Raw genomic sequence first — 72,089 nt, 5'->3', positions numbered from 1 at the left:
CACTCATGTGAAGGAATATACCAATACTTCCGACACATAGAGAATGAACTCATCATGGAAAATATGCTATTGGCCAAATCACGGAAAGTTCGAGCACCATTGGACATCGTGGGAAACATTGCAAGCAGTCTATTTGGTGTATTAGATTCTCAATATGCACAAGACATGTCGAAAACAACATCGAAGGTCAAGGACAATGAAGATCATCTTTTGGAGTTATTACAAAACCAAACATCCTTAGTTGATTCAACAATAAACGTAGTGAAACGAGATGAAATTGCATACGCAAAACGACTCAACCTAATTGAAAGTCAAATTAATGGAATAATACAAGATAAATATCACTGGTACATCACGCTGACATCACAACTTACGTTGCTCGCTGCTAATTTACAACGAATGCAGAATGAAATCATCAAAGTGTTAACAGACGTGCGCCACAACACTATTAGTCCACTTCTATTATCACCACGACAACTAAAGGAGCAATGTAATCAAATACGGGATCATTTGAAGCCTGATCAAATGCTACCTATTAGCCAAGAAAACATACTCATGGCATACAAACTGATGCAAGCTGAAGGCACCATAGCAGATAATCATGTGATGATTATAAAAATAACAGTACCATTAATATCGGCACAGGTATTGGACATATACAAATTAATACCGATCCCAGCTGCAAATATATATGGATTTCATCTGTTCAAAATTAAAACACCATTCATTGCAATTAACAACTATCGAGATAAGTTTGTTGATATGACGACGGAAGACATAGCAAATTGTCGTCCAAGATCGATAAATGATTTCATTTGTCACAGCAAGCAATCAATGTTCTCTACAGAAATGAGCTGCGAAATGCAACTATTCCATAATAAAACAGACATTTCATCTGGAAATCACAAATAAAACGTTCATTTGGCAAGAAATGCATAAAAAGAATCAATGGATATTTGCTACAAGGACGCCAATAAAACTCTCAGCTGTTTGCACCGATGCAACATCAGATATCTGGTTACGCAACACGGGGCTACTGACAGCAAGGGCAGGATTCACCATACGCAACTCCCTAATAACAGTAATCAGGCAAACTGGTATAGAAACATCTACGTTCACCTCATACGCCCGGTTTGGAGAAATCGATGGTAACAATACAACGATTAAAAGACAAAATATTACCTCCAGGAAAACAAATAAATTTGGTTATACCGAACTACTGGATCTTCAACGGGATCTCGTACCAAACCGAAGACTCAGACTACCACATAGACTTGAGACGATCAAGCATCACCACATCGCAATGTACATCGGCCTAACATTCATCATAATAATATTGACCATGATAAGGTTATCCTACTTTACAACTGTTCAGACTAATAAACTATGAGACAACTATTGATTATCAGGCTACCCATTGTAAGCTATAAACAGATAAGAATTGGACCTAAACAAACATTAGTTCTTAAAATATTGTATATATAAACCCTGCATATTCCACAATAAAATCAGTACTCAACAAAAACTCGTGGTATTCACTTCTCCGAGCTCAATTTGTTTCAAGTACAGATTGCGGCAACGAAATTGTTACTGGTATCAAAAACCGGTGGCAGACAAAAACAAACTTTTCAGCTAACATATTAACACTATTCTCAAACTTTAAATGGGTAAGAACCTTAACTTTCTTGATATGAAGTTTAAGGTTATGATATAATGTGCCCAGTGGGCCACTTTTGGTAAGCAGAACTGGCGCTGTGGGATGAACCAAACGTAATGTTACGGTGCATAAATTAACAACTCATTCAGAAACCATGAAAGGCGTTGGTTGCTTAAAACAGCAGGACGGTGATCATGGAAGTCGAAATCCGCTAAGGAGTGTGTAACAACTCACCTGCCGAAGCAACTAGCCCTTAAAATGGATGGCGCTTAAGTTGTATACCTATACATTACCGCTAAAGTAGATGATTTATATTACTTATAATATAAATTTTGAAACTTTAGTGGGTAGGAAGGTACAATGGTGTGCTTAGAAGTGTTTGGCGTAAGCCTGCATGGAGCAAATCATTGGTACAGATCTTGGTGGTAGTAGCAAATAATCGAATGAGACCTTGGAGGACTGAAGTGGAGAAGGGTTTCGTGTGAACAGTGGTTGATCACGAGTTAGTCGGTCCTAAGTTCAAGGCGAAAGCCGAAAATTTTCAAGTAAAAAAAAGTAACTAAAATTTAAATTTTGTCATAATTAAAAAACTTGAATAATTTTGAACGAAAGGGAATACGGTTCCAATTCCGTAACCTGTTGAGTATCCGTTTGTTATTAAATATGGGCCTCGTGCTCATCCTGGCAACAGGAACGACCATAAAGAAGCCGTCGAGAGATATCGGAAGAGTTTTCTTTTCTGTTTTATAGCCGTACTACCATGGAAGTCTTTCGCAGAGAGATATGGTAGATGGGCTAGAAGAGCATGACATATACTGTTGTGTCGATATTTTGTCCTCGGACCTTGAAAATTTATGGTGGGGACACGCAAACTTCTCAACAGGCCGTACCAATATCCGCAGCTGGTCTCCAAGGTGAAGAGTCTCTAGTCGATAGAATAATGTAGGTAAGGGAAGTCGGCAAATTAGATCCGTAACTTCGGGATAAGGATTGGCTCTGAAGATTGAGATAGTCGGGCTTGATTGGGAAACAATAACATGGTTTATGTGTTCGTTCTGGGTAAATAGAGTTTCTATCATTTATGGTAGTTTCTTGTTCCCCGGATAGTTTAGTTACGTAGCCAATTGTGGAACTTTCTTGCTAAAATTTTTAAGAATACTAGTTGGGCAACCAGTTAGTTCTTTTAAATTATAACGATTATCAATTAACAATCAATTCAAAACTGGCACGGACTTGGGAATCCGACTGTCTAATTAAAACAAAGCATTGTGATGGCCCTAGCGGGTGTTGACACAATGTGATTTCTGCCCAGTGCTCTGAATGTCAAAGTGAAGAAATTCAAGTAAGCGCGGGTCAACGGCGGGAGTAACTATGACTCTCTCTTTGGAGGATCAATGGGTCTGCAGAAGGGGAATAATGGTTCATTTCTCAGCAATGGCAAATGGGCTACCGTCCTTCGTTAGTCAGATCAAGTCGACTCATAGGCAACATGTGCCCCACTAAAATGTGGCCTCCTCGTGGTGTCCTCCGGGTGCTGGACCGATGTAGTTTCGGCAGCAGCGAATATGAGCGGCGAAAGGGGCCATTGGGTTAACACCCCGATGGTCCTGAAAAACTGATGGTGCAAACTCTAATAACATGCCTCGGATAGCTGAAAGTTATTCAGTGAATTCTCCTACGGCATCCGTAGGAGCCCATCAGGGAAGGAACGTAGATGCTAATCCAGTTGTTGGACATCTATGTGTGGAACGCGGCCGATCTTTTGGAACAAAGACCGGTTTAGGCGTCCACATGTCGCGTCAGCACAAAGACAGGCTTGATGAGATTCGTACGCGTGTTGACGTGAAAACCAGGTGGTGTGAGGAAGAATTGGCCATGATGGCGAGGAAGGAACTTGAGCTCATAGCAAATGGCGAGAGGTTTATTAATAAAAGCTGGCGTTGCATTTTCCAGAACGCAGTGTCGATGCTATTAAAAAGTGTCGACAGAGGGATAATTATAAGGCAAAAATCGAGCAGCTAAGAGGGCAAGCGGCTCTTATCCCTGAAATTAATGAACCACAAACCATTACGCGCCGCCCTAGTATAAGTGGGCTTGAGTCTTCTTCTTCAATGTCAGAGTCGGTTCCAATCACACCATCGATACATTCGGACGACGTCCTCATGCGGATACAGCGGGGCTTCGGCCCTGTGGGATGTAATCGATCGTGGAGAGTCGAGGTTCTGCAATCTATCATTGATGGAGCGCAGACTTCGGGCAAAGAAGCAACTCTCCAGTGTTTGTCTAACTATCTCCTGGAAATTTTTCCAAATCGAAACGAAGATCCGGTTTCGGCGAGAGTCTTTCCTGAGCCTCGCAATAGGAGACAAAATAGAAGGCAGCAGTTCGCTAGGGTTCAGCGCAACTGGGACAAACATAAAGGTCGATGCATCGGATCCCTGCTGGCAGGACCCGACGAGTCGGTAATGCCAAACCAAGAGATTATGGAACCATACTGGAGAGAAGTCATGACACAGCAGAGCCTTTCCTCTTGCAATAGCACCGTGCCCCATATGGGACACTTGAGGGGGTATGGTCACCTATTACGTCTAGGGACCTGCAATTGCGTCAAGTGCCATTGAATTCTTCTCCCGGACCGGACGGAATATCTCCAAGAACTGCCAGGAGTATTCCCAGTGGTGTTATGCTTCGCATAATGAACCTTATTCTCTGGTGTGGCATACTACCCACACTCTTCCGAATGGCTCGAACCGTTTTCATCCCGAAGACGGTAAGAGCATCCCGACCAGAAGACTTCCGTCCGATATCGGTGCCTTCTGTCATAGTTAGACAACTCAATGCCATCTTGGCATCTCGATTGGCCTCATCAGTCGATTGGGATCCGCGTCAGCGGGGGTTTCTTCCTACTGACGGTTGCGCCGATAACGCGACAATAGTTGACTTAATCCTGAGGGACCACCATAGACGTCATGCGTCGTGTTATATCGCGACACTTGATGTCAGCAAAGCGTTTGACTCTGTGTCTCACGCAGCGGTAATTGACACCCTATCCGCGTATGGTGCACCAACGGGTTTTGTTGACTACGTACGTAGCTTGTACTTGGGAGGTGGCACTAGTCTCAATGGTAAAGGCTGGAGATCAGAGGAATTCGTCCCTGCTAGAGGTGTGAAGCAGGGTGACCCTTTGTCTCCACATATGTTCAACTTGGTCATCGACCGGTTGCTCAGGTCTCTACCGGACGAGATTGGTGTCAGTGTCGGAAATGCCAAAACAAACGCTGCACCGTTCGCAGACGATCTGGTGTTGTTTGCTTCTACACCGAAGGGCCTTCAGGCATTATTGGATACCACGGTCTCCTTTTTGGCGTCCGTTGGGCTGACCCTAAACGCTAATAAGTGTTTTACTGTTAGTGTCAAGGGGCAACCGAAGCAGAAGTGTACTGTGATCGAATCACGGAGCTTTTGTGTAGGTTCGCGCAAGTGTCCAAGCTTGAAGCGTTCTGAGGAATGGAAGTATCTTGGCATCCAGTACACTGCGGACGGGAGGGCCCGCTACAATCCGACTGAGGACATTGGTCCCAGATTGGATATCATATCGCGGTCCCCCCTGAAGCCACAGCAGAAGTTATTCGCCCTCAGAACTGTCCTCATTCCACAGCTATATCACAAGCTTACCCTTGGTAGTGTGGCAATAGGCGTTTTGAGAAAGTGTGACAGACTGGTACGGTCGGTCGTAAGGAAATGGTTAGATCTTCCTATGGATGTGTCAGTAGCTTTCTTTCATGCCCCCCACACAAGTGGGGGTCGCGGTGTTCACTCAGTTCGAAGGACAGCTCCAATGCTGCGCATACAGAGGTTAACGAACATAAAATGGCCCCACCTCGAGCAATCCGAGACAGCCAGTTCGTTCCTTAGTGCGGAAATTCGGAGGGCCCGAGATAGGTGCAAGGCATCGGGAGATGCGGCTCTGGATACACGCCTTTTGATTGATTCGTACTGGGCGGATAGCTTGCACTCTTCTGTTGATGGTAGCGGTCTCCGTGAAGCAGGGCGTTATGCTCCGCAAAACGGATGGGTTGTCGCACCCACGCGTTTGTTAACTGGAAAAGCTTATTTGAATGGGATCAAACGGCGGATAAATGCCCTACCCACGCGGTCTCGTACCACGAGGGGAAGGCACGAATTGGAGAGGCAGTGTCGTGCAGGATGTGATGCTCCCGAATCACTAAACCACATTCTGCAGAAGTGTCATCGTACGCATGGGAGGCGGGTGGCTAGACACAACAGTGTAGCTAATTATCTCAAGCAGGGACTTGAGACGAGAGGCTACTCTGTCATTGCTGAACCAAGTCTGCAGAGAGAGAACAGGATATATAAGCCGGACCTGGTGGGTTTCCGACCAGATCACACGATAGTGGTCGACGCTCAGGTAGTGACTGACGGACTTGTTCTTGACCAAGCTCATCAGAGTATGGTTGAGATCTACGACAGACAGGACGTACGAACGGCTCTGGTTCGGGATTATCAGGCACATGAGGACATCAAAATCGTTTCTGCTACGCTAAACTGGAGGGGCATCTGGAGCTATCGGTCGGTAAAACGACTGAGAGCACTGGGAGTCCTTAACGCTGGTGATAGCAATATTATCAGTACCAGGGTGGTAGATGGCGGAGTCTGCGGCTTTAAAACGTTCATGTTCCATACTGGATATCGCCAAGGAGTGGGTTAGCACCGAGGTTTACTTTCCTCATTGAAAGTCAACTACACTGGCCAACATCTATTATGTACAAAGTAAAGGGAAAACAGTCATATGACGTGCCATCCATATATGGCATTGTTGTGTGGGCAAATTCATTTCCTACAAAAAAATAGCCAAATGCCTCGTCATCTAATTAGTGACGCGCATGAATGGATTAACGAGATTCCTACTGTCCCTATCTACTCAGTCTGGTTTCAACTGTCGAGCTGAACAGACGTGTTAGCGGGTGCCTGCATTTTGTAGTGTTTTTGCGATAACAGTTATTTGTTATCTCTTAGTTAGCGGTAAAAGTTTCGCGTGTGCTCCTCATTCGCTGTGTGCATGTGAGCAGCGTGGGAAAATCGTCGCGCGTCGTTGAGAGTGTGTGCGTGCGTGTGCTTATTTTAAGCGCTCTTAAAGTAGCTTAGTTTCGAGTGACCTACTTTCTGGTGAGTACAGTTGAGTATTTTTAAGACTTGCAAAAAAGTTTTAGATGCCAGCGTGCAAGCCGGTCGTTGGTGCTGGGGGTTGTGGTGCGTCGACGGACGACCTCCCTTCGGTGGCTGACGGGAAGGTTAAACGGAAGGCGGGTTCGGCATCAGCAAGGAAGCTAAAGAAGGCAGCTTCTTCTGCCAGTGCCAGGGGGTGCTCCGCTGCGTGCACCAGTTGCCAAAGGCGGTTCCAAGTCGGCAGCGCCGTCTACCCCGGAGACGCCGAGACCTAAGCCAGTAGAGACATGGTCCCTCGTGGTCCGCAGCAAGACTGCGAAGACCTCAAAGGAAGTGGTTGATCAGGTGGTGAAGGAGGTAGGTCCAACCCTGGGTGTACGGGTGCACGAGGTTCGTCCTCTTCTGGATGGTGGTGCGATTATTCGCACGCGAAATTTAAAGAGGTGGGGCTGGAAGTGAGTGTTAATGTCAAACTGGGGCCAAAAATTGTGGTGACGGGCGTTCACTCGCAGATTGCTCCTGACAAATTCATGAGTGATCTTTACGAGATGAACCTCAAGGACAGCATGTCTCTTGAGGCCTTCAAGAAAGACGTCCGTATGGTGAGCAAGTCATGGCCTGTGACTGGTGGGTCAGCGTCGGTCAATGTTGTTTTGGAGGGCGATGGCATGGCCATGCAAACTCTGCTCGATGTTGGCCGCTGCTACATCAAGTGGTTTTCATTCCGCTTGAGGAACTTTGACCCGGTTCTGAGCTGCTTCCGTTGCCTGGGCTTCGACCACAAGGTAGCGGACTGCAGGGCCAAGCACGATGTTTGTCGGCGCTGTGGTCAAGTGAGCCATCGGGTAGCTAAGTGTACCAATGCACTTAGTTTCCGGAATTGTGCTTTTAAAGGGCAGCCTTCGGAGCATCTTATTATCTCTCTGGCTTGCCCGATATATAGTGCGATTGTCGCGAGGGCCAACGCTAGACATTAATATGGCTAGCAAAGTCCTTCTGTTGAACTGCCAGCGGTCATATGCAGTTATGGGCGATGTGGGCGAAATGATGTGTGAGAGAGGCAGTGTAGTGGCCCTGCTGCAGGAGCCGTATGCAACCGATGGTTGCGTACGTGGCTTACCCGCGCGCATGCGCGTGTTCACTGACAGCAGGGCCAAGGCTGCGGTGGTGGTGAATGATGTTGGTATTGAATGCACTCTGATGTGTTCTACCGACTGGGGGGTGTGTGTGTGCCTTAATGGCAATTTTGGCAGGGTGTTAGTTGTGAGTGTGTATTGCGCGTTCGGGGAACCCCTCGAGCCGTATATAGCGTACATGGATGAGGTGCTACTACTGGCGAGTAGCGATCCGATCATCCTTGGTATTGATGCGAATGCGTCGTCCCCCGTGTGGTTCAGTAAGATGCTCAGACACTCGTCTGGGCCGTGTCCCAAGATGTTCGGGTCGTTAATCTACCCAGCGTGTGGTATACCTTTGATGGTCCGAACGGGAAAAGTGACATTGACGTCACCCTTGTGAATGAAGCAGCAATGCGTGTGTTTCATTTTGAGTGGAGTGTTTTAGGTGGGGAAGGTATAAGTGATCACAATCCAATTGAGATTGTGTTCGCATATACTCCCACAACGAATGAAAGTGTTGGGGGTAATTCGTGGAGCACTTGTGGTGTAAATTGGGCCCAATATGGGCTGTTCATATGTGAGGCGGCAACGCAAGTTCCGCTTAGCACCTTCAGTGCAATGAGTGTTGACGAGCAGGTCATGTGTGTGAATAGGTGGATGACGAGTGTGAATGATAGCATGCTTCGGAGACACCGCAAGGTGAATCTTAAGCCCGTTAAGTGGTGGACGAGTGAGTTGAGTGCTAAGCGTAGGATACTTCGAACTCTGCGGAAACGTTTCCAAAGAGCGAGAATATCCAATGCCGATAGCGCTGCTCAGCTAAGGCGAGAGTATAGTAGGTGTATGAATGAGTACAAAGAAATGCTTGTACGTGTGAAAGAAGCGGAATGGCGTGATTTTGTAGATCGCAATAAGCATGATCCCTGGGGTCGTGCTTATCAAATAGCGGAGGGAAAGGCAGGGAGCTTAGTTTAGGCAACTTACATGTCGGAGGCCTCCAGCTAACGGCATGGAAGGATTGTATGAATGCTTTGCTGAATGTGTTCTTCCCGCGAGAGGAGAGACAGGCGGCTCCACTACATGTGGAGCAACCTGTTGAACCGCTCCGAGAAGCTGAATTGGGGGCGGCTTTTAAGAGGTTAAAGTCGAGAAAGTCGCCCGGCATGGATGGTTTCACTGGGGAAATGTGTAAATGTGTTTGGAATTCGATTCCAGAGTATATGTATGCATTGTATGAAAGGTGTGTGAATGAGGGATACTTTCCCAGTGAATGGAAATGTGCAAAGATGGTAGTGCTCTTGAAGTCGCCCGATAAGATCAGGAGTAATCCTCGATCTTATCGGGGCATCAGTCTCCTTCCTGTGCTTGGAAAAGTGCTAGAAAGAGTCATGATAGAAAGGCTGCTTGAGTTAGTTGAAGACCAGATGTCTGATAGACAATATGGCTTCACTAGAGGTAGATGTACGGAGGATGCATAGCATTATGTCAAGCACTCAGTGGGGTCCAGCAACTCCAGGTACGTCTTAGGCATTTTTGTAGATTTTAGGGGTGCGTTTGACCACCTTAGCTGGGCAAGTGTGTTAAGAAAATTGAGCGACTGTGGCTGCCGAGAGATGGCTCTATGGTAGAGCTACTTTTCTGGCAGGCGTGCGACGGCAATAGGAAAATGTGAGAGTGTCACTGTGGATGTGGTTCGTGGTTGTCCGCAAGGATCCATCTGTGGTCCATTTATATGGAACCTAATGATGGACTCCCTATTGAAGCAACTCGAATTGCGCTGCAAGTGTTGTGCGTATGCGGATGATCTGCTCATTTTGATTGAGGGGCAATCGCGCTCCGAGATTGAGGCAGGTGCTAGGAAGTGCTTGCGCATTGTTTGCGATTGGGGCGACAGTGTCGGCGTCGGTTTGGCAGCGGATAAGACGGTGGCAATGTTACTCAAGGGTAAATTGTCTACCAGTCGGCCTCCAGTTGTCAGACTAAACGACGTTAGCTTAAAGTATGTGACTGAGGTTCGGTACCTTGGCATTACTTTCGGTGAGGGGATGTGCTTTATGCCGCATCTCACCGGTCTCAGGGCGCGGTTGTTTAGTGTGGTTGGATAGGTGCGTCGCATTTTGCGGAGTGATTGGGGCCTTAGCAGACGAACTGTGCGTACAATATACGGCGGCCTATTTGTTGCAGCATATGGGTCGTCTGTGTGGTATGAGGCAGCAAAGACTGTGGTGGGCAGAAAGAAAGTGCTGGCTTGCCAGCGTGTGATTCTTTTAGGTTGTCTGCCTGTGTGCCGCACTGTTTCTACGGAAGCTTTGCAGGTATTGCTTGGTGCAGCCCCTCTTGACTTGGAAGTCAGGCGTAGAGCCTTGATGTTCAAGATTAAGAGGCGGCTGCCATTGCTGCGGGATGAGTGGTTATTTGATAGGGACGTAAATAGCTTAGCAGTGGATAGCTGTAAGAAGTTATTGAAAGAGTGTGTTCTGTCTGACTGGCAGGTCAGATGGGATGCAAGTGTGAATGGGCGGGTGACTCGCGAATTTATTCGTGATGTCAAGTTCACTGCAGACCGTCCAGACTTCAGATTTAATCTGAGTCTCGGATTCTTGTTGACTGGCCATGGTTCTCTCAATGCATTCTTGCATCCGAGAAAACTGTGCGATAGTCCGGAATGCCGCTGCGGTTTGGCAGCGGAGACTGCCATGCATGTGTTGTGTGGATGCCCACTGTATAGCGATATACGTGTGATGGATGAGCTAGGGATTAGGCAGACTGGTGGTGGGTTTGACGTAAGTCAATCACTCTCCACTAGTACTTGTGTAGGTAATTTGAATATGTTTGCCCGCATTGTATTTGCGAGACGGCGGATGAGCGTTCCTGGAGGCAGGAATGAATGATTGTGTGAATAATGTATGCATGAGGGGAATGGAAATGCTAGGTAGACAGGCGTGAATCGGGATGTATGAATGTGGGGTTGCAATGAATCGGAGCGTATGTATGTTGTATGTTTGATGTTTCCACCTGGGCCACCAACCCGTAACTGTTTGGAGTTAAAATTGGTAGTACCTTTGTAGTACGAAACCTGACCGGAGGTTTTTCTGGTACCACGGGAACCAGGTGCCCGCGGACATATGTCCGTCCTGGTATTTGGTTGCGGCCCTTTCGGGAGTATCGTGGTGGCTGTGGTTTACCATCCAAATGCGGATAGAGTGGAGTGCTCGACGTGGAGTAGCGTAATACAACCGGTTGCCGTGATACCATAGATCGGAAGAGGTTTTAGATGGGCCTCGCTCCTCACACAAGAGGTTGAGCCAACCCAACAGTTGGCTCTTCAATGTGTACCCGTGAATTGCTCCATGGGGGCGCTGATTCGACGCTTAAATTGAATAGGATGTGCTGCGCACCGTGAGATAGAGCCAACATGGCAGGTGCTCACGTTAATCTACCAAATTCCATGTCCCTATCTACTATCTAGCGAAACCACAGTCAAGGGAACGGGCTTGGAATAATTAGCGGGGAAAGAAGACCCTTTTGAGCTTGACTCTAATCTGACAGTGTAAGGAGACATAAGAGGTGTAGAATAAGTGGGAGATATTAAATTTCGGTTTAGTATCGACAATGAAATACCACTACTCTTATTGTTTCCTTACTTACTTAATTAAATGGAACGTGTATCATTTCCTAGCCATTATACGGATATATTTATTATATCTTATGGTATTGGGTTTTGATGCAAGCTTCTTGATCAAAGTATCACGAGTTTGTTATATAATCGCAAACAAATTCATTAATGTGCATTTATGTATTCTTAAATTAAAAATTTGGTATAACTCCAATTACTCAGGTATGATCCAATTCAAGGACATTGCCAGGTAGGGAGTTTGACTGGGGCGGTACATCTCTCAAATAATAACGGAGGTGTCCCAAGGCCAGCTCAGTGCGGACAGAAACCACACATAGAGCAAAAGGGCAAATGCTGACTTGATCTCGGTGTTCAGTACACACAGGGACAGCAAAAGCTCGGCCTATCGATCCTTTTGGTTTAAAGAGTTTTTAACAAGAGGTGTCAGAAAAGTTACCATAGGGATAACTGGCTTGTGGTGGCCAAGCGTTCATAGCGACGTCGCTTTTTGATCCATCGATGTCGGCTCTTCTTATCATTGTGAAGCAAAATTCACCAAGCGTTGGATTGTTCACCCATGCAAGGGAACGTGAGCTGGGTTTAGACCGTCGTGAGACAGGTTAGTTTTACCCTACTAATGATAAAACATTGTTGCGACAGCATTCCTGCGTAGTACGAGAGGAACCGCAGGTACGGACCAATGGCACAATACTTGTTCGAGCGAACAGTGGTATGACACTACGTCCGTTGGATTATGCCTGAACGCCTCTAAGGTCGTATCCGTGCTGGACTGCAATGATAAATAAGGGGCAATTTGCATTGTATGGCTTCTAAACCATTAACAGTTTATTATTCATTTAATAGACGACGATGGATGTGATGCCAATGTTACATATAACATAGTAAATTGGGAGGATCTTCGATCACCTGGGGCCGCGCTAGTTATATATTAAAACATTATTTAATACAATGACAAAGCCTTGAATCAATTGTAAACGACTTTTATAACAGGCAAGGTGTTGTAAGTGGTAGAGCAGCTGCCATACTGCGATCCACTGAAGCTTATCCTTTGCTTGACGATTCGATAAAATATATATGTTTAAGGCATATATAAAAAAATATTATAAGTATGATGTATATATGGAAACGTATATATGTTTATATATATAAATATGCGAAATTGTATGCATAATTATGTTACATATATATGAATATATTATATATATAAATAAGTAATATATCAATGTGTACAAAATATACTTGTATATTTTAAATATGCATTTATTTAGTATGCGTTAATTATATATATTTATTTGGTAGCCAAAAGGACGCCATCATATTAGTGGCGAAAATTAAAAATATGCATATTATATCTATGTGTACAAAATACTTGCATATTTTAAATATGCATTTATTTATTATGCGTTGGTAATATATATTTATTTGGTAGCCAAAAGGACGCCATCATATTAGTGGCGAAAATTTGTTTACAAAATACTTGCGTATTTTAAATATGCATTTATTTATTATGCGTTGGTAATATATATTTATTTGGTAGCAAAAGGACGCCATCATATTAGTGGCGAAAATTAAAAATATGCATAGTATATCTATGTTTACAAAATACTTGCGTATTTTAAATATGCATTTATTAATTATGCGTTGGTAATATATATTTATTTGGTAGCAAAAGGACGCCATCATATTAGTGGCGAAAATTAAGAATATGCATAGTATATCTATGTGTACAAAATACTTGCATATTTTAAATATGCATTTATTTAGTATGCGTTAGTTATACATATTTATTTGGTAGCAAAAGGACGCCATCATATTAGTGGCGAAAATTAAAAATATGCATGGTGTATCTATGTGTTTAAATTACTTGCGTATTTTAAATATTCATTTATTTATTATGCGTTAGTTATATATATTTATTTGGTAGCAAAAGGAACGCCATTATATTAGTGGCGAAAATTAAAAATATGCATGGTATATCTATGTGTATAGAATGCTTGCGTATTTTAAATATGCATTTATTTGGTACGCAATTACTTGAATTTGGTAGCAGAAGGACGGCATCATATTAGTGGCGAAAATTAAAAATATACATGATATAAAAATATATATATACATATATGTATGTATCTATGTGTACAGAATACTTGCGACTTTTAAGTATGCGTTTAATATGTTTGGTAGCAAAAGAACGCCATCATATTAGTGGCGCAAATTAAGACATGAAAAACTTATAAGTTCAATTTTGACCAAAAATTTCAACATATGAAAATTGAATGAAAAACTTTTTAAATAGCATTTTATACTGTTTATTAATATAAAGAGATAAGATTTTGTATTTAACTTGAGAACAATTTTTTTTTGGACTTGGTGAATTTTTTATTGAACTGCAGCCATATGATATGAGGTTCTACCGAGATATGAGTTCAACATTGACAATAAATTTCAACATGTGAAAATCGAATGAAAAACTTTTTAAATAGCATGTTATACAGTTTATTAATATAATGAGATACGATTTTCAATTTAACTTGAAAAAACATTTTTTTGGACTTGGTGAATTTTTTATTGAACTGACATATGATTTCAACTTTGACAAAAATTTTAAACAATGTTAAACAATTTACGATTGTACTTGTATTTAATACAAATTATTGATGATAAAATAATGAAGTTTTGCTGTTGTATTATTAAATTAGTGCCACATTAAGATACATTAGGTGGTGGACCTTAGTAAAATGAGCTGGTTGTAGAAAACGTGTCACAAAACTTATATAGGGGTTGTGATGTCGAGCAGGCATGTCATATGAGAAAAATTTCACAAGTGAAATATATATGACTATGTATATGGAGTGAGTCTTGCCGGCATGTCATATATAAATAATATATGAAAATAATCATATAGAAGGCAATATGATTAAAAAAGTTAAAAATAATGAAGTTTTACTGTTGTATTATTAAATTAGTGCAACAAAAAGTTAAGTTAGATGGTAATACTAAATAAAATAAAAGCATTGTAGAAAACGTGTCACAAAACCTTTATAGGGGTGGTGAGGTCGGGCAGGCATGTCATATGAGAAAAATTTTACAAGTGAAATATATATGACTATGTATATGGAGTGAGTCTTGCCGGCATGTCATATATAAATAATATATGAAAATAATCATATAGAAGGCAATATGATTAAAAAAGTTAAAAATAATGAAGTTTTACTGTTGTATTATTAAATTAGTGCAACAAAAAGTTAAGTTAGATGGTAATACTAAATAAAATAAAAGCATTGCAGAAAACGTGTCACAAAACCTCTATAGGGGTGGTGAGGTCGGGCAGGCATGTCATATGAGAAAAATTTCACAAGTGAAATATATATGACTATGTATATGGAGTGAGTCTTGCCGGCATAAGTCATATATAAATAATATATGAAAATAATCATATAGATGGCAATATGATTAAAAAAGTTAAAAATAATGAAGTTTTACTGTTGTATTATTAAATTAGTGCAACAAAAAGATACGTTGGATGATAATACTAAATAAAATAAAAGCATTGTAGAAAACGTGTCACAAAACCTATACATTTTTTTTTTTTTCGTCAATAATTATTTATTTAAAATCTGTCTGTACGGACAATAATTAAATTTTTTGAGGCAGCCTTGTCGATTAAATTCTCACAAGAGATGGTTGGTAGGGTTCTGGAGGGCTGATCATCATCCTCCATGGGCAGGTCGAGGGGGTGTTTTCTTTTAAGTCTTCTGACGGTTTGGCTGTTGTCCAAGATGTTGATGGCCAATGTGTTTGGGTGGTTATGTAGCCTGTTGATGTAATTTGTGCTCACTTTTCGAATTTCGTCTTTTACCCAGGGAACCCTGAGTACCTCGTGGATGGTGCTGTTGTCATGGTAAGGATGAGCGTTCGAGACCATTCTCAGAGCCTTGTTCTGCAGCCTTTGGATGTTCCTGCAGTTTGATTTGCAGGCAGTGCCCCACAGCTGGATGCCATAAGTCCAGATTGGCTTAATGATGGTTTTGTAGACGAGCAGTTTAAGTTTGCTTTTAAGCTTCGAGCGTCTTCCAATGAGCCATTGGAATTGCTTCAGCCTCTCTTCAGCCTGCTTTCTCTTCCTTAGGATGTGTGTGCGCCATGTTAACCGCCTGTCGAGCGTCATGCCCAGGTATTTGGGCGTGGGATTTTCTGGAATATTATCCCCATTAAGACTGACAGGCGGGCAATTGCCGTTCGTGTCATCGGCGTATGTGGCAACCAATGGGTTCTCGTTGAAAAATGTAGGCATGTCCGCTGTGTACAACGTGTACAATAGAGGGCCTAGGACGCTGCCTTGTGGTACACCGGCTTCGATACCTTTTGTGGTAGATCGCGCATCTCCGCATCTGACATAAAAGCTTCTGTTGTCGAGGTAAGATTGCAGAAATGCGTAATGGGGTTGAGGCAGGTTTCTCTTAAGCTTAAGCAGTAGCCCTGGGTGCCAGACTCTGTCGAAAGCTTGCTTCACGTCAAGCATTACGGCGCAGCAGTAGTTCTTCTCCTCGAATGCGTCCAGTATCACTCTGACTGAACGGTGGCATTGTTCCGGGGTGGAGTGAGAACGCCTGAAGCCAAACTGGTGATCCGGAATCAACCCAGCTTCTTCCAGCACTGGCAATACTCTGCGCAAAAATACTCTTTCGAGTATTTTGGAGTATCGACAGCAAACTTATCGGACGATAAGAGCCAAGATTGGCTTCAGGTTTGCCAGGTTTAGGTATAAGAATTACCTCTGCTCGTTTCCAGATGGTTGGAAAATGTCCTAGCTGAAAGCACCTGTATATGTTGGCGAGGAGTTGTAGGCAGGAAGGGGGGCGAAGCTTAACAGCCAGTGCTTCAATGCCATCAGCGCCCGGCGATTTATTCGTCTTGAGTCCCTCGATCTCAAGTTTGACCTCATCCACCGAGACCATAGCTAGCTCTTCTTGGTAATTGTTGGTGTTTTCATCTAATAGTTGTAGGGCACGTTGCGTAGCTGAGATATCCAGGTCGGTGCATCTCATTATCGGCTTGAAGGCTTCGCTGAGGTGCTCCACAAAAGCTTCAGCTCTTTCTTGCTCTGTGCGGCACCAGGTGCCACTAGCACGCTGGACTGGAGCAACTCTCTTAGTAGGTCGTTTTATATGACGAGTGACCTGCCAAAGGTTGTGCTGTGGGTCTCCAGGCTCAACATTGGCCAGGAACTCCTCAAACGAGCTCTGCCTGAGCTTTAGGAGCTTATCCTTAAGCTGCTTTGCGGCTCTGTTAAATACCCTTTTATCTCTAGGATTTCTGGATAGGAACCATACTCGTCGCAACCGTCTCTTCTCAGCTACCAGCGAGGCGATCTCTGAAGACTAAAGGTGTAGGACCCTCGTTGGTAGTCTGGGAGAGATTGGAGTTCTGGGGGAAGCATGTGCTGCGGCGTTGTGCATGTGTTGCGTGAGCTCGTTGATGGCGTTGTCCACTTGCTCGGTGGAGGTAAGATCTTGCACTGGGTTGACATTTTCCGTTAGCCAGGCTTTGTAGGATTGCAGTCTCGTGCTCCTCTTGATCATCCTGGGATGTGCAGCTTTTCTCAGTGCAGGGAGGTTCAGCCGCAGTTCCACTGCGCTGTGGTCGGAGAAAAGGTCCGCGTTAGAAGAGCACGAGACTTTGGCACTATCAAATCCTTTGGAGAGGGCCATGTCCAGGGTGTCGGGAATTTTGGTCGGATCTGTTGGCCAGTAGGTGGGCTCTCCTGTGGTGGGGCATACGATGCTCCTGCGCTGGATGCACCTAAGTAGTGCGCTTCCTTTAGGGTTGCTGACTCGGCATCCCCACCATCGGTGCTTTGCGTTGAAATCGCCCCCAATTAGAAATCTGTTACCCAGACTGCTCAGCAGCAGATCAAAATGCCTTTCTGATACTCTGTGTCTGGGGGGGAGGTAGACCGCGGCGACTGTAAGGTCGCCTAGTGGGCTGGGCAGATTGACTTTGGCACATTGTACCCAGTCTTCCTCTAAGGTACACAGCTCGTTGTACTTTATGCCCGCTTTAAAATTAAATTGCCGCTCCGCCATGAGCTCTGCCGCTGGGGTGGTCAGCGTGGATGATGTCAAACCCGTGAAGTCGGATGTATGATCTATTGGAGAAGTGAGTTTCGGAGATGAGGAGTATGTCTGTGTTGTGTGTGTGGATAAAGTGTTCCACCTCTGGCCGGCTTTTAATCAGGCCGTTAGCAAAACCTATACATGGTGAGCAGTGTGTGCTCATCACGTATATATATATGTATTGGATGCATATATTTCAGTTTGCATAATAGGTAATAATTATGTTATTACAAAAAGTCTCATCCGACGTTTATATGTTTATATAATAACTAATATTATATACTTACGTAGATTCGAATAAATGACTGGGCAAAATAGCCTAAGGTCAACGCCGTATAACAAAGATTTTAAATAAACACACGAGAGTGAATTGCAATATACGTGTTCTTTATTGGAATATCAGCTTAAGACTAATTTACATTGTTGGACTGACTTATACATTCTCGAACCGACTTGGGCCCTGCTACACAAGTGCATGTCAGCATTTTTCAGTTATGCGCATGTTATTGCAACACGATCAAGCGGTCGCTTATGTCTTGCTTGTTTTCTTAGAAATTTGAGTTGGAGTTGACAAAGTAGCGATGCATAGCATGTGCTTATGTCACTTCCCTCTCCTTAAAATTGAAGCCTATGCTTCGGTGGAGGTGGATGGGTATAATCTAGCCAACGCGATAGGATTTATTTCTTGTTCTCTTGTTTTTCTCTTTCTTAGTTCTAAACAAGTGTATACGGCCAGAGGTGTAAGACTCATTACTGCGAGAATTACATAGATCAAAATATTGTTTTTTGTTATTAGTTTAATGATGTCCCTATGTTCTATTGGCTTTATTTTTATTATTTCTAGGGGTGTATACAATGGTGTTAGGTTTATTTCGGGACTTAATTCATTTTCGTTTAAAATCGTGTTACCTATTTTTATTCTACATTGTTTTATTGTTATGATTTTATTGCCTTTAATTGTAATATTTAAGTTTGGTTCTTGACAATTTTGATTTATTTTTGTTTCCTTTAGATTCCATGTTAGGATTACATTTGGTTCGACATATTTTATTAATTGGTTTGTTATTGTAGGTACAAAATTACATATTGGTTTTTTCCTTTGAATAATATTTTTTATACATTCGTCATTTACTTCTTCTAACTCTTGGTTGTAAACTTTATCTTTTTCTTCAAAGTAATAATTTTTTCCTACATGTTCAAGTTGAAAGCCATTCATATCGGGATAGGGTATGATATTAATAGTAGGGATGGTTTTTAGAATGATGGGGATGTGCGAAACTAATAAGATTTGTTTGTTATTAATCCAAGTTGATGTTTTTATTATAAGGATGCTTTTGCTGTCCACGTTTTCTAGTTTGTCATAGTTAAGTAGTTTTGGATTGAACAGTCCTAGTCTGGAAAGTTGCATTCCCATGGCGACGTCTTCTATGTACTCGGTAAACTGAATAAGTTCGTATATGAGGTTTTCGGGGCGGCTATGTTGGTCCTCGGTTTCTTTGATTTTTTGCATGTTGTTGTTAATTAATTGTATAACGTCATCTATTTCGTGTAAACTAGCTGAGTCTGTAGTGATGGATTCTAGTTTTTCTTGTATTTGTATTCTGTCGTCGTTGTCTAACGTTCCGAATAAGTATTTGAAAGCGGATCCTACTATATTTATTAGTCCTCGTTTTTGTCTGTTAGTATGGTGTATGGTTAGGCTATTTAGTTCCCTTAACATTTTATTATGTAGTACTTTAATTTGCGGAACATTCGTATAATTGCTAATTTTATTATTAAAATGGTTTGTTAGTTGTAAATTTAATACGAAGACAATGGTGTTCGTATTCGGATGGGAAAATTATCGGTTTGTAGGAGAAAATGAGGTATCCGTGGTCGGAGTCAATATTGTTAATCTGGATTTGTTGGGATTGGCATGCGTTGATATAGGTAAAGAGGAGTATTAAGATGAATAGTCGGGAACCTGTGGGATGGAAACTTCATTAGTTCTCTTTTTCTTTTTAAACTGAGTTTTGTAGTAGTGTGTTTCTCTATTCCTATTGGTGATTTTGTAGTGATCGGCGTCCGTTTGTTCAACGTTCTTTGTCGATTTAAATGGGTTCTCAAGCTTACCCTTTTGTAATGGTCCTTTTCTGTATCGCGTGTCTATCTCGTATTCTTGTCTATCTTGGTTTAATTTGTTAATTCTCTCCTCTTTTAGCTTTTGGGTGTTAAAGGATGGTGTTCCAGCATAGATGAATATGTGAGCGGGTGTCTGTCCTGTAGAGTCGTGTGTTGTTTTGTGGTTGTATATGTAAAGGATGTTTTCTATTTTGCTTAGGTTAAGTTCACTATCATTCGAGGTTTTTATGATTCTGATTGTTTCGTTAACAGTTTTATGCAACCTTTCTATATATGCTATCCCGGTTTTAGCGGTATTCAATTGAAACTCCACACCTCCGCTATCTAACCATCTTTTGAGTGCCAAGCTCGAGAATGCACCATCTCTATCGGCCTTAAGTAACCTAGGTTTACCTAGGTGGTTAAAAATTCTCATTAATGCATTTTTGCATTCTAGCCAATCTTTAGTGGCTATTCGCTCTAGTGTGGCGAATTTTGAGTAAACATCCATACAACTTAGATAATGTTGACCCTCGGAAGAATAGATGTCTATTAAGAACTTATCACGACAGTGTTCTGTTTCTGGGGTGATTTTAAGGGGCATATCGGTTTTTCGATGCTCTGACTTCGCTAGGTTACATATGTGGAATTCGTTTATAATGTTTTGTATAAGTAACTGGCTATTTGTTTTCTGAATACTGGGGTGCAGAAGTTTTTCGTGCGTTGTTAGAACTAATTCCTTGAATTGGACGTATGTTGGTATGTTTTTGAGAAGGATGAGGCTACGGGAAATTTTTGTGTATTTGGGATTGATTATTTCGCGGTATGCGCTTTGGATAATTTCAAAATCTGCATCGCTGCCTATGTAAATACAGTTGGTTTTTGAACAAAAATGGTCCAGTAAGTAAGTTTTTGCTGCCTCCAGTGTCATTTCTATGTATTTGATATGGGTGATTTGTTTTTTGAAATAGGTCTCGTGTTGGATGTTATCTTGACCTTTAGTAAATATGACCTGTCTTGGGTGATAGTTTATAGGTTTTTCGGATAGACTTATTAAATCACTACTGTCTTCTTCGGCGCTATGCTGTGTAGCCTGGCTAAAGAAAGCTTCTTCTATTGATATTCTGGAGAGGGCATCAGCCACATAGTTCTCCTTTCCTTTGATATACTTGATATCGAAATCGTATTCAGAGAGCCTAATTTTCCATCTTAAAAGTTTTGAATTTGGTTCTTTTAGTTTATGTAACCAACATAATGGTTGGTGATCGGAAGCTATCTCGAAATGTCTTCCCAGTAAATAATGTCGGTAGGTTTTTGTAACCCAGACAATTGCCAATAATTCCTTTTCCATAGCACTATAATTTACTTCGTGTTCATTGAGTGTCCTACTAATATAGCTAGCCGGGTGTCCTTAGTGTGAGAAAACAGCTCCTAGAGCTACATTGCTGGCGTCTGTAGTTAGTATGAATTTTCTATCGAAATCGGGTATTTTTAGGACTGGATCTTCTGAGATTAGGAATTTAAGTTTTTGGAACGCTTCTACATAATTTTTTTCTTTTGTGTCAATTTTTGACCCTTTTTTAAGACATCTTGTCAGGGGTTTTGCTATATCAGCGAAGTTAGGTATAAAATTTCTATAATAGCCTGTCAGGCCCAAGAAAGCTTTGATTTCTTTTGGTTTGTTGGCAAAGGGTATTTTACTATAGCTTTGATTTTATCGGGATTAGGTTTTATTCCGTCTTTAGTGATAATGTGCCCGAGGAAGGTAGTTTCTTTTCGTAAGAATTCACACTTGTCTAACTGTAGTTTGAGGTTTGCTTGAGATAGTTTTTCAAAGACTGCCTTTAATGACTGTAAATGTTCTTCGAGAAAAGTGGAAAATATTATTATATCGTCTAGGTAAACGAGGCAATATTTGTTTAGAAGTGGACGAAGGAGATTGTTCATACATCGTTGGAATGTGGCTGGGGCGTTTTTTAGCCCGAATGGCATACGAGTATATTCGTAATGTCCATGCTTAGTGGAAAATGCAGTTTTCGGAATTGATTCTGCCTCCATTTCTATATGGTGGAATCCCTTAGCAAGATCTATGGTAGTAAAGTAGTTACATTTGCCTAGTTTTCCTAATATTTCATCCATATTTGGTATCGGATATCTATCATTGACTGTTACTTCATTGAGTTTTCTGTAATCGATTACGATTCTGAACTTCTTTTTTCCAGACGCATCTAACTTCTTAGGGACTACCCATATGGGGCTACAATAAGGGGAATTGCTTTCGCGTATTATTCCTTGATTGAGCATTTCTGAAATCTGAGCTTCTACTTTCTTTTCGTAAGCTTGTGGGTAACTATAAACTTTGGTGTAGATCGGAGAGTTGTGTGTGGTTTTTATTGAATGCTTTTCTTGGTTTGTAAAACTAAGCATGTCGCCCTCGTGATACTGGATTTCTTCGAATGCTTTTAGTAAATTTGCAAATTTTTATTTTTCTTCCTTGTTTAGGTGGTCTAGACGGAATGAATTCTCTTGAAGTGAGGAATTTACCAAAGAGATTGAGTCCTCTTTGAATATAGGAGTGTCTTGAAAATGGCACTGTTTGGGAGGGTGGTTGTATTGATCAATCTATAGGTTTTTCCAAAAAGGTTAGCTGTTTTGTCTTTATAATTTATGACGGCTTCGGCATTAGACAGCAGTTTGCGTCCAATGAGCATATCATATTGGTCTGAAAATTTGTGTATTAAGAATTCTTGTTCAATTGGGAAATAGTTGTTAGGTGGTATGTTAATAGTCTCGTTTATTATCAAGGAGCCATTGCTTGTATGGATTAGGTGATTAGATGATTGGATAGGGTAATCAAATATATTCCGGGTTATCATGTTAATAGTGGAGCCAGTGTCGATAAGACATTTCAAGCCCTGGTTATTATGTTTAATTATTATGTATTGATTTGATTCGTGGCTTGTAACTGAAAATTTTCGGCTTGTTCTAGTTCGCATGTTTCTTCAATTTGACTCTCAGTATTTTTATAGGTGGGATTTTCAACGGGTGATTCTATTATTGGGTAGCTAGTACTCGGTATCTTGATATTGATAAGAATATGGGTCATATGGTGGATATTCTGGGTAATATTGATTATAGGGATAAGTTGGTTGGTAGGGATTATAAGATAATTCTTCTTGAGTTTGTGATTCTTCTTGGTAACGGGTTTCATCTATTACCATTTTTGACTGTCCGCTCTCTGCTGGTCCTTGTCTTTTAGCAGGATGGCAGGATGTGGTCGGGTAGTTGGATCCGAATCTGTTTTGATCGAAAATGTTCTGTCTACCAAATGATACATGTTGTCTTAGAGGTGGTCGTGGTGTGTAATAGTTTGGTTGTGGATAACTAAAGTTAGGAAAGGTGTGGTAGGTTTGGCTTGATCATTATTGTTCTGAGACTTAGGCAATGGTTTTGTATTATCTTTGAAAAAGGTTGGTGCTTCGTAGAGACCTTTCTCTTGTAGTATATTGATAAGTGATCTTAAATTGGGAATATTATGGTTGATTATTCTTAGATAAATGTTTGTGGGTAATTTTTGAATTAAATTTTCAATACTAGATTGTATTAATCTCTGATAAAGGGCAGTTTCAACGGCATCATTTTCCAATTCTAACTTACTGCTTAATATTTGTCGTTTATTCTCTGCTTCCTCCAGAAATTGTTTGATATTCCCTCGGTATTGGGTGTTGCGAACTCCTCCAGTAATTGATGGTTGGGCGTTTGAGGCTTGTAGTTTAATATGAGCTGATTTCGAAGCTCGGCCCAGCTTGTGAGGTTCGTCATTCCTAGTGTACGGATCACTTCTCCGCTGATGTTCCTTTCGATATGCCCAAAGATGATCAATTTCTGCCGTTCATCAGTAGTTTGGTATAATGTTAATATAAAATCAATGCGGCTTATGAAAGTGTAAAGCGCATTCGGATCACCATTGTAGGCCTCGACGGCATGTATTTGTCGTTCTACTAGGTTCATATTAGCATCCGATAGTACTATTATTGGTGTTGGTGCTTGTATCAGGTTCGGTTGAGCAGCTTGCACTTGTGCCATGTTGTATTCTTTTCGATGTTTAGTAGTTGTATCAGATTGGTTGAAGTGTCGGCTTGGTTGAAGTATCGGATTGGTTGAAGTCTTTGATAATTTTAGTTTCGTTGGTTATAGTTTTAATTGATATTTTATTTATTTTTATTTTTCTTTTTTTTTAACGGATTCACTTAGGTCTACTTGGTTTTCCACGTATGTTCTTATTTTTTTTTTATTTATTTTTTTTTTTATCTTATCGTTTAATTAAATTATTCTATATGATGTTTCTTCAAAAACTTCTAGAACTTTCGTTTTTATAGGAGAACCTTTTGGATTTATATCTCCAATGAATTCTAGAGAGGTTTTATTTTTGCCACTTGGGTATATTCGCGCCACTGTTTTTTTTTTGTGGAGTAACTTGGCGGATTATATTAGAGTTCGCGCGAGTTGTTGGTTTCGCGATTCTTTAGCGGATAACAGAAGTTGCGGGAATTGAATAGTCTAGCTATCACATCGAGATTTCTGCTATCCTACCGGCTGCGCCACTTACGTAGAGTCGAATAAATGACCGGGAAAAATAGCCTAAGGTCAACGCCGAATATAACAAAGTTTTTTAATAAACACACGAGAGTGAATTGCAATATACGTGTTCTTTATTGGAATATCAGCTTAAGACTAATTTACATTGTTGGACTGACTTATACATTCTCGAACCGACTTGGGCCCTGCTACACAAGTGCATGTCAGCATTTTTCAGTTATGCGCATGCTATTGCAACACGATCAAGCGGTCGCTTATGTCCTGCTTGTTTTCTTAGAAATTTGAGTTGGAGTTGACAAAGTACCGATGCATAGCATGTGCTTGTGTCACTATATAAGCATATGACGAATTAAATGTCTTCTTCCAAAGGTGTTTTCGTAGCTAAAGAATTAATATTTTGTGAATAATTGAAAATCCTCAAAGACACTATAAAAATTATTTATTGTGGACGGAGGTTTTTACTAATATAATATTGTCTACACGTAAATGCAAAATTAGATAAAATTATCAATTTGTCATCAAAATTAAATAATTTTTTATTCAATTAAATGAATTTAAATTATAAATATGCATGTGTGATATAATATATTTAGTAAGTTGAAATAAAATGATATTTTTGAACTATTATATGCATATATATTTTATATATAAGTATATATATTTATATTTATAATTCACAATTATAACTAGCGAACGTGAGGAAGCATCTGTGCCGGTAACCAGAGGTTGCCCACAGGGTTCCATCAGTGGTCCATTCATTTGGAACCTCATGATGGATGTGCTTCTTCGGCGCTTGGAGCCTTTGTGCAAACTGAGCGCGTATGCAGACGACTTGCTGCTTCTCGTTGAGGGAAACTCCCGAAACGATTTGGAGTCGAAAGGAGCGGAGTACATGTCCATCGTAGGAGCTTGGGGAACAGAGGTAGGCGTGTCCGTCTCCACCAGTAAGACGGCTGTCATGTTGCTGAAAGGCCAATTATCGGCTAATAGGCGACCTGGGGTACGGTTTGCTGGAGCAAACTTGCCCTACGTTGACAAATACCGGTATCTGGGCATCACGGTCGGCGAGCGGTTGAATTTCAACCCGCATATCGCGTCTTTACGTGATCGGCTGAGCGGAGTCGTTGGTGTTTTGGCACGCGTACTACGGGTCCACTGGGGGATCAGTCCCCGTGCCAAGCGGACCATTTACACTGGACTAATGGTGCCTTGTGCGCTTTTTGGTGCCTCAGTGTGGTATGCCACGGCGATGAGACTAGTAGGGGCCAGGAGGCACCTATTGTCCTGCCAAAGGCGCATCCTTCTTGGATTCCTACCGGTGTGCCGTACAGTGTCCACTGTGGCACTGCAAGTTCTTGCTGGTGTTCCCCCGTTTGATCTGGCTGCCAAGAAATTGACAATCAGTTTCAAACTCAAGCGCGATCACCCGCTGGAGGAGAGCGACTGGCTGTTTGGTCAAGATCTGTCGGGTCTTGATCACAAGCAGAAGATGGCGATGCTGGACGACCGTATGCTGCAGGAGTGGCAAAGCAGATGGGATAATGGTGATGAACCCGGCCGGGTGACTCATCTTTTTATCCCGGATGCTGGGTTCGTCTTCAGCCGGCGAGTCTTCGGTTTCAGCCTACGTGCTGGATTCCTGCTGACAGGCCATGGATCGCTGAATGCATTTCTGCATGAGAGACGTCTAAGCGGTACGCCTGCATGTCTATGCGGTGCGGATAGCGAAGATGCGCTGCACGTTCTGTGTGTATGCCCCATATATGCAGATTTGCGTCACCTCGATGGACTTGGGATCGAATACCTGCATGGCGTCTGGAGGGTTTCTGGAGCGGTGGCGACACAGGAGAGGATGCAGCTATTGCAAACATTTGCCGATGCCGTGTTCGCAAGGCGTCGGCAATTGTTGTACCAGGAGGCGACGAATGGGCCGGCAGTCCCGAGCTGAATGGCTAAAACTGTCTCACCCGTGTGGTTGGCGGGTCTTAGAATTCCTCCACAGCTTATCCCTGCTTGTCGTATGAGGTGACTAAACGGATAATTTTTCCTTTTGGGCTGTCAGTCCCGAGCTGAAAAGCTAAAACTGGCCTCACCTGTGTGGTTGGCGGGTCTTAGAATTCCACCACAGTGCACCTCTGCTTGTCGTACGAGACGACTAAACGGGGTAGCTGGGCCATCAGTCCCGAGCTTATAGCTAAAACTGACTCACCCGTGTGGATGACGGGTCTTAGAATTTCACCACAGTGGACCTCCACTTATCGTACGAAGCGATTCTTGAGGTGCGTCACCAACGTTAACTGTTTGGAGTTAAATTGGTAGTACCCTTGTGGTACGAAACCTGACCGGAGGTCTTCTGGTACCACGGGAGCCAGGTGCCCGCGGACTCTTGTCCGTTCTGGCACGGGTTGAGGCCCTTCGGGAGCATCGTGGTGGCTGTGGTTTACATCCAAATGCGGAGAGAGCGGAGTGCTCGACGTGGAGTTGCGTAATACAACCGGTTGCCGATAATGGAAAAGAACAATATCTATTAAAATTTCCAACTTGTCCAAAATTTAAAAAATAATGAATAAATGTATCAAAAAATTCTTTCCAGCATTGGGAGGTGATAAAACAAAAATAGTATTTTTTTAGGTATTAATTTGTCAATTACTTTATATAGTGTTGATAAGAATTCGGTAATCTTTTCGTGATCGTTATAAAATTGATAGTTAAGCAAATCTTCCAATATTTATACAGACTCGTTAATAGAATAGTAGTATTTATGAATGTTACCTTCTGGAGCATTAAAAATTAAATTTTGCGGTTCAATAGTTTTTAAATATAAATAAACATCTTTAAAAGACAAATTATTTATATAACTATTCATAATTCGAATACAATTTTTAATTAATATTGAATTAGTATCAAACAAGTAAGAAAGTTACAGTCGAGTGTGCTCGACTGTGAGATACCCGCTACCCATTTTTAATAAAGGCAAAATATTGCGGTATCATTTTCAAATAATACCGAAAATACTAAAAAAAAATATACTAAAAATATACTAAATGGTATGTTTGGTATATCGATATAGTACACCATTCAAAATATACCATAGGCGGCATAATATACCAGATTGTCAGCCAAAGCAACTAAGAGCCCTAGTAAGTAGGCGTTTTTGCCCATACAAAAGTATTTCTTTAATAACTTACACAATTTTTATCTTATCGCAACTAAATTTTCAGGAATCATAACTACTATAGTAATTATTGTATATACCAAAATTCGCAACTCTAGCTTGAAATTTACGCTTGTTATTCGATTTTTTTTGATTGACGAGGGCGGTAGTGGGCGTGGCAAAAATTTGAAACAAACTTGATCTGCGTGCAAACATAACAAATGCTGTCGAAAAAAAATTATAGCTCTATCTCTTATAGTCTCTGAGATCTAGGTGTTCATACGGACAGACGGACAGACGGACAGACACACAGACGGACATGGCTATATCGTCTCGGCTGTTGACGCTGATCAAGAATATATATACTTTATAGGGTCGGAGATGCCTCGTTCTACCTGTTACATACATTTCCTGCCGGCACAGGAACCCTATGGGTAGCGGGTATAAAAATTTGAAGTCAGAAGAAAGCCAAATTGAAGTATTTAAAATGTGTCCTACAGGAGAAGTTGGATGTTCTTTTAAAAAATCGATTATTTTGTCTCCCTTTCCTCTTTTTTCACTCCCGGTAACTTGTTGATCATTTTTGTTGCAGAGACTAGTAAATTCATTACTTGCATATGAATAGGATCCACTGGAGATTGTGTCATGAATGTTGAGCGATAAGTTGCTTCCTTCCACCATTCCTGCTTCGGCTTCTTGCAAATCTTCGAAAAATCGTATATGTCGAGCTTCACTACTTGGAAACCACGTTCTCCCGGCGAAGTTATAGTACACATATTGCCTAACTGCCTTTTGCAAATAGATTGACAAATTAATCCAGTGCTGGATCGTGAATTTCCAATTTGGAACAACTCTTCTAGCGAATCTTCTACCGAGATATTGTTCAATGACGGGGTTGAAGGCACATCGACACGAATTATTGGAGTAGTTGCAGTCGTGGATAACATGGATGTGTGACCCGTGGTAAGACATGATGAAGATGGCTCCGGTAAATTTTCTACATATTTGTTCGTAATCCAAGTTGAAACTTCCAAACTCGTACTTGGCTCCAAAAACGTCGTGCACCACTCGCTGTTTGAGAGTATGGTTACTAAATTCTTTAAGGAACACTTGCTTAATTCTTTCTTTTGCGCTATTATTTGTTTCCGAGCAAATTGTAGAAACTCCATCAATGTGTGTAGAATACGTTTCGCTTCGTACTGCTTCTCCTTCAAGGAGAGAGATATCAAAATCTCTATAATCGAATGTGTATGAATTAGAAAATCCTTGTTCCACAACATTTGTAAAATTTGTAAAATTGATAGATGAGTTTGATTCTCCTCCAAACAATTCGCCGATTTCATTATTGCCTCCACATCCACCTTTTTCTTCTTCATTTGCAATAACTTCTCCTCTGCCTTGCGCTTCTTCTTCTCCTTCATCACCACATCCACGACAGCTTGAGTGTTCGGAATCTGATCCTCTGAATCGTTTAAAATATCCTCCTGCTGATTCTCTAAACAATCTCCTTCGTTTTCTGACAACGCAATTATTTCCTCCGCTGGCTCTCGGATCGCTACTTTCTTCACTGGAGCCATTTTCTTCAGGAGAATAATTATACGAACAGATGCTACTTGTATCAGAGTCACTTGACGAATACATTTACTTAGCTCAAGTTTCTCGCGTTTTTATACCTTTCACCCGGAAAAGCAATTACACAATTTTATACGACGACGACGACGCGGTCGGCAGCGCAGTCGACGCAAGCAGAATTTTTCCATGGTGTTGATCATGGCCTTCGGCCGATCCACCGGAAAATTCTGCATTTGACATACTAGGATATGTAACACCTACAACACTTTCAAATCCATACTTTAGTCCTAGTCCCAATTACACCAACTAAGCCACCAATTTCACCGTGTTGTTTAAAATCATTTATAAAAGCTGATATTGCTTCACGATCAGCAGCACGAATATTTTCAGGTGTAGTCGATAGTTCATATTCCAGATCATGAATAAGTGCATCAAAATCCACATCATTCACTGGTTCGTCATCTTTATAAATAGTATTGCCAGGCCCCAAGCAGTTATAACCCGGAAGTGTATACCCGTCACGTTTATTTCTATTCACCATACTGATTACCTTTGACAACACCAGTTATTTATATACCAGTTTACGTATACCAGTTTTATTGCGACTTACTTCACAACAACGTATAATCCGGTTTTATTGCGTCTTAGCAACAATGTTGCAACCGGTTGAAAAATTTAGTTTTTCACCCGGTAAAGCAATAACACAATTTTATACGACGACGACGACGACGACGCGGTCGGCAGCGCAGTCGACGCAAGCAGAATTTTTCCATGGTGTTGATCATGGCCTTCGGCCGATATGGCTGCAGTTCAATAAAAAATTCACCAAGTTCAAAAAAATTTTTTCTCAAGTTTAACTCGAATTCCTATCTTAGTATATTAATAAACTGTATTAAATGCTATTTAAAAAGTTTTTCATTCAATTTTCACATGTTGAAATTTTTTGTCAATGTTGAACTCATATCTCGGTAGAACCTCATATCATTTGGCTGCAGTTCAATAAAAAATTCACCAAGTCCAAAAAAATTTTTCTCAAGTTAAATTCAAAATCTTATCTCATTATATTAATAAACTGTATAACATGCTATTTAAAAGGTTTTTTATTCAATTTTCACATGTTGAAATTTGTTGTCAATGTTGAACTCATATCTCGGTAGAACCTCATATCATATGGCTGCAGTTCAATAAAAAATTCACCAAGTCCAAAAAAAAATTGTTCTCAAGTTAAATACAAAATCTTATCTCATTATATTAATAAACAGTATAAAATGCTATTTAAAAAGTTTTTCATTCAATTTTCATATGTTGAAATTTTTTGTCAAAATTGAACTTATAAGTTTTTCATGTCTTAATTTGCGCCACCAATATGATGGCGTTCTTTTGCTACCAAACATATTAAATGCATACTTAAAATACGCAAGTATTTTGTAAATAAATTTTCGCCACTAATATGATGGCGTCCTTTTGGCTACCAAATAAATATATACTACCAACGCATAATAAATAAATGCATATTTAAAATATTTGCAAGTATTTTGTACACATAGATATACTATGCATATTTTTAATTTTCGCCACTAATATGATGGCGTCCTTTTGGCTACCAAATAAATATATATAATTAACGCATACTAAATAAATGCATATTTAAAATATACAAGTATATTTTGTACACATTGATATATTATTTATTTATATATATAATATATTCATATATTATATAAATATTCTTCTTATATGCGTAATTGTATAACATAATTATGCATACAATTTTGCATATTTATATATATAAACATATATACGTTTCCATATATACATCATACATATAATATTTTTTTATATATGCCTTAAACATATATATTTTATCGAATCGTCAAGCAAAGGATCGCAGTATGGCAGCTGCTCAACCACTTACAACACCTTGCCTGTTATAAAAGTCGTTTACAATTGATTCGAGGCTTTGTCATTGTATTAAATAATGTTTTAATATATAACTAGCGCGGCACCAGGTGATCGAAGATCCTCCCAATTTACTATGTTATATGTAACATTGGCATCACATCCATCGTCGTCTATTAAATGAATAATAAACTTTTAATGGTTTAGTAGCCATACAATGCAAATTACCCCTTATTTATGATTGCAGTCCAGCACGGATACGACCTTAGAGGCGTTCAGGCATAATCCAACGGACGTAGCGTCATACCACTGTTCGCTCGAACAAGTATTGTGCCATTGGTCCGTACCTGCGGTTCCTCTCGTACTACGCAGGAATGCTGTCGCAACAACGTTTTGTCATTAGTAGGGTAAAACTAACCTGTCTCACGACGGTCTAAACCCAGCTCACGTTCCCTTGCATGGGTGAACAATCCAACGCTTGGTGAATTTTGCTTCACAATGATAGGAAGAGCCGACATCGAAGGATCAAAAGCGACGTCGCTATGAACGCTTGGCCGCCACAAGCCAGTTATCCCTATGGTAACTTTTCTGACACCTCTTGTTAAAACTCTTTAAACCAAAAGGATCGATAGGCCGAGCTTTTGCTGTCCCTGTGTGTACTGAACACCGAGATCAAGTCAGCATTTGCCCTTTTGCTCTATGTGTGATTTCTGTCCGCACTGAGCTGGCCTTGGGACACCTCCGTTATTATTTGAGAGATGTACCGCCCCAGTCAAACTCCCTACCTGGCAATGTCCTTGAATTGGATCATACCTGAGTAATTGGAGTTATACCAAATTTTTAATTTAAGAATACATAAATGCACATTAATGAATTTGTTTGCGATTATATAACAAACTCGTGATACTTTGATCAAGAAGCTTGCATCAAAACCCAATACCATAAGATATAATAAATATATCCGTATAATGGCTAGGAAATGATACACGTTCCATTTAATCAAGTAAGTAAGGAAACAATAAGAGTAGTGGTATTTCATTGTCGATACTAAACCGAAATTTAATATCTCCCACTTATTTTACACCTCTTATGTCTCCTTACACTGCCAGATTAGAGTCAAGCTCAAAAGGGTCTTCTTTCCCCGCTAATTATTCCAAGCCCGTTCCTTGGCTGTGGTTTCGCTAGATAGTAGATAGGGACATATGAATACCAGAGTTTTACGTGTGCACCTGTCACAAGTGACTTAATCACACGGCGCCCGAGCACATGGGATCCAATTTATTATTATTTATAGTAGATAGGGACATGGAATTTGGTAGATTAACGTGAGCACCAGCCATGGAGTTGCTGGACCCCACTGAGTCCTTGACATAATGCCATGCATCCTCCGTACATCTATCTTTAGTGAAGCCATATTGTCTATCAGACATCTGGTCTTCAACTAACTCAAGCAGCCTTTCTATCATGACTCTTTCTAGCACTTTTCCAAGCACAGGAAGGAGACTGATGCCCCGATAAGATCGAGGATTACTCCTGATCTTATCGGGCGACTTCAAACACTACCATCTTTGCACATTTCCATTCACTGGGAAAGTATCCCTCATTCACACACCTTTCATACAATGCATACATATACTCTGGAATCGAATTCCAAACACATTTACACATTTCCCCAGTGAAACCATCCATGCCGGGCGACTTTCTCGACTTTAACCTCTTAAAACCGCCCCAATTCAGCTTCTCGGAGCGGTTCAACAGGTTGCTCCACATGTAGTGCAGCCTCCTGTCTCTCCTCTCGCGGGAAGAACACATTCAGCAAAGCATTCATACAATACTTCCATGCCGTTAGCTGGAGGCCTCCGACATGTAAGTTGCCTAAACTAAGCTCCCTACCTTTCCCTCTCGCTATTTGATAAACACGACCCCAGGGATCATGCTTATTGCGATCTACAAAATCACGCCATTCCGCCTCTTACACACGTACAAGCATTTCCTTGTACTCATTCATACACCTACTATACTCTCGCCTTAGCTGAGCAGCGCTATCGGCATTGGATATTCTCGCTCTTTGGAAACGTTTCCGCAGAGTTCGAAGTATCCTACGCTTAGCACTCAACTCACTCGTCCACCACTTAACACGCTTAAGATTCACCTTGCGGTGTCTCCGAAGCATGCTATCATTCACACCCGTCATCCACCTATTCACACACATGACCTGCTCGTCAACACTCATTGCACTGAAAGTGCTAAGCGGAACTTGCGTTGCCGCCTCACATATGAACAGCCCATATTGGGCCCAATTCACACCACAAGTGCTCCACGAATTACCCCCAACACTTTCATTCGTTGTGGGAGTATATGCAAACACAATCTCAATTGGATTGTGATCACTTATACCTACCCCACCTAAAACACTCCACTCAAAATGAAACACACGCATTGCTGCTTCATTCACAAGGGTGACGTCAATGTCACTTTTCCCGTTCGGACCATCAAAGGTATACCACACGCTGGGTAGATTAACGACCCGAACATCTTGGGACACGGCCCACTCGGCTAGCGTTTCACCCCGCCTGTGGTTCTGATACCCAGACGAGTGTCTGAGCATCTTACTGAACCACACGGGGGACGACGCATTCGCATCAATACCAAGGATGATCGGATCGCTACTCGCCAGTAGTAGCACCTCATCCATGTACGCTATATACGGCTCGAGGGGTTCCCCGAACGCGCAATACACACTCACAACTAACACCCTGCCAAAATTGCCATTAAGGCACACACACACCCCCAGTCGGTAGAACACATCAGAGTGCATTCAATACCAACATCATTCACCACCACCGCAGCCTTGGCCCTGCTGTCAGTGAACACGCGCATGTGCGCGGGTAAGCCACGTACGCAACCATCGGTTGCATACGGCTCCTGCAGCAGGGCCACTACACTGCCTCTCTCACACATCATTTCGCCCACATCACCCATTACTGCATATGACCGCTGGAAGTTCAACTGAAGGACTTTGCTAGCCATATTAATGTCTAGCGTTGGCCCTCGCGACAATCGCACTATATATCGGGCAAGCCAGAGAGATCATAAGATGCTCCGAAGGCTGCCCTTTAAAAGCCCAATTTCGGCAACTAAGTACATTGGTACACTTTGCTACCCGATGGCCCACTTGACCACAGCGCCGACAGACCTCGTGTTTGGCCCTGCAGTCCGCTACCTTGTGGTCGAAGCCCAGGCAACGGAAGCAGCTCAGAACCGGGTCAAAGTTCCTCAAGCGGAATGAAAACCACTTGATGTAGCAGCGGCCAACATCGAGCAGAGTTTGCATGGCCATGCCATCGCCCTCCAACACAACATTGACCGACGCTGACCCACCAGTCACAGGCCATGGCTTGCTCACCATACGGACGCCTTTCTTGAAGGCCTCAAGAGACATGCTGTCCTTGAGGTTCATCTCGTAAAGATCACTCATGAATTCGTCAGGAGTAATCTGCGAGTGAACGCCCGTCACCACAATTTTTTGGCCCAGTTTGACATTCACACTCACTTCCAGCCCCACCTCTTTAAATTTCGCGTTTCCTGCGATCACTCTCCGCTCTGCAACGGATGGAGTGCGAATAATCGCACCACCATCCCGAAGAGGACGAACCTCGTGCACCCGTACACCCAGGGTTGGACCTACCTCCTTCACCACCTGATCAACCACTTCCTTTGAGGTCTTCGCAGTCTTGCTGCGGACCACGAGGGGACCATGTCTCAACTGGCTTAGGTCTCGGCGTCTCCGGGGTAGACGGCGCTGCCGACTTGGAACCGCCTTTGGCAACCGGTGCACGCAGCGGAGCACGCCCGCTAACCGGCGCTGGCACTCGAAAAGGCCCATTGGAGGGGCCGCTACTCGCATGAGCGTGAGCCTCCTCCAACCGTCCTCGGAGACGCTCATTTTCCGCCATCTGCGAAAACAGCAGCGTCTCCATTTCCACTAGGTAGTCAACTACACTAACCAGCGCCTTGCCTTGCATTCCACAATCAGCAACAACGAGCGTGAGCACGTCCTTACTGATCGCCTTCATTTTCTCTACTGGGCTTCCCTTGCGCATCATTGACCCTGGCTTGCTCAATGGAGCAACCAACGCCTCTGCTGCCTTTTCAGCCGCCCTAAACTCCTCAAGCATACTACCCAATGAGCACATCGGGGTCGAATCTGCCGACACCAGATTCTCCTCAGCCACGCTAAGCATGCTAGTAGCAGCGCTGACACCACCACTAGCGGCTCCCATACACTCAGCACCTAACCCAGCATCAGCAAAAAGAAGCAAAAGAAGCTGCCTTCTTCAGCTTCCTTGCTGACGCCGAACCCGCCTTCCGCTTAACCTTCCCGTCAGCCACCGAAGGGAGGTCGTCCGTCGACGCACCACTCCCCCCAGCACCAACGGCCGGCTTGCATGCTGGCATCTAAAACTTTTTTGCAAGTCTTAAAAAATACTCAACTGTACTCACCAGAAAGTAGGTCACTCGAAACTAAGCTACTTTAAGAGCGCTTAAAATAAGCACACGCACGCACACACTCGCAACGACGCGCGACGATTTTCCCACGCTGCTCACACGCACACAGCGAATGAGGAGCACAAAGCGCACACGCGAAACTTTTACCGCTAACTAAGAGATAACAAATAACTGTTATCGCAAAAACACTACGAAATGCAGGCACCCGCTAACACGTCTGTTCAGCTCGACAGTTGAAACCAGACTCGAGTAGATAGGGACATATGAATAACAGAGTTTTACGTGTGCACCTGTCACAAGTGACTTAATCACACGGCGCCCGAGCACATGGGCACAGCCCGTTCCCTTGGCTGTGGTTTCGCTAGATAGTAGATAGGGACATAAAGACCAGTGTTTTACGTGTGCAACCGGTTGTATTACGCAACTCCAAGTAGATAGGGACAGTAGGAATCTCGTTAATAATTAGATGACGAGGCATTTGGCTATTGTTTTTTTTTTTTTTGTAGGAAATGAATTTGCCCACACAACAATGCCATATATGGATGGCACGTTTCGCTAGATAGTAGATAGGGACATAAAGACAGTGTTTTACGTGTGCACCTGTCACAAGTGACTTATCACACGGTGCCCGAGCACAGGGATACAATTTAAGCGTTGAACAGCGCCCCCTTGGAGACTCTCCGCAGGTACACACTGAAGCACCAGCTGTTTGGGCTGGGACTTATGCCGGCAAGACTCACTCCATATACATAGTCATATATATTTCACTTGTGAAATTTTTCTCATATGACATGCCTGCTCGACATCACCTCCCCTATATAGGTTTTGTGACACGTTTTCTACAACCAGCTCATTTTACTAAGGTCCACCATCTAATGTATCTTTATGTTGCACTAATTTAATAATACAACAGTAAAACTTCATTATTTTTAACTTTTTTAATCATATTGCCTTCTATATGATTATTTTCATATATTATTTATAAATGACATGCCGGCAAGACTCACTCCATATACATAGTCATATATATTTCACTTGTGAAATTTTTCTCATATGACATGCCTGCCCGACCTCACCACCCCTATATAGGTTTTGTGACACGTTTTCTACAACCAGCTCATTTTACTAAGGTCCACCATCTAATGTATCTTTATGTTGCACTAATTTAATAATACAACAGTAAAACTTCATTATTTTTAACTTTTTAATCATATTGCCTTCTATATGATTATTTTCATATATTATTTATATATGACATGCCGGCAAGACTCACTCCATATACATAGTCATATATATTTCACTTGTGAAATTTTTCTCATATGACATGCCTGCCCGACCTCACCACCCTATATAGGTTTTGTGACACGTTTTCTGCAATGCTTTTATTTTATTTAGTATTACCATCTAACGTATCTTTTTGTTGCACTAATTTAATAATACAACAGTAAAACTTCATTATTTTTAACTTTTTTAATCATATTGCCTTCTATATGATTATTTTCATATATTATTTTTATATGACTTATGCCGGCAAGACTCACTCCATATACATAGTCATATATATTTCACTTGTGAAATTTTTCTCATATGACATGCCTGCTCGACATCACCTCCCTATATAGGTTTTGTGACACGTTTTCTACAACCAGCTCATTTTACTAAGGTCTACCATCTAATGTATCTTTATGTTGCACTAATTTAATAATACAACAGTAAAACTTCATTATTTTTAACTTTTTTAATCATATTGCCTTCTATATGATTATTTTCATATATTATTTATAAATGACATGCCGGCAAGACTCACTCCATATACATAGTCATATATATTTCACTTGTGAAATTTTTCTCATATGACATGCCTGCCCGACCTCACCACCCCTATATAGGTTTTGTGACACGTTTTCTGCAATGCTTTTATTTTATTTAGTATTACCATCTAACGTATCTTTTTGTTGCACTAATTTAATAATACAACAGTAAAACTTCATTATTTTTAACTTTTTAATCATATTGCCTTCTATATGATTATTTTCATATATTATTTATATATGACTTATGCCGGCAAGACTCACTCCATATACATAGTCATATATATTTCACTTGTGAAATTTTTCTCATATGACATGCCTGCTCGACATCACCTCCCCTATATAGGTTTTGTGACACGTTTTCTACAACCAGCTCATTTTACTAAGGTCTACCATCTAATGTATCTTTATGTTGCACTTATTTAATAATACAACATTAAAACTTCATTATTTTTAACTTTTTTAATCGTATTGCCTTCTATATGATTATTTTCATATATTATTTATAAATGACATGCCGGAAAGACTCACTCCATATACATAGTCATATATATTTCACTTGTGAAATTTTTCTCATATGACATGCCTGCCCGACCTCACCACCCCTATATAGGTTTTGTGACACGTTTTCTGCAATGCTTTTATTTTATTTAGTATTACCATCTAACGTATCTTTTTGTTGCACTAATTTAATAATACAACATTAAAACTTCATTATTTTTAACTTTTTTAATCATATTGCCTTCTATATGATTATTTTCATATATTATTTATATATGACATGCCGGCAAGACTCACTCCATATACATAGTCATATATATTTCACTTGTGAAATTTTTCTCATATGACATGCCTGCTCGACATCACCACCCCTATATAGGTTTTGTGACACGTTTTCTACAACCAGCTCATTTTACTAAGGTCCACCACCTAATGTATCTTTATGTGGCACTAATTTAATAATACAACAGCAAAACTTCATTATATTATCATCAATAATTTGTATTAAATACAAGTACAATCGTAAATTGTTTAACATTGTTTAAAATTTTTGTCAAAGTTTAAATCATATGTCAGTTCAATAAAAAATTTAACAAGTCCAAAAAAATGTTTTCTCAAGTTTAACTCGAATTCTTATCTTAGTATATTAATAAACTGTATTAAATGCTATTTAAAAAGTTTTTCATTCAATTTTCACATGTTGAAATTTTTTGTCAATGTTGAACTCATATCTCGGTAGAACCTCATATCATATGGCTGCAGTTCAATAAAAAATTCACCAAGTCCAAAAAAATTTTTTCTCAAGTTAAATTCAAAATCTTATCTCATTATATTAATAAACTGTATTAAATGCTATTTAAAAAGTTTTTTATTCTATTTTGACATGTTGAATTTTTTTGTCAATGTTGAACTCATATCTCGGTAGAACCTCATATCATTTGGCTGCAGTTCAATAAAAAATTCGACAAGTCCAAAAAAATTTGTTCTCAAGTTAAATTCAAAATCTTATCTCATTATATTAATAAACTGTATAAAATGCTATTTGAAAAGTTTTTTCTTCAATTTTCATATGTTGAAATTTTTTGTCATATTTCGCTAGAACCTCATATAATATGGCTGCAGTTCAATAAAAAATTCACAAAGTCCAAAAAAATGTTTTCTCAAGTTTAACTCGAATTCTTATCTTAGTATATTAATAAACTGTATTAAATGCTATTTAAAAAGTTTTTCATTCAATTTTCACATGTTGAAATTTTTTGTCAATGTTGAACTCATATCTCGGTAGAACCTCACATCATATGGCTGCAGTTCAATAAAAAATTCACCAAGTCCAAAAAAATTGTTTCTCAAGTTAAATTCAAAATCTTATCTCATTAAATTAATAAACTGTATTAAATGCTATTTAAAAAGTTTTTTATTCTATTTTGACATGTTGAAATTTTTTGTCAATGTTGGACTCATATCTCGGTAGAACCTCATATCATTTGGCTGCAGTTCAATAAAAAATTCAACAAGTCCAAAAAAATTTTTTCTCAAGTTAAATTCAAAATCTTATCTCATTAAATTAATAAACTGTATAAAATGCTATTTGAAAAGTTTTTTCTTCAATTTTAATATGTTGAAATTTTTTGTCATATTTCGCTAGAACCTCAAAAAAAACCTCCGGTGGATCGGCCGAAGGCCGAAGCGTCGACTGCGCTGCCGACCGCGTCGTCGTCGTCGTCGTCGTCGTATAAAATTGTGTTATTGCTTTACCGGGTGAAAAACTAAATTTTTCAACCGGTTGCAACATTGTTGCTAAGACGCAATAAAACCGGATTATACGTTGTTGTGAAGTAAGTCGCAATAAAACTGGTATACGTAAACTGGTATATAAATAACTGGTGTTGTCAAAGGTAATCAGTATGGTGAATAGAAATAAACGTGACGGGTATACACTTCCGGGTTATAACTACTTGGGGCCTGGCAATACTATTTATAAAGATGACGAACCAGTGAATGATGTGGATTTTGATGCACTTATTCATGATCTGGAATATGAACTATCGACTACACCTGAAAATATTCGTGCTGCTGATCGTGAAGCAATATCAGCTTTTATAAATGATTTTAAACAACACGGTGAAATTGGTGGCTTAGTTGGTGTAATTGGACTAGGACTAAAGTATGGATTTGAAAGTGTTGTAGGTGTTACATATCCTAGTATGTCAAATGATAGAAGATCGTTTTGTCAATACGTTTTTGCTGAAAGAGAAAGACATATTGCAAGTGAGTGGAGTCGCATTAAAGATACTCCAGATAAGGGAGGTTATAGAAATTATTCTGATTTTAAAAGAACTGCTGCTCTTGCACGGCAAATATATGATTCGTATAAAACTGGCGGTTATCATTATTCTGCGTTAAAAAGACGATTTGAACAAGATAAAGGTCGTCAAGGATTACCGGATGATAGTACATGTGAAGAAGTTGATATTGCCACAACTTCAGCAGCTGGCACCGGATCCAATAACGGACCAGCCTCCAAACGACCAAGAACAGATAGTGATTCAACTCCAACTCCAGATACAGATCCTACATTTATTGAAAAAACTAATCATCCTAATTCTATTGATAGTAGTATGGATGTTGATCACCAAGCGCATATTCCGCAACAAAGTGGCTCAGGTCGTGGCCCGAATACGGGTGCTCGTTCGGGGGCCACCACCGGAGGAGGAGATTCCCCTGGTACAGGTGTCACATGGATAAGACCTAGTCAACCATGTAAAAGTAATTTTATGAGTTTTTCTAAATCAAGAATCTTAATAACTTATGGATACAGTACAGAGAATATACAATCATCAAAGACAATTGATCAAGTGACAACATCTTTGGGTTTAATACCAGTTGATTTTTTCCCTTCCATTTAAGCGAAGCCGAATTTGAAATGTTACCAACTACTTCTAAAGTAGTGAAGGTGACATGCCAAGTTTCTCCATTTGGAACCCGATCGGCATTTGATGTTGGTGCTTCAGTATCTGGTACAGCTACATCAGAATACGTTCCAATTGGAATAGTAGCAGAAAGTATGAATAAAGAATTTTATGGTAAAAATGCTAAATACTCAGGAGCGTCTACTGATCCTATGAAAGTTACAACCCTGAACACTGTTAATATTAGAGAAATGTACGAAAAATATTATAAGCATGTTCCATCAAATGCTCTTTGTGTACCTACTGCAATTAATCAATATTATGTTCATGAATGGAATAGAGAAGTAAATCCTGATTCGGGAACCTATCCTAATTATATTGTTCACAATAAGGGTAGTGTACGCATGGACGAAAAAGTTCATCAATTTTTAATAAATCAAGCAATTGGTCAATCAATAGCAAATTATGAATATATTCCAAAAAGTGGTTACATTAAAAAAGGAAAAGAACATTTTGTACCAGACACAAGAACTAAATTCAAAGTCCATTCATCACAACCTCGACCCACAAGTCATGTTTTACAATTTTTTAAAGTAAGCAATAAACCAGTTTCGGGCGATATTGGTTTAGGAAAAACTCCAACAATTCCCATTGTTATCAACAATATAAATGATGTATACGCAAGAACAATTGAATCATATGGAATGTACCACCCACTTAGAGGGGATTTGGATATGATACTCAACCTCAATTGCATGTTGGTATTTTGGCAACCCCACAACTCAAACCGTCGGATACTGGTATTAGTTATTTAAATAGTGCCTGCTATTGGAAAGTAGAATGTTCAATTAATATAGAATGCAATATTTCATCAGCATTCGCTAAAGGTAAAAGCGTTAGTTGGCCATTAGAAATTGAGTTTACTGCCAATTATGACCGCGCATATACCGACGGACAAACACTGTTTGGTGGAACAGACGATGAAAATGGAAAACTTCAAGCCCAAACAAATGATGATTCAGATGATGATGAAGATTTTGATTATATTATGAATAAAACTTTAAAATTGTAATTTAATCAACAATTTTGTATTTATTTAATAAAAAATAAGATGACATTGGATTTGGTTTTTTTACATAATATTTCAATTTTTTATATGATCTCCATTTATAGGAAAACATTCTAGAACGAAAGGCTTTATCATGTGGAAAAACGTCGTTGTTAGACAAAACAATTACAGGTGTCCTTTTGATTACTGCATCTGCGGAATATTTAACTTTGGCCGAATAACATTTTTAATGCTTCAGTAGCCGAGGCTTCCAATATTGGCTCATTCCATAAAATAATTCTCCTTTCGACACACTATATATGAAAATAATTATATAGAAGGCAATATGATTAAAAAAGTTAAAAATAATGAAGTTTTACTGTTGTATTATTAAATTAGTGCAACAAAAAGATACGTTAGATGGTAATACTAAATAAAATAAAAGCATTGCAGAAAACGTGTCACAAAACCTATATAGGGGTGGTGAGGTCGGGCAGGCATGTCATATGAGAAAAATTTCACAAGTGAAATATACATATATGACTATGTATATGGAGTATGTAGGACCCTTGTTGGTACAAAACCTATACATTTTTTTTTTCGTCAATAATTATTTATTTAAAATCTGTCTGTACGGACAATAATTAAATTTTTTGAGGCAGCCTTGTCGATTAAATTCTCACAAGAGATGGTTGGTAGGGTTCTGGAGGGCTAATCATCATTCTCCATGGGCAGGTCGAGGGGTGTTTTCTTTTAAGTCTTCTGACGGTTTGGCTGTTGTCCAAGATGTTGATGGCCAATGTGTTTGGGTGCTTATGGAGCCTGTTGATGTAATTTGTGCTCACTTTTCGAATTTCATCTTTTACCCAGGGAACCCTGAGTACCTCGTGGATGGTGCTGTTGTCATGGTAAGGATGAGCGTTCGAGACCATTCTCAGAGCCTTGTTCTGCAGCCTTTGGATGTTCCTGCAGTTTGATTTGCAGGCAGTGCCCCACAGCTGGATGCCATAAGTCCAGATTGGCTTAATGATGGTTTTGTAGACGAGCAGTTTAAGTTTGCTTTTAAGCTTCGAGCGTCTTCCAATGAGCCATTGGAATTGCTTCAGCCTCTCTTCAGCCTGCTTTCTCTTCCTTAGGATGCGTGTGCGCCATGTTAACCGCCTGTCGAGCGTCATGCCCAGGTATTTGGGCGTGGGATTTTCGGGAATATTATCCCCATTAAGACTGACAGGCGGGCAATTGCCGTTGCGGAGTGCAAATGTGGTTTGCGTGGACTTTTCAGGGTTTACCGAGATGTTCCACCTCCTTAGCCAGGGCTCGATGGTGTTTAGCTGATTTTGTATAATTTCCGACGCATCCTGTGGGGTTCGTGCTGTGGCAAGGAAGGCTGTGTCATCGGCGTATGTGGCAACCAATAGGTTCTCGTTGAAAATGTAGGCATGTCCGCTGTGTACAACGTGTACAATAGAGGGCCTAGGACGCTGCCTTGTGGTACACCGGCTTCGATACCTTTTGTGGTAGATCGCGCATCTCCGCATCTGACATAAAAGCTTCTCTTGTCGAGGTAAGATTGCAGAAATGCGTAATGGGGTTGAGGCAGGTTTCTCTTAAGCTTAAGCAGTAGCCCTGGGTGCCAGACTCTGTCGAAAGCTTGCTTCACGTCAAGCATTACGGCGCAGCAGTAGTTCTTCTCCTCGAATGCGTCCAATATCACTCTGACTAAACGGTGGCATTGTTCCGGGGTGGAGTGAGAACGCCTGAAGCCAAACTGGTGATCCGGAATCAACCCAGCTTCTTCCAGCACTGGCAATACTCTGCGCAAAAATACTCTTTCGAGTATTTTGGAGAGTATCGACAGCAAACTTATCGGACGATAAGAGCCAAGATTGGCTTCAGGTTTGCCAGGTTTAGGTATAAGAATTACCTCTGCTCGTTTCCAGATGGTTGGAAAATGTCCTAGCTGAAAGCACCTGTTGTATATGTTGGCGAGGAGTTGTAGGCAGGAGGGGAAGAAGCTTAACAGCCAGTGCTTCAATGCCATCAGCGCCCGGCGATTTATTCGTCTTGAGTCCCTCGATCTCAAGTTTGACCTCATCCACCGAGACCATAGCTAGCTCTTCTTGGTTGTTGTTGGTGTTTTCATCTAATAGTTGTAGGGCACGATGCGTAGCTGAGATATCCAGGTCGGTGCATCTTATTATCGGCTTGAAGGCTTCGCTGAGGTGCTCCACAAAAGCTTCAGCTCTTTCTTGCTCTGTGCGGCACCAGGCGCCACTAGCACGCTGGACTGGAGCAACTCTCTTAGTAGGTCGTTTTATGTGACGAGTGACCTGCCAAAGGTTGTGCTGTGGGTCTCCAGGCTCAACATTGGCCAGGAACTCCTCAAACGAGCTCTGCCTGAGCTTTAGGAGCTTATCCTTAAGCTGCTTTGCGGCTCTGTTAAATACCCTTTTATCTCTAGGATTTCTGGATAGGAACCATACTCGTCGCAACCGTCTCTTCTCAGCTACTAGGACCCTCGTTGGTAGTCTGGGAGAGATTGGGGTTCTGGGGGAAGCATGTGCTGCGGCGTTGTGCATGTGTTGCGTGAGCTCGTTGATGGCGTTGTCCACTTGCTCGGTGGAGGTAAGATCTTGCACTGGGTTGACATTTTCCGTTAGCCAGGCTTTGTAGGATTGCAGTCTCGTGCTCCTCTTAATCATCCTGGGATGTGCAGCTTTTCTCAGTGCAGGGAGGTTCAGCCGCAGTTCCACTGCGCTGTGGTCGGAGAAAAGGTCCGCGTTAGAAGAGCACGAGACTTTGGCACTATCAAATCCTTTGGAGAGGGCCATGTCCAGGGTGTCGGGAATTTTGGTCGGATCTGTTGGCCAGTAGGTGGGCTCTCCTGTGGTGTGGCATACGATGCTCCTGCGCTGGATGCACCTAAGTAGTGTGCTTCCTTTAGGGTTGCTGACTCAGCATCCCCACCATCGGTGCTTTGCGTTGAAATCGCCCCCAATTAGAAATCTGTTACCCAGACTGCTCAGCAGCAGATCAAAATGCCTTTCTGATACTCTGTGTCTGGGGGGGAGGTAGACCGCGGCGACTGTAAGGTCGCCTAGTGGGCTGGGCAGATTGGCTTTGGCACATTGTACCCATTGTAACCTATACATGGTGAGCAGTGTGTGCCCATCACGTATATATATGTATTGGATGCATATATTTCAGTTTGCATAATAGGTAATAATTATGTTATTACAAAAAGTCTCATCCGACGTCTATATGTTTATATAATAACTATTATTATATAAACATATGACGAATTAAATGTCTTCTTCCAAAGGTGTTTTCGTAGCTAAAGAATTAATATTTTGTGAATAATTGAAAATCCTCAAAGGACACTATAAAAATTATTTATTGCGGACGGTTTTTACTAATATAATATTGTCTACACGTAAATGCAAAATTAGATAAAATTATCAATTTGTCATCAAAATAAAATAATTTTTTATTCAATTAATTGAATTTAAATTATAAATATGCATGTGTGATATAATATATTTAGTAAGTTGAAATAAAATGATATTTTTGAACGATTACATGCATATATATTTTATATATAAGTATATATATCATTCGCTCGCTCTCGCATTCGCAGTCGGACGTGTTTTTTTTCTTCCCTCTTAAATTTGTGATTTATCATTAAATTTCATATTTATTTACAATTATTATAACATTCATTTTACTCTCTCACTTGTGTTTAACTACAGATCGTTAAATCGCTGTGTGCTTTCGTGTATTTAGTAAATTATTATCATTCTTCTGAAAATATAACAACAAATTGTGTAGTCAAACTTTGCTTTGCTTTGTTAGCAAAACAATTCTGTTTTCGTTGCCGCTTCACTTTGTTTTTGTATTTTTGTTTACTTTCACGCTCTTCTTTTTTCACTTGCTATTCTTTGCGCTCAACGCTGTTACAATAGTTAACTCTCCCTCTCTTGGTGTTGTTGTTGGCTATCGTCTATCTTGCGTCTCGCTCGACCCGCGCTTTACTCTCAGTGCTTGTGCTTTGTGCTCTCAACGCTCTTTAGAATAGTAACTCTCCCTCTCTTGGTGTTGTAGTTGCCTACCTATCTTGCGTCTCGCTCGACCTGTGCATACTCTCTGTGTTTTGTGCTCTTCATAAGTACAGATCATATTAGTTTGCAAATAATTTATCTATTTTGATTTATTTCTTTTTGGTTTTTTAATTGGTTTAATAATATTTGTTTTAGCAACATGTTGGTCTGCTATAACAAGAAATGCCGGGTGCCAGTTGGTGCCAAAATGGGTTTTGTTTGTTGCTGGTTATACGACAACGTTGCACATGAAAAATGTGCTGGCTTTAACGGCCGTATTGTTGATTTGATTTCGGCCAAGTCTGGATTGAGATGGACTTGTGAACATTGTAGGGACTCTGAACGCGATATTGCTGGGTTTATACGGCAGACGCGAACTGGGTTTAAAGATATATTGGCGGGCTTAAAAAACTCTCCGATAGCTTTTCTGCTTTGGATTCTGGGTTTAAGAGTATGAAGCTCTTGACCGAGTCTCCGAAGCGTAAAAAGGCCAATACGCGTCTGTCGATTACCCCAATCGAGCTTGCTGTCCCAGTTGATGTTCCAAGCTTATCTATACCACCTGCTGGGGAATTAATGTCGTTTAGTTCTCGGTCCCCTCAACCTTCGGTAGCTTTGGATGTTCCAGATCATGACATTACGTCATTAAGATTGGAGTCTCCTGCTCCGGCTTCGATTTTGTTGTCGACTGAGATGGAGACGGTTGAAGAAATTCAACCATCACCATCCTCTGTTGAGATCGTTAGTGCTGTAACGATAGAAGAATCGCCTCCAGCTTCTACCTCAGTTGTCCGCAACACATTAGTTGCAGTGCCACCTCTTAAGCAGATTTTCGTTTCAAGGCTTTCCCCTGATACGACATCTGATGATGTTCGGGCTTATATTAAGTCCAACTCCCAAGCCAGGGTTAAAGTAGATAAATTTAATTTCTCGTATGAACGAGAGATTTCGTCTTTTAAAATAAGTGTTCCGGCTGAACAATTTAGCATGATGTGCAGTAAAGAGTTTTGGCCGGAACACCTATTAGTTAAAGAATTTGTTGCGAAAAAGAAAAATCGGTCTCCGGTTTCTCTTCCTAGTAGTGGCAAGAATTCGATTTCAAAGCCTTCTTCTATGTCTGTCAGTTCAAAAAAACTAACATCCTCTTTACTTCTTGGCTATCAGAATGTAAGAGGTATTTGTAGTAAACTTACTGACTTATATTTAAATAGTGTATCTTTCCCTTTCAATGTCATTGCATTTACTGAAACTTGGTTAAAAAATGACATCCTTGATACGGAAATATTTTCTAGTAGATTTTCCGTATACCGACGTGACCGCAAGGTACGTCGCGGTGGTGGGGTTTTAATTGCAGTAGATGCTCAATTAAATTCAGAGTAGATTGATCACACTTCTGACATTGAGCTAGTGGCTGTTAGATTATCCTTTGGTAGTTTTAACATTTGTATTTCTTGCTCATATATCCCTCCTGCTTCAGATGATGCTTTATATTTAGCTCACTTTTCTATTATTAATAACATTTATAATATGCTTTCTGATCGTGATCACTTTATAGTCCTTGGTGATTTCAATATCGCTGGGGTGTCATGGCATTCCGCCAACAATCTAAATGGACTTTGCCCCTCTGTTTCTCATGTTTTTATTGATAGTCTCTTTGGGGTATCATTGTCTCAGATTAACGGTATTCCAAATAGCTTAAACAGGTCTCTAGACCTTATTTTTGTTTTAGACCCAGATTCATGTTCTCTATCGAGAATATCTCCTATATCTTCCCCTGAAGACCCTTACCATCCCACTTTAGAAATTATGTTGGAGCTCCCATTTATTGCGTCAGAGTCGAGCGTACGTTGTGGTGAGCTTTCTCGTTGTTTTCGGAAAACCGATTTTGAGAAACTTGCTCTGCTTATATCTCAAAATGACTGGTCCCAACTTTCGTTGTCTACAAACTTGTATAAAGCGGTTGAATTTTTTTATTCTACTTTAAACTCGCTATTTGATGCTTGTGTTCCATCAAGTATTCCACATTTCTCTGATAAACCCTTATGGTTTACTAAGAAATTATCGAATTTAAAAAATCGTAAGTCGAGATTTTACAAAAAATTCAAGGGAACTGGCTCTTCTTTTGATTTTCTCCGCTATTCTGTTGCTCAAGCTGCTTTTCGCACTCATAACAATGAGTGTTATAATAATTATTTGAGTAGGTGCAGAATAAGATTTCAGCGTGATCCAAAGCGATTTTACGACTTCGTTAACTCGAAGCGTAGATCCGCGTCATCACCAGCATATATGTCTTTGGAGAATATGACTGTATCTAATGGTCGTGATGTTGCCGATTTATTTGCGGACTTTTTCCAAACGACATTGTTGAAAAAATACGTATGTAAATACATACAAGTGCAAGAGTCATATTGATATTCGCGCATTACATATATTGTGTATGTATTGGTGGAAAGGGATCTCAAGAGGCAACGGCAACGGAGCCTTCTGGTCGTCCCTCTCACACATTCCTTCACTTTTGTGCACGCGTCTAATTAGCGTCACTTCAGTTTTGACAGCGAGTTTGTGCGGTTCATAAAACATAAAATCAAAGTGTTCTTATTTATCTGGTTGCTTGTGGGGACAATAAATTAACAGATTTATATAGGTTATGGGCCCAGACACAATTGCAACGGATTAATAATAGGAATGCTTTGATTGTTTAAAATAAAAAAGAAAATAAAAGTGAATAAAAAGTGAAAGCATATACATACATATGTGAATATTTGTGTGTATATATGTATGCATTCACATGCATATGTACTACGTTTGCAGTCAGCATCGAAATATAATTGCTGAAAGTGTTTGATTATTGTGTGATAGAAATTGCACAATATAACTTATTAATTTCACAATATATGTATGACGCTGCGACCAATTCGCCGCATAAAATTTTTTTTCACATATTTCCAGGAAGAAGCCAAGACGAATCGCCGCATAAAGATTAAAAAAAAACACGTGATTTGAATTTCACCATAAGTTCTCTTCTTGCACTTTTGTGCTACCGTTTTCGTGTTGCTGAACTGTGCTGCTAGACTTTGTTGCTAAACTGTGTTGCTGGACTGTGTTGCTAGACTGTGTTGTGTTGCTAAAAGGTTGTTTGCTAGGAAGCGTTGCTGTGTTGGAAAACGATGGATAAGGGTAAAAGAAACATAAAACCATTTGATGGTGAAAAGTACTCTATTTGGAAGTTCAGAGTTAGAGCTCTTTTGGAGGAGCATGATTTGTTGAAAGTAATTGATGAAATAAATTTCGAAGTGAACGAAGAAAACAAAAGGCTGAAAGAGCTGCAAAAAACTTGATCATTGAGTATTTAAGTGATTCGTTTTTAGCTTTTGCTAGCAATGACGATGTAGCCAGGCAGATTTTTGCGAATTTAGATGCCATTTACGAAAGAAAGAGCCTAGCATCGCAACTATCACTTCGTAAGAAACTTTTGGGGCTTAAGTTAAAAGGTGATGCTTCACTCCTTAATCACTTCTATTTCTTCGATGACCTTATAACAGAACTCATCGCATCAGGAGCAAAGCTAGACGAAATGGATAAAATTTCCCATCTACTCTTCTCTCTTCCACCCAGTTACGATGGAATTATAACTGCGATTGAGACTTTACCTGAAAGTAACTTAACCTTAGCTTATGTAAAAACACGACTTCTTGATCAGGAGATAAAGCTTCAGAATTTGAGCAAGGATACTAGCCACAAAGTGCTGCAGGCAATAGGCAAAAAGGAGTTTAAAGATAAGTCTCACAATAAAGTAGGTGCGAAATTTGGAAAGAAACCAGTCAAACCCTTTGTTAAGCCAAAAACCAAATGCTTTTATTGCGGAAAACCAGGTCATTTCAAGAAGGACTGCTTCTTTTTTAAAAGACAGGGAAATCACAATTCAATTGAAAGTGGTGGAAAGGAAAGGCAGGCTCAAATGGCAGCAACAACAACAGCAGCAACAACAGCAGCGGCAGCAGTGGTGGCACAGCCGGAGCGTAGTTTCGCTTTTATGATGACAAATGCAACATCAAGCCCGAGCACGGATGAGGTTGAGTTTATCCTAGACTCAGGAGCATCGGATCATCTCATAAATGACGCAGCTTTATTCTCCGACTATGAGCGTTTGCAATCGAATGTGGCTATAGAGATTGCCAAACGCGGAGAATATATTCATGCTACAGCCAAAGGAGTGCTTAATCTCACCAGCACTGGAAACAAAATCACCCTACAAAACGTACTGTATTGTAAGGACATTCCTCACAATCTGCTCTCGGTCAAAAAGATGCAGGATGCCGGGATGACCATAGAGTTCAACCCTGAAGGCATAAGAGTTTCGAAAAACGGAGTATTGGTTTTTGCTGGATTCTGTGAGTACAATGTACCAATAATAAAATTTAAATTGAACAGTAAGGTATTTACGTCTAGAATCCCAAATAGTGCTGAGTATCGATTGTGGCATGAACGATTGGGCCATATAAGTGTAGGAAAATTTTTGGAAATAAAACGAAAAGGTCTCTTTGAAGATAATAATCTTTTAAACAATGTTGAGTCAAATCATGAATTATGTGAAGCTTGTGTAAGTGGCAAGCAGTCTAGATTAAAATTTGAAAAATTTAAGAACAAAGACAATATCCAACGACCACTATTTGTAATCCACTCTGATGTTTGTGGTCCAATTACACCACAAACTATAGATAATAAAAACTATTATGTAGTTTTTATTGATCAGTATACACATTACTGTGTGACGTATTTGGTAACATATAAGTCGGACGTTTTTTCTTTTCAAAGATTTTGTGGCTAAAAGTGAGGCTCATTTTAACTTAAAAGTTGTCAACTTGTATATTGATAATGGTAGGGAATACCTTTCTAATGAAATGCGTGATTTCTGTGTTGAAAAAGGCATCAGCTATCATTTGACGGTTCCTCATACTCCACAATTAAATGGTGTATCAGAACGGATGATTCGGACAATCACCGAGAAGGCTCGCTCTATGATTTCTTGTGCTAAACTTGATAAATGTTTTTGGGGTGAGGCTGTTTTAACGGCAACATACTTAATTAACAGATCCCCAAGCAGAGCGTTGCAGAATATAAGTAAAACACCGTATGAAATGTGGCATAATAAAAAGCCTGTATTAAAGTATCTCAAGATATTTGGTTCGACAGTGTATGCACTAAATAAAGTGAGAAAACGAAAGTTTGATGAAAAGTCAATCAAAACTATACTTGTCGGGTATGAACCAAATGGGTATAAATTGTGGAATGAGGAATCAAGGAAATTTATGACAGCTAGAGATGTTGTGGTAGATGAGATTAACATGTTAAAATCTAGAGTTTTACATGGAGAAGAATCTGTGGTTCAAAGTAATAATGTTGAACCAAATATTGACTCTTTAAATAGAGAAAGTGAAGAGTTGGATTTTCCTTTGGAAGAAGAGATTGAATCTGTTGATTCTGGATTAAATTTACAACTCAATGAAAATTCCACAAATCTTGAGAATGCCGATCCAGTTGTAACTGGTGATAAATTAAAAGAAATTGAAAATGATGAAGAAATCAGACGCAGTGAAAGACTTAGAGGTAAACCAAAATTATCATATCGATTCTTAGGCTGATGTCAGAGTGCGCGCGAGAAGCGAAGCGAAGTGATGCGAGAAGCGATGAGCAAAGCGAGAAGATGTCAGAGTGAGAGCTTTGCGAGAAGCGAGTTACATTGTTATTTTGTAAGGTTTGAAAATAAACGGTAATTAAATCAAAGAATGCAACAGAGAAGATGTCAGAGTGAGAGCTTTGCGAGAGCGAGCTACATTGTTCTAGTTATTAATATGTTCAGTTATTAATATGATGGTGATGGATTCGGATGAAGATTTTTTTGCTTCAACTGCAACACTTAACTTTGTGTTAAAAAAAAAAAGGGGCGTCCACCCGCTTAACAGGAGTAGAAACAAAAAAGGAGAGTTCAAAAAATTTATATATTGATTTGAGAAATCACCCAGAAAAGTTTTGTAACTATACAAGGATGTCTATTTCTACTTTTGACTACATATTACATAAAATTAGTAGTCGGCTGGAGAAGCGTTGGCCAAATTTTGTTACACAACCCATACTGCCTTGCCAAAAATTAATAATCACATTGAGGTAAGTTTGTAATATATTTCAATTATATTAATTATGTGTGTATTATAGTATTTAAAGTATTAAATTATATTACGATTTAGTAAGATCATCAGTACTATTGTCGAAAGAAAAATTAAAAATAGTCTTTTGTATTTCCATTCTGCATAGTAACTTTTTCATCGGATCCATTTTCCGCATATATGGTATTAAACTATCGAAAAAGGACTCGTCGTCGTCTTTCTCTTTGTTTTTATTAATTTTCTTTTCAAGCAACATTAGTTTTTGTTGCTCAATAGCTACTAATTCCTCTGACGCATTAATTTTTTTTTGCTTTTTTTGGTGTTTCATATTCACATAGCTCGTGAATCTCTTCAGACATGATCTCATCTTGAGACAATTCAGAAGCAAATCCTGAACAAGATGGCTCAAAGCTTAATTGTGATGCTTCAAAATTGCCAACCGATTTACGGGGTTTTATTTGGTCCTTTAAAAAGAGTAGACTTTTAAAATGAGGCCAAGAAGTATAGTTGCTGTAAGCCTCCTCTGAAACACCAGAGTCGCCAGATTTTGAAATAGGAATTTTTTTCCATTCGTTGCGGAATTGGTCCCGGAGGTTCTTCCATTTTTTTTTTAAGCCGTCTTCTAAAATACAAATTTGATTAATTAATTAGAATAACGTCGAAAATTATCCGTAATTACAGATTTTTAGCTACTGGAGCATCTTTCTCATCATTGGCATACTCATTTAAAATTGGAAGGACTTCTGTTTCAGTTTTAGTGAAAGAGACTGTAATAGCTCTTTGGGAAGAGCTACAACCGATACATATGCCTCAGCCCACGAAGGAAATAATTAGCAAGACGGCAGACAACTTTTGGAAGCTGTGGAACTTTCCAAATTGTGCTGGGGCTATTGATGGAAAGCATATACGCATTAGATGTCCACCTCATTCCGGGTCTATGTTTTATAATTATAAAAAGTACTTTTCCATAGTACTTCAAGGAGTGGCAGATGCCAATTGCAAATTTATTGCCATAGAAGTTGGAGGCTATGGAAAACAAAGTGATGGTGGAACATTTAATGCATCACAACTGTATATGCAGCTAAGGGCTCGACAATTTTTTCCGCCAGATTCTTGCTTGCCTGGAACAAACATTAAGATGCCATATGTCTTTGTGGGTGATGAGGCATATCCACTCCTAGAAAATCTTTTAAGGCCATATTCTCGAAGAGATATAAATACCAATAACGAATACTTTAATAGTAGACTTTCCAGAGCTCGAAGATGCATTGAATGTGCCTTTGGTATCATGACATCCAAATGGCGTCTTCTCTGGAAGCCTATTGAGACTAATCCAGATTTTGTTGATATAATTGTAAAGAGTATATGCATTTTGCATAATACAATCATTGACCTTGAAGGGCCTTATGATATAAATTTAGAGTCACAACATTTTCATATTGACCTTGAAAATCATAACAACGCCGAAACTTTAAATCATGTAAATTTAAAAACAGGCCAACTAATTAGAAACGCATTTCGCGACTTTGTTTGCACACACAGATGCACCGAATAAAAATATGTAAATACAAATAATTTGCAGTTATTAATAAATCTTTACTTACTTGATGTTTCTAACATGTTTTCAATTTCTGTCCAATTTTTTTCCACCAAAATTCTGTTGTGATAGTTTTTGTTTTTTTGGTCCCATAGCACTGGGCGTAAAAATACTTCACTAATTAAATTTTCGATGTCCATTTCGTTCTGGTGTTCTCTCACAAATGACATTAAATGCAAAAAAAAAACCCATGATTTTAGAGTAAACTGTACATAAAACTAAAAATAGAGTTACAAACTTACCATCTCAGCTTTCAAACACGCGTGCTTTGAAAATAAACGGTAATTAAAGCACAGAATGCAAGAAAACAATCGTACGCTCTGAGAGAGTTGAAGCGATAAAGCAGGTTGCAAACTGCTCTCTCGCTTTGCTCTCGCTTTCTCGCTTGAACTCGCAACTCGCTTCGCTCTCACTCTGACATCTTTCGAGCGATTGCATATGAAAAGGGTTGCAGTGGTTTATCGCTCGTTCTCGCCCAATATTATCGCATCGCTTCTCGCTCGCACTCTGACATCAGCCTTAGAGAAATGTCTTATGAATACTCAAATATGCTTGAATGATATTCCAGTTAATTTTGACGAAATTAAGTTTCGTGATGACAGATCTCTATGGGAAGAAGCCATAAAAGATGAACTCAACTCCCATTTTGAAAATAATACTTGGTCCTTAGTGCAAAAGCCAAACAATAAAAACATAGTTGATTGTAAGTGGGTATTTAGTATAAAACAAGATGAGTTCGGAAACTTAGTAAAATACAAAGCAAGGCTTGTAGCGCGGGGTTTTACTCAAGAGTATATGACTGACTATGATGAGACATTTGCACCAGTTGCACGAATCTCAAGTTTCAGATTTCTGTTAGCTCTTTCAAATCAATATGATTTACTTGTCCATCATATGGACGTTAAAACTGCATTTCTAAATGGAACTCTAAAGGATGAAATCTACATGAATATTCCAAAAGGCTTAAACCAATTTTCTGAGAATCAAGTTTGTAAACTAAATAAAGCTATATATGGTCTTAAGCAAGCCGCTAGATGCTGGTTTGAAGTATTTGAAAATGTATTGAAAAATGTTGGATTTGAAAATCTAGCAGTTGACCGTTGTATTTACATTTTAAAGAAGGAGATATTTCAAGGAATATATATATTTTGTTATATGTTGACGATGTGGTAATTGCTACAAAAGAATCTGAAACTATGTCTAATTTTAAATCGTACCTTCAAGATAAATTTAAGATGACTGATTTACGAGAAATTCGTCATTTTATTGGTATAAAAATTGATAGAACAAACAGTCAGATATGTCTTAGCCAGTCAGCATACATCATAAATGTTTTGAGAAAATATAATATGGAGGATTGTAATGCAGTTAGCACCCCACTTCAAAGCAAATTAGACTATGAGGCTCTTCAATCAGAGGAATCATATGATGCACCAAGTAGAAATTTGATTGGCTGTTTGATGTACATTATGTTATGTACACGACCAGATTTAAGCACTTCAATAAGTATTCTGAGTAGGTATACAAACAACAACAATAAGGAACTATGGCAATGCCTGAAAAGAGTTCTTAGATATCTAAAGGGCTCGGTTGATTTGAAGCTCACATTCAAGAAAAATGTTGATTTTAAAAATATTCTGATAGGATATGTAGACTCTGACTGGGCCGGGAATGAAACGGACAGAAGAAGTACTACTGGATACCTATTTAAGATGTTTGAGAGCTGTTTGATTTCATGGAGCACCATGAAGCAAAAATCTGTTGCTGCATCATCTACTGAGGCAGAATACATGGCCTTATTTGAAGGTGTTAGAGAAGCCCTATGGCTTAAGTCTTTAATAAAAGAAATTAATCTAGAATTAAATGGTCCAATAGTTATTTTTGAAGATAACCAAGGCTGTATTAGTATTGCCAACAATCCTACCTGCCACAAAAGAACGAAGCATATAGACATTAAATATCATTTTACTAGGGAACAAATTGAAAAGAAACTTATTTCTGTAAAGTATATTTCCACAGATCTCCAACTCGCTGACATCTTGACGAAGCCGTTACCATCCGCCAGATTCAGTATTTTGAGAGCCCAGATGGGACTTTTGAATAACAGCAAACCTAACCGAAACTGTTGTCATGGACTAAATATTAATTTAAAAAAAGGGTCCACTTACTTTAATATTGAATAACTACGAATAGCTTTAAGCAACTGAAGTTCCTTAATCCAATAATCTTGAATATTTGTATATTTTGTTTTTTTTTCTCACTATGTAAACTTAATTTTTGGTTATTTTTTATTTGTATAGATCTGGTTGGGTTTTACTGGGTTTCCCCAACTCTTTGCAGCAAATGCTGGATCTAATTGTAATCCCCAGAAGAAGAAAAAAAAAAGAAACTATATGAACAAACTAATTAAAAATAAATAAGCACAATACTCGTCTGTCAACTATTCTTTATATATCAATGTAACTCTTGAGGTGGCGTGTTGAAAAATACGTATGTAAATACATACAAGTGCAAGAGTCATATTGATATTCGCGCATTACATATATTGTGTATGTATTGGTGGAAAGGGATCTCAAGAGGCAACGGCAACGGAGCCTTCTGGTCGTCCCTCTCACACATTCCTTCACTTTTGTGCACGCGTCTAATTAGCGTCACTTCAGTTTTGACAGCGAGTTTGTGCGGTTCATAAAACATAAAATCAAAGTGTTCTTATTTATCTGGTTGCTTGTGGGGACAATAAATTAACAGATTTCTATAGACATATTCTGTCCCAAGTTCTCAAAATTCCTTTTCTTATCCTTATCAGTTAAATTCATCTAATTGTATTTTTAGTCCTTTAATTACTGAAAGCTCTATTTTAACGGAACTATTGGCTATAAAACCTGTTTTTTCGGCTGGTCCGGATGGAGTACCTAGTTGTGTGCTAAGGTATTGTGCTGGTAGTATCTGTAAACCGCTTTTTAAATTGTTTGAATTATCCGTTGACTCATGTTCTTTTCCTAAAATCTGGAAAAAATCATACATTATACCTATCCTAAAAAAAGGGAGAAAATCTAAAGTTAAAAATTATCGCGGTATATCTAAATTGTCTGCGATTCCGAAAGCATTTGAAAAAATTATAACTTCTCAACTGCAACATCTGTGTAAATCTATAATTTCACCTTACCAACAAGGGTTTGTGAAGTCTAGATCCACTTCTACTAACTTATTGAAGTTCTCTTCTATTGTAATTAAAGGATTCGAGAATAAAATGCAAACGGATGTCATTTACACCGATTTTAGTAAGGCTTTTGACTCTGTTGATCATCACCTTTTACTGTATAAGCTTAATGTTTAGGGTTTCCTCATAGCCTAATTGAGTGGATATCCTCATACCTTTCCAACAGAATTCAGAATGTTTTTTATAATGGTTTTGTATCTAAATGTGTTCAAGTCACTTCTGGTGTGCCCCAGGGCAGTCATTTGGGTCCTCTATTGTTCACTTTGTTCATAAATGATCTTCCTTCTGTTATTGAGCATTCCCGTGTACTTATGTACGCCGATGACGTTAAGCTTTGCCTGACATTTAATGATAGTCTTGCGAGCTCACTGTTACAATATGACCTTAATCGTCTAGAATCTTGGTGCAGAGTAAATATGTTACATCTGAACTGCAATAAGTGTGAGTTTATGACCTTTTGTAGGGGTTCTTCCCAGTTAAATAACTATATGTTATATGATACTCCTCTTGAGCGAATTGAAGGTGTGAATGACTTAGGGGTTTTGCTTAATGCAAAACTAAAATTCGATAAACATATTCTGTCTGCTGTAAATAGGGCCATGGGTGTTCTGGGATTTATAAAACGCTGGTCGAAAGAGTTCAATGATCCCTACATCACTAAGACTTTGTACGTCTCACTGGTTCGTCCTATCCTTGAGTACGGATCTCTTGTCTGGAATCCCCAGTATAGGGTTTATCAAGATAGGATTGAATCGGTGCAGAAACAATTCTTATTATTTGCTCTTCGTAGTTTAAATTGGAATCCTAATATTAGATTACCACCGTATCGAAGTAGACTTTTATTACTAAACCTTCCTTCTCTTTCTGACCGTAGAACTATGCAAGGTGCTGTTTTTATACAGAGACTAATTAATGGTGAAATAGACTCTTTGGAGCTGTTAAGTCAAATTAGTTTTGCAGTTCCTTTCAGGATCACTAGGAATTTTCTTCCTCTTCTCATTTCACGTAGATCTACTAACTTTGCTTGCCATAATCCCTTCCGTATTCTGTGTGTGAACTATAATAATCTCAATAACGTAGTTTGCTCTAGTAAATCTATTCCTTTGCTTAAAACCTTATTATTAGCTTATTTATCGAGTATTTAATTGTTATTTATTTTATTATACATTTATTCTAACATATTTTTAATCTAATTTAATTAGCTGTCCAGCGTCTTTTAATATTTATTCGCGGTTTTCGTTTAATGCATGCTGTTTACAAATTTATTTTGTTTTGTCCGCGCGTCAACAAGCCCGTGCTTGGTATCGCTGGGCCAGTTGATGGTACTGCCGTTAGTACGTCAACGTCCAAACATATAAACAATTGTGAATTATAACTAGCGAACGTGAATGCTATCTAATTGTGGCCACATTCGTATAGTACATGTCAAGTATAACATATGTATATATACAATTATTGAATATTATCGTTTGTTATACCAAAATATTTGTGAGTTGTCATGTATTTTACATATTTGAAGATTTATGTAATTATATTTTAAATATTATTTACATAATGAAATGAACATTATTCTGGTTGATCCTGCCAGTAGTTATATGCTTGTCTCAAAGTTTAAGCCATGCATGTCTAAGTACACACGAATTAATAGTGAAACCGCAAAAAGGCTCATTATATCAGTTATGGTTCCTTAGATCGTTAACAGTTACTTGGATAACTGTGGTAATTCTAGAGCTAATACATGCAATTAAAACACGGATCTTCTGGAACGTGTGCTTTTATTAGGCTAAAACCAAGCGATCGCAAGATCGTTACACTGGTTGAACTCTAGATAACATGCAGATCGTACGGTCTCGTTCCGACGACAGATCTTTCAAATGTCTGCCCTATCAACTTTTGATGGTAGTATCTAGGACTACCATGGTTGCAACGGGTAACGGGGAATCAGGGTTCGATTCCGGAGAGGGAGCCTGAGAAACGGCTACCACATCTAAGGAAGGCAGCAGGCGCGTAAATTACCCACTCCCAGCTCGGGGAGGTAGTAGTTGAACTTGTGCTTCATACGGGTAGTGCAACTTACAATTGTAGTTAGTACTATACCTTTATGTATGTAAGCGTATTACCGGTGGAGTTCTTATATATAATTAGGTACTTGTACTTTTTTATATGTTCCTCCTATTTAAAAACCTGCATTAGTGCTCTTCATCGACTGCTCTCCATCGACTGTTATTGTGGGCCGGTACAATTACTTTGAACAAATTAGAGTGCTTAAAGCAGGCTTCAAATGCCTGAATATTCTGTGCATGGGATAATGAAATAAGACCTCTGTTCTGCTTTCATTGGTTTTCAGATCAAGAGGTAATGATTAATAGAAGCAGTTTGGGGGCATTAGTATTACGACGCGAGAGGTGAAATTCTTGGACCGTCGTAAGAGTAACTTAAGCGAAAGCATTTGCCAAAGATGTTTTCATTAATCAAGAACGAAAGTTAGAGGTTCGAAGGCGGTCAGATACCGCCCTAGTTCTAACCATAAACGATGCCAGCTAGCAATTGGGTATAGCTACTTTTATGGCTCTCTCAGTCGCTTCCCGGGAAACCAAAGCTTTTGGGCTCCGGGGGAAGTATGGTTGCAAAGTTGAAACTTAAAGGAATTGACGGAAGGGCACCACCAGGAGTGGAGCCTGCGGCTTAATTTGACTCAACACGGGAAAATTTACCAGGTCCGAACATAAGTGTGTAAGACAGATTGATAGCTCTTTCTCGAATCTATGGGTGGTGGTGCATGGCCGTTCTTAGTTCGTGGAGTGATTTGGCTGGTTAATTCCGATAACGAACGAGACTCAAATATATTAAATAGATATCTTCAGGATTATGGTGTTGTAAATTTATGGTGGCAGTAAAATGTTTATTGTGTTTGAATGTGTTTATATAAGTGGAGCCGTACCTGTTGGTTTGTCCCATTATAAGGACACTAGCTTCTTAAATGGACAAATTGCGTCTAGCAATAATGAGATTGAGCAATAATAGGTTTGTGATGCCCTTAGATGTCCTGGGCTGCACGCGCGCTACAATGAAAGTATCAACGTGTATTTCCTAGACCGAGAGGTCCGGGTAAACCGCTGAACCACTTTCATGCTTGGGATTGTGAACTGAAACTGTTCACATGAACTTGGAATTCCCAGTAAGTGTGAGTCATTAACTCGCATTGATTACGTCCCTGCCCTTTGTGCACACCGCCCGTCGCTACTACCGATTGAATTATTTAGTGAGGTCTCCGGACGTGATCACTGTGACGCCTTGTGTGTTGCGGTTGTTTCGCAAAAGTTGACCGAACTTGATTATTTAGAGGAAGTAAAAGTCGTAACAAGGTTTCCGTAGGTGAACCTGCGGAAGGATCATTATTGTTTGAATGCATCTAACCGTTAATAAATTAAATTTGTTTTTCTCTTTTAGGGAATTGCAATATTTAATAAATTAAGTAACTAATAAATATAAATATTTTATTCAATCATATGAGATACAATTATGCAACATATAATAATTTAAATTAGCTAAAAACCGTTTGTTATGTATTATTATTATTATATACTGTATTAAGAGTGTTTTATGTGTTTTGGATAAAATAAAAACTGCGTGTATATGTACCATAATATACATGCGTTGCAAAATGTATTGTGCATATTCCAGTGCGCATACATTGGTTCGCAACACCTAAAGAAAAACAATGTTGTACCTGTTTGCAGGTTAACGCTTTACATATGTTGATCATAATAAATAAATTTAGCTAAAATATACTTGTCATATATCTTATTATTATCGATTATGTAAAACTAAGACATTTCGCAACATTTATTTAGGTATAAAAACAATTTTATTGAAGGAATTGATATATGCCAGTAAAATGGTGTATTTTTAATTTCTTTCAATAAAAATATTGTTGAAGTAATGAAATAAAAAAAAAATTGTATCACTCTAAGCGGTGGATCACTCGGCTCATGGGTCGATGAAGAACGCAGCAAACTGTGCGTCATCGTGTGAACTGCAGGACACATGAACATCGACATTTTGAACGCATATCGCAGTTCATGCTGTTATGTACTTTAATTAATTTTTTAGTGCTGCTTGGACTACATATGGTTGAGGGTTGTAAGACTATGCTAAATAAGTTGTTTAAAATTTTTCGGAATTTTAAGCACATTGTATATTATTGGATAATATAAGTGTGAATCTAAAAAGTTCTCGCTTAAGATATTCATAATATGAATTAATAAATGAAAGTACTAAAACTCTGTTGCATGAGAAATTTGAAGAATTATATGTTCTTTATTCATTTCAAATAATACTGAGGAATGTCTAGCATAAAATATATTATTTTATAAACTAGAATTGCCTCTTATTAACGAATATGATATAAAGAATAATTTTGTGAATATTATGGACCTTCAAAAAAGATAGTATATTTCAAAATAGGCAGAGAATTGTCTATAAGTGTAATTAAACAACCTCAACTCATATGGGACTACCCCCTGAATTTAAGCATATTAATTAGGGGAGGAAAAGAAACTAACAAGGATTTTCTTAGTAGCGGCGAGCGAAAAGAAATCAGTTCAGCACTAAGTCACTTTGTCTATATGGCAAATGTGAGATGCAGTGTATGGAACGTCAATATTCTAGTATGAGAAATTAACGATTTAAGTCCTTCTTAAATGAGGCCATTTACCCATAGAGGGTGCCAGGCCCGTATAACGTTAATGATTATTAGATGATGTTTCCAAAGAGTCGTGTTGCTTGATAGTGCGGCACTAAGTGGGTGGTAAACTCCATCTAAAACTAAATATAACCATGAGACCGATAGTAAACAAGTACCGTGAGGGAAAGTTGAAAAGAACTCTGAATAGAGAGTTAAATAGTACGTGAAACTGCTTAGAGGTTAAGCCCGATGAACCTGAATATCCGTTATGGAAAATTCATCATTAGAATTGTAATATTTAATCAATATTATAACGATAGTGTGCATTTTTCCATATAAGGACATTATAATCTATTAGCATGTATGGAATTTATCAAACAATTTTGATAAGAGTTTATTTAAATTAGAGTGCTTGCATTTTAACATAAAATAAATTTCAAAAATTTGATAAAGTGCTGATAGATTATATGAGTACAGTGCGTTAATTTTTCGGAATTATATAATGGCATGATTATCATTGATTTTTATGTTTATTATAAGCACTTGTATGATTAACAATGCGAAAGATTCAGGATACCTTCGGGACCCGTCTTGAAACACGGACCAAGGAGTCTAACATATGTGCAAGTTATTGGGATATAAACCTAATAGCGTAATTAACTTGACTATTATTGGGATTAGTTTTTTAACTATTTATAGTTAATTAACGCAATCCCGGGGCGTTCTTTATAGTTATGTATAATAATATTTATATTATTTATGCCTCTAACTGGAACGTACCTTGAGCATATATGCTGTGACCCGAAAGATGGTGAACTATACTTGATCAGGTTGAAGTCAGGGGAACCCTGATGGAAGACCGAAACAGTTCTGACGTGCAAATCGATTGTCAGAATTGAGTATAGGGGCGAAAGACCAATCGAACCATCTAGTAGCTGGTTCCTTCCGAAGTTTCCCTCAGGATAGCTGGTGCATTTAACTGTTGTATAAAATAATCTTATCTGGTAAAGCGAATGATTAGAGGCCTTAGGGTCGAAACGATCTTAACCTATTCTCAAACTTTAAATGGGTAAGAACCTTAACTTTCTTGATATGAAGTTTAAGGTTATGATATAATGTGCCCAGTGGGCCACTTTTGGTAAGCAGAACTGGCGCTGTGGGATGAACCAAACGTAATGTTACGGTGCCCAAATTAACAAACAAAACTGAAACTTTAGTGAGTAGGAAGGTACAATGGTGTGCTTAGAAGTGTTTGGCGTAAGCCTGCATGGAGCCGTCATTGGTACAGATCTTGGTGGTAGTAGCAAATAATCGAATGAGACCTTGGAGGACTGAAGTGGAGAAGGGTTTCGTGCGAACAGTGGTTGATCACGAGTTAGTCGGTCCTAAGTTCAAGGCGAAAGCCGAAAATTTTCAAGTAAAAAAAAGTAACTAAAATTTAAATTTTGTCATAATTAAAAAACTTGAATAATTTTGAACAAAAGGGAATACGGTTCCAATTCCGTAACCTGTTGAGTATCCGTTTGTTATTAAATATGGGCCTCGTGCTCATCCTGGCAACAGGAACGACCATAAAGAAGCCGTCGAGAGATATCGGAAGAGTTTTCTTTTCTGTTTTATAGCCGTACTACCATGGAAGTCTTTCGCAGAGATATGGTAGATGGGCTAGAAGAGCATGACATATACTGTTGTGTCGATATTTTCTCCTCGGAACTTGAAAATTTTTGGTGAAGACACGCAAACTTCTCAACAGGCCGTACCAATATCCGCAGCTGGTCTCCAAGGTGAAGAGTCTCTAGTCGATAGAATAATGTAGGTAAGGGAAGTCGGCAAATTAGATCCATAACTTCGGGAAAAGGATTGGCTCTGAAGATTGAGATAGTCGGGCTTGATTGGGAAACAATAACATGGTTTATGTGCTCGTTCTGGGTAAATAGAGTTTCTTTCATTTATGGTAGTTTCTTGTTCCCCGGATAGTTTAGTTACGTAGCCAATTGTGGAACTTTCTTGCTAAAATTTTTAAGAATACTAGTTGGGCAACCAGTTAGTTCTTTTAAATTATAACGATTATCAATTAACAATCAATTCAAAACTGGCACGGACTTGGGGAATCCGACTGTCTAATTAAAACAAAGCATTGTGATGGCCCTAGCGGGTGTTGACACAATGTGATTTCTGCCCAGTGCTCTGAATGTCAAAGTGAAGAAATTCAAGTAAGCGCGGGTCAACGGCGGGAGTAACTATGACTCTCTTAAGGGAGAGAGAGAGATTATGGGACCATACTGGAGAGAAGTCATGACGCAGCAGAGCCTTTCCTCTTGCAATAGCACCGTGCCCCATATGGGACACTTGCTTGAGGGGGTATGGTCACCTATTACGTCTAGGGACCTGCAATTGCATCAAGTGCCATTGAATTCTTCTCCCGGACCGGACGGAATATCTCCAAGAACTGCCAGGAGTATTCCCAGTGGTGTTATGCTTCGCATAATGAACCTTATTCTCTGGTGCGGCAAACTACCCACACTCTTCCGAATGGCTCAAACCGTTTTCATCCCGAAGACGGTAAGAGCATCCCGACCAGAAGACTTCCGTCCGATATCGGTGCCTTCTGTCATAGTTAGACAACTCAATGCCATCTTGGCATCTCGATTGGCCTCATCAGTCGATTGGGATCCGCGTCAGCGGGGGTTTCTTCCTACTGACGGTTGCGCCGATAACGCGACAATAGTTGACTTAATCCTGAGGGACCACCATAGACGTCATGCGTCGTGTTATATCGCGACACTTGATGTCAGCAAAGCGTTTGACTCTGTGTCTCACGCAGCGGTAATTGACACCCTATCCGCGTATGGTGCACCAACGGGTTTTGTTGACTACGTACGTAGCTTGTACTTGGGAGGTGGCACTAGTCTCAATGGTAAAGGCTGGAGATGAGAGGAATTCGTCCCTGCTAGAGGTGTGAAGCAGGGTGACCCTTTGTCTCCGCATATGTTCAACTTGGTCATCGACCGGTTGCTCAGGTCTCTACCGGACGAGATTGGTGTCAGTGTCGGAAATGCCAAAACAAACGCTGCAGCGTTCGCAGACGATCTGGTGTTGTTTGCTTCAACACCGAAGGGCCTTCAGGCATTATTGGATACCACGGTCTCCTTTTTGGCGTCCGTTGGGCTGACCCTAAACGCTAATAAGTGTTTTACTGTTAGTGTCAAGGGGCAACCGAAGCAGAAGTGTACTGTGATCGAATCACGGAGCTTTTGTGTAGGTTCGCGCAAGTGTCCAAGCTTGAAGCGTTCTGAGGAATGGAAGTATCTTGGCATCCAGTTCGCTGCGGACGGGAGGGCCACTTACAATCCGACTGAGGACATTGGTCCCAGATTGGATATCATATCGCGGTCCCCCCTGAAGCCACAGCAGAAGTTATTCGCCCTCAGAACTGTCCTCATTCCACAGCTATATCACAAGCTAACCCTTGGTAGTGTGGCAATAGGCGTTTTGAGAAAGTGTGACAGACTGGTACGGTCGGTCGTAAGGAAATGGTTAGATCTTCCTATGGATGTGTCAGTAGCATTCTTCCATGCCCTCCACACAAGTGGGGGTCTCGGTGTTCACTCAGTTGGAAGGACAGCTCCAATGCTGCGCATACAGAGGTTAACGAACATAAAATGGCCCCACCTCGAGCAATCCGAGACAGCCAGTTCGTTCCTTAGTGCGGAAATTCGGAGGGCCCGAGATAGGTGCAAGGCATCGGGAGACGCGGCTCTGGATACACGCCTTTTGATCGACTCGTACTGGGCGGATAGGTTGCACTCCTCTGTTGATGGTAGCGGTCTCCGTGAAGCAGGGCGTTATGCTCCGCAACACGGGTGGGTTGTCGCACCCACGCGTTTGTTAACTGGAAAAGCTTATTTGAATGGGATTTAACTGCGGATAAATGCCCTACCCACGCGGTCTCGTACCACGAGGGGAAGGCACGAATTGGAGAGGCAGTGTCGTGCAGGATGTGATGCTCCCGAATCACTAAACCACATTCTGCAGAAGTGTCATCGTACGCATGGGAGGCGGGTGGCTAGACACAACAGTGTAGCTAATTATCTCAAGCGGGGACTTGAGACGAGAGGCTACTCTGTCATTGCTGAACCAAGTCTGCAGGGAGAGAACAGGATATATAAGCCGGACCTGGTGGGTTTCCGACCAGATCACACGATAGTGATCGACGCTCAGGTAGTGACTGACGGACTTGATCTTGACCAAGCTCATCAGAGTAAGGTTGAGATCTACGACAGACAGGACGTACGAACGGCTCTGGTTCGGGATTATCAGGCACATGAGGACATCAAAATCGTTTCTGCTACGCTAAAATGGAGGGGCATCTGGAGCTATCGGTCGGTAAAACGACTGAGAGCACTGGGAGTCCTTAACGCTGGTGATAGCAATATTATCAGTACCAGGGTGGTAGATGGCGGAGTCTGCGGCTTTAAGACGTTCATGTTCCATACTGGATATCGCCAAGGAGTGGGTTAGCACCGAGGTTTACTTTCCTCATTGAAAGTCAACTACACTGGCCAACATCTATTGTGTACAAAGTAAAGGGAAAACAGTCATATGACGTGCCATCCATATATGGCATTGTTGTGTGGGCAAATTCATTTCCTACTTTTTTTTTTTTTTAGCCAAATGCCTCGTCATCTAATTAGTGACGTGCATGAATGGATTAACGAGATTCCTACTGTCCCTATCTACTCACCCGTGTGGATGACGGGTCTTAGAATTTCACCACAGTGGACCTCCACTTATCGTACGAAGCGATTCTTGAGGTGCGTCACCAACGCTAACTGTTTGGAGTTAAATTGGTAGTACCCTTGTGGTACGAAACCTGACCGGAGGTCTTCTGGTACCACGGGAGCCAGGTGCCCGCGGACTTTTGTCCGTCCTGGCACGTGTTGTGGCCCTTCGGGAGCATCGTGGTGGCTGTGGTTTACATCCAAATGCGGATGCATGCAAGGGGGCGCTGTTCAACGCTTAAATTGTATCCCTGTGCTCGGGCACCGTGTGATAAGTCACTTGTGACAGGTGCACACGTAAAACTCTGGTATTCATATGTCCCTATCTACTATCTAGCGAAACCACAGCCAAGGGAACGGGCTTGGAATAATTAGCGGGGAAAGAAGACCCTTTTGAGCTTGACTCTAATCTGGCAGTGTAAGGAGACATAAGAGGTGTAGAATAAGTGGGAGATATTAAATTTCGGTTTAGTATCGACAATGAAATACCACTACTCTTATTGTTTCCTTACTTACTTGATTAAATGGAACGTGTATCATTTCCTAGCCATTATACGGATATATTTATTATATCTTATGGTATTGGGTTTTGATGCAAGCTTCTTGATCAAAGTATCACGAGTTTGTTATATAATCGCAAACAAATTCATTAATGAGAGAGTGCATTTATGTATTCTCAAATTAAAAATTTGGTATAACTCCAATTACTCAGGTATGATCCAATTCAAGGACATTGCCAGGTAGGGAGTTTGACTGGGGCGGTACATCTCTCAAATAATAACGGAGGTGTCCCAAGGCCAGCTCAGTGCGGACAGAAACCACACATAGAGCAAAAGGGCAAATGCTGACTTGATCTCGGTGTTCAGTACACACAGGGACAGCAAAAGCTCGGCCTATCGATCCTTTTGGTTTAAAGAGTTTTTAACAAGAGGTGTCAGAAAAGTTACCATAGGGATAACTGGCTTGTGGCGGCCAAGCGTTCATAGCGACGTCGCTTTTGATCCTTCGATGTCGGCTCTTCCTATCATTGTGAAGCAAAATTCACCAAGCGTTGGATTGTTCACCCATGCAAGGGAACGTGAGCTGGGTTTAGACCGTCGTGAGACAGGTTAGTTTTACCCTACTAATGACAAAACGTTGTTGCGACAGCATTCCTGCGTAGTACGAGAGGAACCGCAGGTACGGACCAATGGCACAATACTTGTTCGAGCGAACAGTGGTATGACGCTACGTCCGTTGGATTATGCCTGAACGCCTCTAAGGTCGTATCCGTGCTGGACTGCAATGATAAATAAGGGGCAATTTGCATTGTATGGCTTCTAAACCATTAAAAGTTTATTATTCATTTAATAGACGACGATGGATGTGATGCCAATGTTACATATAACATAGTAAATTGGGAGGATCTTCGATCACCTGGTGCCGCGCTAGTTATATATTAAAACATTATTTAATACAATGACAAAGCCTTGAATCAATTGTAAACGACTTTTATAACAGGCAAGGTGTTGTAAGTGGTTGAGCAGCTGCCATACTGCGATCCACTGAAGCTTATCCTTTGCTTGACGATTCGATAAAATATATATGTTTAAGGCATATATAAAAAATATTATATGTATGATGTATATATGGAAACGTATATATGTTTATATATATAAATATGCAAAATTGTATGCATAATTATGTTATACAATTACGCATATAAGAAGAATATTTATATAATATATGAATATATTATATATATAAATAAATAATATATCAATGTGTACAAAATATACTTGTATATTTTAAATATGCATTTATTTAGTATGCGTTAATTATATATATTTATTTGGTAGCCAAAAGGACGCCATCATATTAGTGGCGAAGATTAAAAATATGCATAGTATATCTATGTGTACAAAATACTTGCATATTTTAAATATGCATTTATTTATTATGCGTTGGTAATATATATTTATTTGGTAGCCAAAAGGACGCCATCATATTAGTGGCGAAAATTTGTTTACAAAATACTTGCATATTTTAAATATGCATTTATTTATTATGCGTTGGTAATATATATTTATTTGGTAGCCAAAAGGACGCCATCATATTAGTGGCGAAAATGAAGAATATGCATAGTATATCTATGTGTAAAAATACTTGCATATTTTAAATATGCATTTATTTATTATGCGTTGGTAATATATATTTATTTGGTAGCCAAAAGGACGCCATCATATTAGTGGCGAAAATTAAGAATATGCATAGTATATCTATGTGTACAAAATACTTGCATATTTTAAATATGCATTTATTTATTATGCGTTGGTAATATATATTTATTTGGTAGCCAAAAGGACGCCATCATATTAGTGGCGAAAATTTGTTTACAAAATACTTGCGTATTTTAAATATGCATTTATTTATTATGCGTTGGTAATATATATTTATTTGGTAGCAAAAGGACGCCATCATATTAGTGGCGAAAATTTGTTTACAAAATACTTGCGTATTTTAAATATGCATTTATTTATTATGCGTTGGTAATATATATTTATTTGGTAGCAAAAGGACGCCATCATATTAGTGGCGAAAATTAAGAATATGCATATGTATATATATACAGAATACTTAAATATGCGTATTTTAAGTATGCATTTAATATGTTTGGTAGCAAAAGAACGCCATCATATTGGTGGCGCAACTTAAGACATGAAAAACTTATAAGTTCAATTTTGACAAAAATTTCAACATATGAAAATTGAATGAAAAACTTTTTAAATAGCATTTTATACTGTTTATTAATATAATGAGATATGATTTTGAATTTAACTTGAGAAAAATTTTTTTGGACTTGGTGAATTTTTTATTGAACTGCAGCCAAATGATATGAGGTTCTACCGAGATATGAGTTCAACATTGACAAAAAATTTCAACATGTCAAAATAGAATGAAAAACTTTTAAATAGCATGTTATACAGTTTATTAATATAATGAGATAAGATTTTGAATTTAACTTGAGAAAAATTTTTTTGGACTTGGTGAATTTTTATTGAACTGCAGCCATATGATATGAGGTTCTACCGAGATATGAGTTCAACATTGACAAAAATTTCAACATGTGAAAATTGAATGAAAAACTTTTTAAATAGCATTTTATACAGTTTATTAATATAATGAGATAAGATTTTGAATTTAACTTGAGAAAAAATTTTTTGGACTTGGTGAATTTTTATTGAACTGCAGCCATATGATATGAGGTTCTAGCGAAATATGACAAAAATTTCAACATATGAAAATTGAAGAAAAACTTTTCAAATAGCATTTTATACAGTTTATTAATATAATGAGATAAGATTTTGAATTTAACTTGAGAAAAATTTTTTTGGACTTGGTGAATTTTTATTGAACTGCAGCCAAATGATATGAGGTTCTACCGAGATATGAGTTCAACATTGACAAAAATTTCAACATGTCAAAATAGAATAAAAACTTTTAAATAGCATTTTATACAGTTTATTAATATAATGAGATAAGATTTTGAATTTAACTTGAGAAAAATTTTTTTGGACTTGGTGAATTTTTATTGAACTGCAGCCATATGATATGAGGTTCTACCGAGATATGAGTTCAACATTGACAAAAATTTCAACATGTGAAAATTGAATGAAAAACTTTTTAAATAGCATGTTATACAGTTTATTAATATAATGAGATAAGATTTTGAATTTAACTTGAGAAAAATTTTTTTGGACTTGGTGAATTTTTTTTGAACTGCAGCCATATGATATGAGGTTCTACCGAGATATGAGTTCAACATTGACAAAAATTTCAACATGTGAAAATTGAATGAAAAACTTTTAAATAGCATTTTATACAGTTTATTAATATAATGAGATAAGATTTTGAATTTAACTTGAGAAAAATTTTTTGGACTTGGTGAATTTTTATTGAACTGCAGCCATATGATATGAGGTTCTACCGAATATGAGTTCAACATTGACAAAAATTTCAACATATGAAAATTGAAGAAAAACTTTTCAAATAGCATTTTATACAGTTTATTAATATAATGAGATAAGATTTTGAATTTAACTTGAGAAAAATTTTTTGGACTTGGTGAATTTTTATTGAACTGCAGCCATATGATATGAGGTTCTACCGAGATATGAGTTCAACATTGACAAAAATTTCAACATGTGAAAATTGAATGAAAAACTTTGAAATAGCATGTTATACAGTTTATTAATATAATGAGATAAGATTTTGAATTTAACTTGAGAAAAAATTTTTTGGACTTGGTGAATTTTTTTTGAACTGCAGCCATATGTATTATTACCGAGATTGAGTTCAACATTGAAAAAATTTCAACATGTGAAAATTGAATGATGGTAATACTTTTAAATAATTAATAAAAGCAAGATTGCATTTAACTTGAGAAAAATTTTTGTAGACGTGTCACAAAACCTATATAGGGGTGGTGAGGTCGGGCAAAAATGTCATATGAGAAAAATTTCACAAGTTTAATATATATGAATATGTATATGGAGTGAGTCTTGCCGGCATGGTGAATTCATATATAAATAATATATGAAAATTTTAATCATATAGAAGGCAATATGATTAATACAAGTTATTGAAAATAATGAAGTTTTGCTGTTGTATTATTAAATTAGTGCAACATAAAGATACATTAGGTGGTAGACCTTAGTAAAATGAGCTGGTTGTAGAAAACGTGTCACAAAACCTATATAGGGGTGGTGATGTCGAGCAGGCATGTCATATGAGAAAAATTTCACAAGTGAAATATATATGACTATGTATATGGAGTGAGTCTTGCCGGCATGTCATATATAAATAATATATGAAAATAATCATATAGAAGGCAATATGATTAAAAAGTTAAAAATAATGAAGTTTTACTGTTGCATTATTAAATTAGTGCAACATAAAGATACATTAGATGGTAGACCTTAGTAAAATAAGCTGGTTGTAGAAAACGTGTCACAAAACCTATATAGGGGTGGTGAGGTCGGGCAGGCATGTCATATGAGAAAAATTTCACAAGTGAAATATATATGACTATGTATATGGAGTGAGTCTTGCCGGCATGTCATATATAAATAATATATGAAAATAATCATATAGAAGGCAATATGATTATACAAGTTAAAAATAATGAAGTTTTGCTGTTGTATTATTAAATTAGTGCAACATAAAGATACATTAGATGGTAGACCTTAGTAAAATGAGCTGGTTGTAGAAAACGTGTCACAAAACCTATATAGGGGTGGTGATGTCGAGCAGGCATGTCATATGAGAAAAATTTCACAAGTGAAATATATATGACTATGTATATGGAGTGAGTCTTGCCGGCATGTCATATATAAATAATATATGAAAATAATCATATAGAAGGCAATATGATTAAAAAGTTAAAAATAATGAAGTTTTACTGTTGTATTATTAAATTAGTGCAACAAAAAGATACGTTAGATGGTAATACTAAATAAAATAAAAGCATTGCAGAAAACGTGTCACAAAACCTCTATAGGGGTGGTGAGGTCGGGCAGGCATGTCATATGAGAAAAATTTCACAAGTGAAATATATATGACTATGTATATGGAGTGAGTCTTGCCGGCATAAGTCATATATAAATAATATATGAAAATAATCATATAGAAGGCAATATGATTATACAAGTTAAAAATAATGAAGTTTTGCTGTTGTATTATTAAATTAG

The 72,089-nt window shown here is 39.3% G+C and overlaps 2 long non-coding RNA genes, 1 other non-coding gene and 1 pseudogene across 3 annotated transcripts; 2 read left to right on the top strand and 2 right to left on the bottom strand.

Annotated features, from left to right (window-relative positions):
* Positions 1 to 2,815: 2,815 nt before the first annotated feature.
* Positions 2,816 to 6,676, bottom strand: LOC133849647 (uncharacterized). The gene is made up of 2 exons (XR_009895406.1): positions 6,520 to 6,676; positions 2,816 to 3,036 (listed from the first exon to the last, which is right to left on the bottom strand). It is a non-coding gene; the product is annotated as an uncharacterized LOC133849647 (long non-coding RNA).
* A 45,395-nt stretch (positions 6,677 to 52,071) lies between these two features.
* LOC133849651 (uncharacterized) lies at positions 52,072 to 54,190 on the bottom strand. Its single transcript, XR_009895407.1, has 2 exons — positions 53,680 to 54,190; positions 52,072 to 52,697 (listed from the first exon to the last, which is right to left on the bottom strand). It is a non-coding gene; the product is annotated as an uncharacterized LOC133849651 (long non-coding RNA).
* A 6,667-nt stretch (positions 54,191 to 60,857) lies between these two features.
* LOC133849655 (5.8S ribosomal RNA) lies at positions 60,858 to 61,036 on the top strand. Its single transcript, XR_009895411.1, has one exon. It is a non-coding gene; the product is annotated as a 5.8S ribosomal RNA (ribosomal RNA).
* A 352-nt stretch (positions 61,037 to 61,388) lies between these two features.
* On the top strand, positions 61,389 to 67,934 carry LOC133849666 (large subunit ribosomal RNA; annotated as a pseudogene).
* Positions 67,935 to 72,089: the final 4,155 nt, after the last annotated feature.

Source organism: Drosophila sulfurigaster, unplaced genomic scaffold, assembly GCF_023558435.1.
Source record: "Drosophila sulfurigaster albostrigata strain 15112-1811.04 unplaced genomic scaffold, ASM2355843v2 contig_104_pilon, whole genome shotgun sequence".
NCBI lineage: Eukaryota > Metazoa > Arthropoda > Insecta > Diptera > Drosophilidae > Drosophila > Drosophila sulfurigaster.
The sequence above is the reverse complement of the archived record's forward strand: the minus strand, read 5'-3'. Positions and strand labels throughout refer to the sequence as shown.